Source organism: Nicotiana tabacum, chromosome 2, assembly GCF_000715075.1.
Source record: "Nicotiana tabacum cultivar K326 chromosome 2, ASM71507v2, whole genome shotgun sequence".
Lineage (NCBI taxonomy): Eukaryota > Viridiplantae > Streptophyta > Magnoliopsida > Solanales > Solanaceae > Nicotiana > Nicotiana tabacum.
Genome location: NC_134081.1, coordinates 24361876 through 24433964, shown reverse-complemented (window position 1 = coordinate 24433964; position 72089 = coordinate 24361876). Strand labels below are relative to the sequence as shown.

At 40.3% G+C, this 72089-nt stretch overlaps 1 protein-coding gene and 1 pseudogene across 1 annotated transcript; one reads left to right on the top strand and one right to left on the bottom strand.

The window, feature by feature from the left end:
* Positions 1-13908: 13908 nt before the first annotated feature.
* On the bottom strand, positions 13909-16599 carry LOC142166328 (uncharacterized). The gene is made up of 6 exons (XM_075225328.1): positions 16254-16599; positions 15797-16064; positions 15095-15645; positions 14731-14980; positions 14532-14616; positions 13909-14235 (listed from the first exon to the last, which is right to left on the bottom strand). Exons 1-6 carry the CDS (start codon positions 16597-16599, stop codon positions 13909-13911), a joined length of 1827 nt encoding a protein of 608 aa, XP_075081429.1.
* A 1157-nt stretch (positions 16600-17756) lies between these two features.
* Positions 17757-61168, top strand: LOC107791593 (uncharacterized; annotated as a pseudogene).
* Positions 61169-72089: the final 10921 nt, after the last annotated feature.

Genomic DNA, 72089 nt, shown 5'->3' with positions numbered 1-72089 from the left:
ACGCGACCTCTGTGGGTCCCAACAGTACTATCACATAGCATAAGCATGATTTTTAACATGATTTACAGTCAAATTTCTTTAACACAAAAAGAGCATATAACTAACAACAAGTTATTCGACTTTACAGTTTCACGGGACGGACCAAGTCATAATCCCTTCGGTGCACGCCCACACGCCTGTCATCTAGCATGTACGTCATTTCCAAAATAATCACATGACACAAAAATCCGAGGTTTCATACCCTCAGGACGAGATTTATAACTGTTACTTACCTCAAAACATGAAATTCTTTACTCTGCTATGCCTTTGCCTCACAAATTGGCCTCTGAATGCCTCGAATCTAGTCACAAATAATTCGTTTTAGTCAATAAAATTTATTGGAATTAATTCATATGAAAAATATAATTTTCCCATAAAAATCCGAAATTTAGCGCAAATATTGCCTGTGGGGCCCACGTCTCGGAACCCGACAAAAGTTACAAATTCTGAAAGCCCATTCAACCACGAGTCTACCCATATCAATTTTACCAAAATCCATCCTCAACTCGACCCTCAAATCTACAATTTAAACCAAGAGGGTTTTCTAATCTTTCCAACTTAATTCACCCATTAAATGTTAAAAACAACCATGGATTCGGGTAATTTGATCAATAATGAGTTAAGAACACTTACCCCATTGTTTTTCTTGAAAATCTCCCAAAAATCGCCTCTTCCCGAGCTCCAATTCGTCAAAAATGGCATTTTCAAAACTTAAACTTTCTATCCAGACCTCTCTTCTTTGCGAAAGCGACAGGTCCCTTGCATTCGCGAAGCACAAAATCGTGCTACCCAACATTTTCTCTCCACGAACGCGAGACACTGCTCGTGAACGTGATGCTTTACGGAGCTCTTCTTCGCGAACGCGAAGGCAAAAATCCATGCCAACTATTTCCCTTCGCGAACGCGATACCCAAGCGCGAACGCTATGAATAACTCAGCTCCTCTTTGCGAACGCGAGGGCTCACTCGCGAACGCGAAGAAGGAAACCAGATAACACCAACTGTCTTCATCAATCTCACCAAGGCCAAAAATGATCCGTTAACCCCCCGGAACTCACCCGAGCCCCCAGAGACCTCAACCAAACATACCATCAAGTCCTAAAATATCATACGAACTTAGTCGAACCCTCAAATCACCTCAAACAATGCTAAAACCACGAATCATACCCCAATTCAAGCCTAATGAACTTTGAAATTTTTAATTTCTACAAATGACTCCGGAATCTATCAATTCACGTCCGATTCACCTCACATTTTGCACACAATTCATAAATGACATAACAGAGGTATTCAAATTTTCAGAATCGGATTCCGACCCCGATATCAAAAAGTCAACCCCCGGTCAAACTTCCCAAATAATTTTCTGAACACGCTCCTAAGTCCAAAATCACCACACAGAGCTATTGGAATCATCAAAATTCAAATTTGAGGTCGTTTACACATAAATACACCTCCAATCAACTTTTCTAACTTGAAAATTTTCAATTATGAGACTAAGTGTCTCATTTCACTCCGAATTCCTTCCGGACCCGAACCAACTAACCCGATAAGTCATAAATCAATTGTAAGGCATAAATTGAGCAGTAAATGGGGGAGCAGGGTTATAATATTCAAAATGACCGGCCGGGTCGTTAAATTCTCCCTATCTTAAACAAATGTTCGTCCTCGAACGTGTTTAGAATCATACATGGAGTCTCAAATAGGTGCTATTTGCTCCGTATCTCCTGCTTAACCTCCCAAGTAGCTTCCCCGACTGGCTGGTCTCTCCACTGTACCTTCACTGATGCTATGTTCTTTGACCTCAGCTTTCGAACCTGCTGGTCTAAAATAGGCACCGGCTCCACATCATAAGTCAAATTACCGTCCAGCTGTACTGTACTGAAATCCAGATTATGAGACGGATCCCCGACATACTTTCGGAGCATTGATACATGGAACACTGGATGAACACCTGATATACTATGTGGCAAGACAAGTTCATAAGCCACCTCTCCAATCTTCTTAAGTATCTCAAAAGGCCTAATATACCGAGGGCTCAAATTGCCCGTCCCCCCGATCCTCAACACACCCTTCATGGGTGAAATCATGAGTAGAACCTTCTCTCCAACCATGTGAACAACATCACAAACCTTCCTGTCAGCATAACTCTTTTGTCTAGACTGCGCCATGCGAAGCTGTTCCTGAATCACTTTGACCTTCTCTAAAGAAACCTGAACTAAGTCAGTACCCAATAGCCTAGCCTCACCCGTCTCAAACCAACCCACCAGAGACCGGCACCGTCTACCATACAAAGCCTCATACGGAGCCATCTGAATGCTCGATTGGTAGCTATTATTGTAAGAAAACTCCGCGAGTGGCAGAAATTGATCCCAAGAACCTCCAAAATCTATACCACGAGCGCGTAGCATATTTTCTAATATCTGAATAGTGTGCTCGAAATGTTCGTCCGTATGAGGGTAAAATGCTGTACTCAACTGAACCTGGGTGCCCAATTCTCGTTGCACTGCTCTCCAATACTGTGATGTAAATTGCGTGCCCCGATCTGAAATGATGGACACTAGCACACCGTGTAGGCGAACAATATCGCGAATATAAATCCTAGCCAACCGCTCCGAAGAATAATTAGTACCAACTGGAATAAAATGCGCAGATTTGGTCAACCGATCTACTATCACCCAAGCATCATCAAACTTTCTCAAAGTATGTGGGAGCCCAACTACGAAGTCCATGGTAATACGCTCCCATTTCCACTCTGAAATTTCAAGTCTCTGTAGTAATCCGCCCGGTCTCTAATGCTCGAACTTTACCTGTTGACAATTTAGACACTGAGCTACACACCCAATTATATCTTTCTTCATTCGCCTCCACCAATAGTGCTGCCTCAAATCTTGATACATCTTCGCGGCACCTGGATGAATGGAGTACTGCAAACTGTGAGCTTCCTGGAGAATCAACTCACGCAAACCATATACATTAGGCACACATAGCCTGCCATGCATTTGTAATACACCATCATCTCCAATAGTGACTTCCTTGGCATCACCGTGCTGAACCGTGTCCTTAAGGACTAGCAGATGCAGATCATCATACTGGCGCTCTCTGATGCGATCATATAAAGAAGACCGAGAAACCACACAAGTCAAAATTCGATTCGGCTCGGAAGCATCCAATCTAACAAACTGGTTGGCCAAGGCCTGAACATCCAAGGCTAAAGGCCTCTCTGCCACCGGTAAATATGCTAAGCTGCCCAAACTCTCTGACTTACGACTCAAGGCATCGGCCACTACATTGGCCTTTCCGGGATGATAGAGAATGGTAATGTCATAATTCTTAAGCAACTCCAACCACCTTCGCTGCCGCAATTTAAGATCTTTCTATTTAAACAAATGTTGTAGACTCCGATGATCGGTATATACCTCACACTGGGCACCGTACAAGTAATGCCGCCAAATTTTTAGGGCATGAACAATAGTTGCTAACTCAAGGTCATGGAATGGATAATTCTTCTCTAGACACATAGGCAATCACCCTACCGTCTTGCATCAGCACTACGCCGAGACCAGTACACGATGCATCACAATACACAGAATAAGACTCTGAACCTGTAGGCAACACCAATACTGGAGCTGTAGTCAAAGCTGTCTTGACCTTCTAAAAGCTCTCTTCACACTCATTCGACCACCTGAACGGAGCACCTTTCCGGGTCAATTTAGTCATAGGCGATGCAATAGACGAGAATCTCTCCACGAAGTGACGATAATAACTGGCCAAGCCGAGAAAACTCTAAATCTCAGTAACTGAAGATGGCCTGGGCCAACTCTAAACTGCCTCTATTTTCTTTGGATCCATCTTAATTCTTTCACTGGACACTATATGTCCCAAGAATGCCACCGAACTAAGCCAGAACTCACACTTAGAGAATTTGGCATAAAGTCTCTCCTCTCTCAGCCTTTGTAATACAATACCCAAGTGTTGTGCATGCTCCTCCTGGCTACGTGAGTACACCAGAATATCATCAATAAATACCACTACAAATAAATCAAGATATGCCTGGAATACACTATTCATCAAATGCATAAATGCTGTCGGGGAATTGGTTAGCCCAAAAGACATCACAAGAAATTCATTGTGGCCATAACGAGTTCTAAATGCCGTCTTTAGAATATCCGAATCCTGAATTTTCAACTGGTGATACCCGGATCTCAAATCAATTTTGGAAAACACCCTCGCTCCCTGAAGCTGGTCAAATAAGTCATCAATACGCGACAAAGGATATTTATTCTTGATTGTAACTTTGTTCAACTTCCTATAATCGATGCACATCCGTATAGTACCATCATTCTTTTTCACAAATAGAATGGGTGCACCCCAAGGTGACACACTAGGCCTAATAAACCCCTTTTCAATGAGTTCCTGAAGTTGCTCTTTCAATTCTTTTAAATCAGCTGGTGCTATACGATACAGAGGAATAGAAATGGGCTGAGTGCCTGACACCAAGTCAATACCGAAATCCATATCCTTGTTAGGTGGCATACCCGGCAGGTCTGCAGGAAATACATCCGGAAAGTCTCGCACGACCGGTACTGAATCAATAATAGGAGTATTTGCATCAACATATCTCACAAAGGCCAAATATGACAAACACCCATTTCTAACCATACGTTGGGCCTTGAAATAAGAAATTACCCTGCTAGGAACAAAATTTGGAGAACCTCTCCGTTCAACCTTTGGCAATCCCGGCATCGTCAACGTCACAATTTTTGCGTGACAGTCCAGAATAGCATGACATGGAGACAACCAATACATACCCAGGATTACATCTAAATCAACCATACCGAGTAATAAGAGATCAACTCTAGTCTCCAGTTCCCCAATAGTTACCACACATGACCGATACACACGGTCCACAATAATAATATCTCCCACCGGTGTAGATACACAAACAGGTGAAACTAAGAACTCATAGGGCATATCTAGATAATGAGCAAAATATGATGATACATATGAATATGTGGAACCAGGGTCAAATAATATAGAAGCCTCCCTGTGGCACAATGAAACAATACCTGTGATCACTGCATCTGGAGCAACAACATCTGGTATGGCAGGAAAAGCATAGAATCGGGCCTGACCGCCACCTGACCGGCCTCCCCCTCTTGGGTGACTCCTAGCTGCCTAACCCCTACCCCGAGCTTGCTGGGAGGGTGGTGCAACTGCTGGTACTGATGCCGTCGGGCGAGAACTCTGCTGTAGAGCCCCACTCAACAGCCTAGGACAATCTCTCTTGAAATGACCCAATTCTCCGCACTCGAAACAACCCCTCCTCTATCGAAACTGATGTTCCTAATAACCCCGAAGAATTACCTGTAGATGCTTGAGCGGACGAGGTATGATGAGAACTCTGCGCTGGTAGTGCACTGAATGAAGACTGGCCTAAGTGAGCACTGTAAGAACCATGGCCGGCTGATGCACCACGATGAGCTAGACGAGTTGCCTGAGCGTGTCTGAAAGAACGACCCCTACCACTGTAAAACTGACCACCTGAAGGAACACCGCTGAAATCACCTGAACCACGAGGCCTCTTATCCTCCCTCTCAACCCGTTCCTGACTGCGAACCATCTCAATCTGACGAGAAATGTCGACAACCTTGTCGAAACTAGCACCAACCACTCTCTCTCTAGTAGTGAGTAATCGCAGCTGAAAAGTGAGGCGACCTATGAACCTCCTGAACCTCTCCCTGTCTGTGGGAATCAACCAGATAGCATGACGGGCCAACTCTAAAAATCTCATCTCATACTGCGTCACGGACATATCACCCTGACGAAGTTACTCGAACTACCTATGCAGCTCCTCTCTGCGGGACTGAGGCATGAACTTCTCCAGGAAGAGATCGGAGAACTGCTGCCAGGTAAGGGGTGCTGCGCAGACCGGCCTACACATCTCGTAAGCCTCCCACCATATGAAGGCAGCCCCATAAAATTGAAAAGTTATGAATGAGACCCCACTGGTCTCTAGAATACCCGTTGTTCGAAGCATCCGTTGACACTTATCCAGAAAACCCTGAGCATCCTCTGACTCAGCACCGCTAAATGGTGGAGGTCGCAGCCTCTCAAATCTCTCAAGTCTCCTCTGCTCATCATCTGCCATAACAGGAACTACCGGGGCCTGAGCAGCTGCAACCGGCTGGGCTGGTAGTGCTCCCGGTATATAAAGTCCCTGCACTACCTGGTCTGGAGTACGGGCAACAGGGGTATGAGTACCTCCCCCGGCCTGAGAAGTGGCAGGTGTGGCCTGAGACGAAACCACCTGAGTAAGACCGGTGTAAATTGTCAATATCTGGGCCAAAGTCTCCTAAAGTCCTGGAATCTCAATGGGCACAGCTGGTGCCTGAGCTGGTCCTGTCGGCTCAGCTATATCTGGAATTCGCTCCTGAGCTGGAGCAATTGGTGGTACTACAAGTGCTGCTCCAACTACTGCACAAGCTATACCTTGACCTCTACCTCGGCCCCGGTCTCTACCACGGCCCCGACCTCCCGCAGCCCTAACTGGTGACATTGGTGGCTGACCGTCCGATCCGGTAGTACGTGTTCTCACCATCTGTGAGAGAATAGAATAACAAAAATTTAGTTTCTGAAATCACAAACTCGCACGACAGAATACAAGAAAGTGAAATTTTTCTAAGGGTTCTGCAACTTCTCGAAGATATGTACAGACGTCTCCGTACCGATCCGTAAGACTCTATTAAACCTGCTCATAACTCGTGAGACCTATGCAACCTAGGGCTTTGATACCAACTTGTCACGACCCAAATTCTAACCTGTCGTGATGGCGCCTATCTCGAAACTAGGCAAGCCAAAAATCTCAGTAAAATCACAATTTCTTTTATGTTAGAAAATATAATATTTAAATAAAATCTACAAATCTTACAAATACCGATACAACCACTACCAAGACCTGGTGTCACTGAGTACATGAGCATCAAATATGAATATAAGTCTGGAAAATACGGTCTATGATAGTCTAAGACCAAATACAGAAACAAAGAGATAGGGAATGAGAGACAAGGTCTGCGAAACACGGCACCTACCTCTAAATCTTCGGAAAATCAACTGCGTGAGAGAATCAACACCCGCTATGTCTGGAAATACCTGGATCTGCACACTAAGTGCAGGGTGTAGTATGAGTACAACCAACTCAGCAAGTAATTTTAATAAATAAGGAATTGAAGATAGTGATGAGCTACACAGTTATAGTTCACTTTCCGTAATTCCAGCAAAGAATAGACATGCTTTCGAATCCAACAGTTTAAGTCAAATCAGTTTTATACAGTTCATGTTCATGTAATCCGGATATGGAATCTTTCAGAGAATTTCACAACAATGTCAGTTATCAACTAAATGCAACAACAAATGAAAAGCAAGTACAACCTCTCTGGGCAACAGTCACTCAACTCAACCACTCGGCTCTCAGCCCTCATCACTCACACTCAATGGGTACCCGTGCTCACTGGGGGTGTACAGACTCCGGAGGGGCTCCTACAGCCCAAGCGCCATAATTCGCACGGACAACTCACGTGCTATAATATCCTGCATAGACAACTCACGTGCCATAATATCCTTACCTCACCGATAGGCCCTCGGCCTTACTCAGTCCTCAACCTCTCTAGTCTCTCGGGCTCTCGAAAATCACAAAGATCAGCCCAAACAAATATAACATAGTGAATCAACAAATATCAAGAAAGACTGAGGTATGATGCACAAGTAAAATTATGACTGAGTACAAGACATCAATTAGCAAATAATTCAACAAGTACGTGGTCTCTGTGGGTCCCAAAAATACTATCACATAGCCTAAGCATGATTTTAACATGATTTACAGTCAAATTTCTTCAACACAAAGAGAGCATGTAGCTAACAACAAGTTATTCGACTTTACAGTTTCACAGGACGGACCAAGTCACAATCCCTTCGGTGCACGCCCACACGCCCATCACCTAGCATGTGCGTCACTTCCAAAATAATCACATGACACAAAAATCTTGGGTTTCATACCCTCAGGACCAGATTTATAACTGTTACGTACCTCAAAAAGTGAAATTCTTTACTCTGTTATGCCTTTGCCTCGCAAATCGGCCTCTGAATGCCTCCATACCAATTTTACCAAAATTCGACCTCAACTCGACCCTCAAATCTACAATTTAAACTAAGAGGGTTTTCTAATCTTTCCAACTTAATTCACCCATTAAATGTTAAAAACAACCATGGATTCGGGTAATTTGACCAATAATGAGTTAAGAATACTTACCCCATTATTTTTCTTGAAAATATCCCAAATATCGCCTCTTCCCGAGCTCTAATCCGTCAAAAATAGAATCCCATTTTTAGAACTTAAACTTTTTGTCCAGACCTCTCTTCTTCGCGAATGCGACAGGTCCCTCACGTTCGCGAAGCAGAAAATCGTGCTTCCCAACATTTGCTCTTCGCGAACGCGAGACACTGCTTGCGAACGCAATGCTTTACAGATCTCTTCTTCGCGAACGCGAAGGCAAAAATCCATGCCAGCTATTTTTCCCTTTGCGAACGCGATACCCAAGCACGAACGCGATGAACAACTCAGCTCCTCTTCGCGAATGCGAGGGCCCACTTGCGAACGCGAAGATAAAATCTTGCTTGCCTCAAATTCCCCTTTGCGGACACGAGGGTCCACTCGCGAACTCGAAGAAGGAAACCAGAAAAATGCACCAGCAGTCTTCAGCCAACATGCCAAGTCCAAAAATGATCCGTTAACCTCCCGGAACTCACCCGAGCACCCCCGGAACCTCAACCAAACATGCCATCAAGTCCTGAAACATCATACGAACTTAGTCGAACCCTTAAATCACCTCAAACAACTCTAAAACCAGGAATCATACCCCAATTCAAGCCTAATAAACTTTGAAATTTCAAGTTTCCACAAACGACTCCGGAACATATCAATTCACGTCCGATTGATCTCAAATTTTGCACACAAGTAATAATTGACATGACAGAGGTATTCCAATTTTCAAAATCGGGTTCCGATCCCGATATCAAAAAGTCAACCCCCGGTCAAACTTCCCAAAAATTTAACTTTCGGCATTTCAAGCCAAATTCCACTACGGACCTCCAAATAATTTTCCGAACACGCTCCTAAGTCCAAATTTACCATACAGAGCTATTGGAATCATCAAAATTCAAATCCAAGGTCGTTTACACATAAATCCATCTCCGGTCAACTTTTCTAACTTAAAATTTTCAATTATGAGACTAAGTGTCTCATTTCACTCCGAATTCCTTCCGGACCCAAATCAACTAACCCGATAAGTCATAAATTAATTGTAAGGCATAAATTGAGCAGTACATAGGGGAGCAGGCTTATTATATTCAAAACGACCGGCCGGGTCGTTACAACTTATCTTCCCAATTTCAAGGAGCATTGGAGGAAGAAACTGCAGGTATGATTTAGTAAATTTTATCTACATATTGCATAATACATATTACATCAGAGCTACAAGACAACATCTAAACAAATTAACTACAATTAAACTTCAATTTATCTACAATATAGTTTCTGTTTGTTACAAATAATCTACAATTTTATTATGAACACATTTATTATAGCAGAGAAGGAAACAATGCATGTGGACTATCCAAAATAAATTAACTTCAATTAAACTATAATTTATCTACAATGTAGTTTATGTTTATTACAAATGATCTACAATTTTATTAAGTTGTACACATTTATTGTAACAGAGAAGGAAACAATGCATATGGACTCTCCAAAACAGGATGCAAAACTTGGCATAGAAGGAGATCATTTAAACGAGGAGAAGGAGACTGTGCCTTTGCAATCTCCCATTCAACAAGCAAATGATATACAAAAAGGAGATGATTGCAATGAAGATTTCACTAGTATTATATGTTACAATATAATTGTAGGAAAAAAACAACAACTTTCATATAAGTTTCATCTTCCCAAGATAACTAATGCAACCAACATACAATGTTGTTCTTTTGTTTTAAATATTGTAGGTGAACCAACCGACTACATTAATGTAGGTGATTCAGACAATGACTCCAGATATGGAAAAAGGGCAGTAACACTTGATGATTTTGAGCTTCCAGAGAGCTTCTCATAGATTGTTAAGTTCGGAGAGGTAAATGAAGATGAAACAACCCCTGTGCATCAAGGAAGAACAAGGGTTCCCGGAAAGTATGCTAGATCCCCCTTTCTCCCTTATTTCAGTTCTGGGGAAAGCACTTCTGTTGGACCTCCTACAATTTTCAACATCAAGCATCCATTTACTAGTTGGAGACTATGCTGATATTGACTTGTTGGAAGAATTTAATAAGTGGTTATATTTAGGTACCGACATAGTTTCAAAGAGGTTAGATTATACAATTTTTTCATATTATAGGGTGCATATAATTTATGGATTTCAAACTACAACTACATAATAATTGTACTTGATATATCTCTAAATAGGAGGAAGGTGTCTTATACTTTAAAAGATAACCAACTCAACTCGTGGTTTGATCTTGGAGTGGAGAAAGTTGATAAAAATGACTGGTTTTATACTTTGGCACATCCCGGACAAGTACTCAACAACACGGTACACACATACCCTGGCAGAATTTAATGATTAGCCGTAGTATTCTGTTATTTTAGAAATATGTAGATTTTTTGTTTGAAAATTGTATTTAAATTGTATGAAACATTGAGAAATAATCAAATATGTTTTTTTTGCAGCACATTGATATTATTTTATACTATTTAAGGAAGAGAGGAAAGTATGGTCCTGCAAACAAAATACGGTTTACAACCACTGACTGTATGTTCAAGACTAGAATTGAACACATTTATGAAAGGTACATTAATGCTCTTGCCGATAAGAAGCTTGCTGTTGTCAAACCCCAAGACGTCATGGCAGAATACATATTGGAGTACTGATTACTTGCAAATGTTGCATGGGACAAAGTTGATTTTGTGATTATGCCAATAAACATTGTGGAGAAATTTCATTGGTTGTTGGCTGTGTTTGACATCGCCGATAGGGTTCTATATGTTTATGATTCTATGGTCTCTTCACGAAATCACAAACTTGTTGAATCTGTTGTCGATAAGTTTGCTATTATGATCCCCCTCTACTTGTCATGCACCACCTTCTATGGCAAGCGTCCAGACATCAACTACAAGAACACAAAGGCATACATTGAAAAAGGTGTTACTGGTCCTCTTGACATTCAGTGGTTGGTCGGTGAGATACCCAGCAAAAAGAAGGATCACTGTATGTGCTGCTTTTCTTCTATCTATTTAACTAATTGTATTTTACATTGAATGCTAAAACTTTTTTCCTATTATGTTTTGCAGTGACTGTGGTGTATACGGGGCGACATTGCAGAATATGTCAGCATTGGAGAGCTATTGATTTCAAAGGAAGACCTTTCTAATATTTATCAACACCGTCGATGCTATGGAGCGCTCCTTTGAGATTATGCTAGGAAAAAGCAAGAGTGTGGTGAAATTAATGAAAGTGAGGTGACTGGAAGATTAGCAAGAAGAAAAGGTGCACCAGCTGTGAATGAGAGAACACAAGTCCAGAAAAAGAAGAATTAGTTGCCCTTTTCAGTAGAAAAATTATAGTTAAAGTGTTTAGATGTAGCTAGATTGTAGTAAAGTTATAGACAAATTATTTATTAAAAAGGAGTCAGCTGCAATTTATTTGTAGCAGATTTGTGCTACAGCTGTTTTACCTTTTGTATTGTTATTTTGTCCAGAATTCTACAACATAGAATATAAAACATTTGTGCCTTTTTTTTGGTTGAAAGTTATTAGTACTTGATCTCGATATTGGTACTATATAATTTGTTTACATATGATCTTGTCCAATTTTACACCTCGATTCAAGGTTATGAAATGGTCGATTGCAATAATAGTACCCAACAAGAGTCGGGTTCGATTTCCACAGGGAGCTATATATTGGAGTTAAGAGTATATAATGTAGTATGTGAGTTTGACTATCTCAATTTACACTTCCACAAATTTTGGTTGTTTCTATGTCTAATTTTAATCTAAGATTGAAAAGTTGAGAAATAAAACTAAGAGAATTATTTTTTGTTGTTTTTCAGGTTTTGTAAAAAGCCTTGGGCTATGACCATCACCTAGGTGTTTGCCTAATGAGATATAAACCTTAAAGCTTATTTTATTGATAGGGGTGTATTATAGCTATCGACATTCAATTACCCACTCAATACCTCTCGGTCAGAGAGTGAGTTTTGCCCAATTTGGCTTTCTCAAGTCCAAATGGGTGTTGCACAAAATGGTTGATAAAAGCTCAAGTCGGGTTATTACTATATCTAGGTCGAACCCTTTAATTGGGATTATCAATCTCTCGAATGACCCAATTTCTTGTTAGCCAAGTTTTCTTATACTAAGTCTCTCTTTCTCAAGTAGAGACCAAGTCAAATATGCATGAACTAATGTTTGCAACCATTTATTCCACAAATTAAAGCATGAATAAGGCTAAATAATAAACACCCAACCATAAACAAGCATTAAATTAAACACCCATAAGGTTTACACACTAGGGTTGGGTCACAACCCTAATAAAAGTCTAGCTACTCATGCTTGAAATTGAAAAAAAGAAGAATAAATGCTAATTAAACTCATATTATAAAATTAAAATGATAAAATCTATGTTACAATATCCCAAAATATGAAAAACTACTAAAAGAAGTAAAGTGAAACGGCTACTGTAGCAGTTGATGTCCAAAAGTTGACCTATAATTGTGAAACTCGATTATTTATACAGGGTTGGAAATTTCGGACAAAAATGCTCTTCGGGAGATTCTGCGGCCGCACAATTCCATGTGCGGTCCACAAATTTCTTCAATCTTGTCGGGAACTGGAGGTCTGTAGCCGCATAATTCTGATATGCGGCCGCAAGGCATCCTTTCTGTGGTCCGCACTTTCACATCTGCGGTCGCAACTAGGTCTTCTGCGGTCTGCACTTTTACACCTGCGGCCGCAAGGCGCATCTTCTGCGGTCGCACAACTCCTATGCTATCTGCACTTCCGAGGGACTTGAAATGCACATTCTCTGAACTTTGTTTCTAGCCATCGTTTGCGGCCACACAATTCATGTGCGTACCGCACTTTGCACAAAGGTCTACTGGCCTTTCCTTCATCATCTGCAACCATAGATGATATTCTGCGGTCCGCACTTGTGAGCTTCTGTGCCTTTTATGGCCTTGAGTTTAGATTACTCCTTTTTGAGTTGGATTTCATCTCGAGAGTCCATCTTCCAATATTCCTATAATTTAGCATATTTCATTAGTTTTCGGAAACATAATTAAACGCTTTTGGACTAAAACAAAAGCTAAAATACGCTAATAAGTAGTCAAAATCCCCACTTATCAATAACATAACTACAGTTATTTCTAAAACTACTATACAAAAATACATAATCTATTCAATTTAGCTGTATTGTTAGGAAAGGCTGAAAGTAATAAATAAACTCAGTATTTGAACAAAACAACTACAAACCAATTGCATTAAGAGTTGAAATCTATTTAGCAAGCATTCATTCTATGAGACAATGTTTATTCAAATTAGCAACACATTTACACCACAACTATAATTCTTCAGAACAGAACAAATACAACTTCATGTCTTAAAGGACAGATTATCATCAACAATAATAAGTAAAAAAAAAACTTTAAACTGTATCAATTTTTGTTTCATTTTGGGAGCATTCCTACAAGATCTTTTGTTATGCCCTTCTACACCGCAGTTGCCATATGAAACCTTGTAATTTTTTGCATTTACTTCATAATATGGTTTGTATCTTTATTTCTGAGGTCTCCCTGGCTGCCTTTTCCCGGTAGGTGACTTTACAACTTCTTCAGCTACATGTTGTGGCACATTCCATTTGCTTTCGTCAGGCAGCGGGTCTACTGGTATTTCATAAGTCTGCAGAAGGATCTCCCTCGTGTAATAAGGAGAACAATAGTTTTCATAAGACTCGTCCCTGTGCCTCAAAGCCGCCAAAGCATGTGCACAAGAAAGTTCATCAAGCTGGAATATTCCACAACTACATCTTTTGTTTTGAAGGCAAACAATGAAGCGCTTCACATCATCTATCACAGTATGGATGTAATCTGTCGAAACTCTCACCTAAAATTTCATTACAAACACACAACAAGTTGTCAACAACAAATACAAAATAAAATAACTACAATTTTCTACAATTAACAGTATATATTTAGTTTGATGGAATCAATGATCTGATGTTTTTGGCTATAACTTACTCTCATCTTCTGTGATATTGTCCTGTTGTCCTCCAACTCTTTGTTGTATTATTTTCCAAGGTATGTGAACGTACCATTTGTATTCAATAACTTTTCATTAGTTCAACGTTCAAGAAGAGTCCTCATGTATTCTAATAGTTCTACTACAGACAGTTCTCTTACATCTTTGGTTACCGCATTCAATGACTCTGCAATATTTGATGTTATCGTCCACGTTCTGTTCACTGTAGCATGTATCTGAGACCATCTGTGATAGCCAATATCGTATAGGTATGCTTTAACACGTGTGTCGATCTCTTCAATCTTTGATATTCTTTCATTTTATTCATCAAGCGTGTATGATCGTGCCGTGGCAAAGTACAATTCGCTTAACTTTAGATGACCCTTTTTGAACTTTGACCTTACATTTGTCCAAATATGCCATATGCAAGCATAATGTGGTATGCCGGTATAAACAGTAGATGTTGCCTTCAAGATACTTTCATTTTGGTCCGAAACAACACATATATTTGATTTTTCACCATATGCATGTTTGAATTGCTCAAAAAACCACCTCCATGATGCGTCATTTTCTGAATCAACAACGGCGTATGCTAGTGGTAATATGCTACCTATCACACAGGTGGCAAAAAGAAATTCAATTTCTGTAATAAAACTTAAGAATATAAAAAATACAGTCTTAAAACTAACTTTATAATAATATTTTTACAATTAATCTACATTACCTGCTGCATCCATTGTGCTAGCTGTTAGCATGATTCCCCTATATGCCGACTTCAAGAAGGTGCCATCAACTACTACAACTGGCCTACAATGCTCCCAACCCTTGATGGACGTACTAAGTGCAACAAATGCATACAAGAAACAATCATCTTCAGTCTTCTGCAATTTCACTACCGACCCCGGATAAGTCTTCTCTAGAATATACAAATAACTCGGCAAGCGGATGTAGAAATCAGCAGGATGACCTCTAAGAAATTCCAAAGCCTTTTTCTTTTCTCTCCAAGCTTGCATGTATGTTACGTTCACACCATGATCTGACAACATGTCAATTTGTATGTCTTTTGGTGTGTATATTGTCTTAGGATCCGCATATTTTGGCATCACCATGCTGCCAACTCCCATGGCAGTTAGTTTGCGTTGTATGTATGTGTTGTCCATCAAAGAGCATGTGTGCAAGCTATTGCATTTTCGAACCTTGAACAATGCTGATTCATTTATGCTGGTGGACTTGAAGTCCCACGTACAATTGTCACCAACACATACGAGGCAGTAGCTACAGAATAAAAACAATTCAATAAATGTTATGAAAATTGTAGCTACAAAATACGAGACTGTTTATGCCCAAAAACTTATCTTAAACAATTTATATACAAAAAAACTACAACTTATCCACAATATGAATTTGACAAATAAAATATTCATACCTTCTTGCACTAGACCTTTTCACCCTAAATTGAAACTTATTCATGACAGAATATTGCTTCATTGCAGTGACAATTGTTTGCTTGTCTTGGTAAACTTGGCCAACTTCAATTACATTTGGCGTATGTTCTGTTATGATGATACTTTCATATTCCACAATTGCCGGAGATGTTTGTATATCAATCAACTTCACTGTTCCTGATACTTCTCCAATTGTGTTACAATTACTTGACAATTGTACCATGCTAGTATTACGATAATCAGAAGTACCTGCACTCAATTAAAAGTATAGCAATTCAGACCTCTGTATATTCATGTGTTTAGTATTTGATAGAATGCTTGTAGAGACATAACAATTGAACTATATTTGTTATGTAGTAAAATTATAGATAATTTGTAGAAAGATTTGTAAAACACTTGAAAGTGAAACAACATCAGCACTGGAAAAATAGAGCAGACCTGCAATTGTGCTCGCATTCGACATACTGCATTCCAAATCGAAATCACGCACTATTATACATAGCAGATACATTCCTAAGTTTTTGTTTCCCTTTTTCATCTCCATATACACTCGAACTCTCATATCGTTCCGAATTTCCATTAGAGGACAACGTTCATTGACACTGTATTTGAATTCGATGATTTTTGCAGAGGTATCAATCATTAGATGCTCTGCAACTGCGGAATTTAATTGACTATAATTTGAATCATCATTGACTACAATTCCGTCAACATCAAAATCTTTGTATCTCCCAACGCTATCCCACCGCCCATTGAGCTGAAGCATAATCGCTAATTTTGACATTATGTCGCGAAATTCAATTCAATTGTACCTAATTGTTTACAATTGAATTTTTCAAAACCATTATTTATGGAAAACCAGAGGAAACCAGAAAAAAATAGAGAATAGAAGGATGCGATGATAACCATTAAACATGTGCATAATAGAAGGGTTCTACGAATATGTTGCCTTCATAATTGGTGCGAGGATTGAGTCACTAAAATCTCTAAGCGATCCCAAAATTCTCGTGCCTAAATAAGGAAGACTATTGCAGAAAGGATTCTAGCTTAAACAAATGAATAAATTTTGTAGCTAAACTGTGTTTAGGTTGGGTACATTCAAAAAGATGGATATTTTTTGTAATAAGGTTTGAAATAATGTATAGGAACGAAAAAATCTCATAATTTAGAGGGAGAAATATACTTCTAAAACCTTAGTTTTTCTCCTAAAGGGAAGTAATGTTTATTGTTCAAAGTCGGAGGAACAATTTGGTTTTTAAGGCAAAACTAAGAAAGGAAGACAACGTATGTGTAAATTTTAATGCACATTAAAAATACCATCATTTCTTACTCCAACCAGCTCATGGATTTCCTTCAGTCCCATTTTCAATAAATATATTTCCAATTTAGAATGTGGGAGCTTTAACAACCATCCACCTATCAACAAATCCTTTCTATTGTTGCATCATCTTGCACGTACCTATGCTATTTCACTACGTACATTACCTCCGACTAGTTACATGTCGGTAAGTTTGTCCACCAAAGCTTAGGTATATGGGTGGCGGCTGACGCTCTAGGAAAATTTCACATCGACAAAACACATGCGAGAAGCTGGATATATAAGAGAACAAGTTTTAGATTCTAAAGCCATGCGGGACTAAGGCCAATACGCACAATATCACTAATGCGATGACTTATTACATGCACCTCTTCGACTGCGGGTTGGTCATTTTTTTTGTCTTTTTTGGAGCTTGACTAGTCGAATACGAATGTTCCATAAACGATTTTGTGAGTTTTCACACTAAAATGTGTGGAATAAAATGGTTAGCATTGATGATAAATCAAGTTTAGTTTGTTATAGTGTACGTATGTTGGACTGGTAGGCCTTGTATGTATATGCTATTTTTGGCATCCTTTTTTTGTTCTTTATATGCATCTTCGATATGCATGATTGTATAAGACATGACAACTTCTCATAGTATCTTCCTTTACATTCTTCTACATGTGGTACTTCTTTTTTCACTTCTATTAAGAATCAAATCATCAGCAAGAACTGAAGCTGAAGCTCTTGTCAAATGGAAGAGTAATTGGACATTTTCTACTACTTCTTTCTTGGATTCATGATCCATTTCCAATCTCAGAAACTTCTGCAATTGGACATCAATTGTTTGCAATGCTGTTGGAACAATTTCCGAGATCAATCTTTCTAATGTAGGCCTTTTAGGATCTCTTAATCAGCTTGACTTCACTTCGTTTCCAAGTCTCTCGAGTTTTATAGCTAGTTTGGCCAAGCTGGAAAAATCAGCTTATTTTGATAAGTGCTTTTTTCAAAAGTGATGTTGAAAAAAAGTACTGAGAAACAGTTTGTGTTTGGCTAATCACTCTGAAAAATACTTTTGAGTAATAATTTGTGTTTGTCCAAGTTTTTCAAAATGTACTTTTAAGTATCAAATTACGATTAAGGACATGAATAGATTTACTTAATAGTTAATATTATAAGTAAATAAATAATCTCAAAAATTTATTATTACAGGCCATAATTAAATTTTTTCATTTTATTTAAGTAAAATATGAAAATAAAATTAAAAAGTACTTTAATTCTTTTATTATTATTCAAATATATTAAAAATCATTCAACAAATATAAAAGTATTCACCCCTAAAGTCACTATATATTAGAAAACTATCCTAAAAATAAGAAGAAATACTTATACATTAATATCCCAAGTATTAGATTTAACGATTATTTTGATATATACTATATTTTGTTAAGAAAATTTTTGGTAAGAAGAAAAGTCAAAACTGTTTCCGCTTTTGGGAAGAAGCTACTTTTTTTCGCTTTTTCCCAAAAGTATTTTTTCCCTCAAAAAAGCTTGGTCAAACACCTTAAGTTAAGAAAAAAAATACTTTTGGGGAAAAAAACACTTTTTGCCTTTGGAGAACCTTGGCCAAATAGACTATTAATCTCAACGGGAACAACTTTAGTGGATCGATGCCATCTAATATTGGAAATGCTTCTATGCTCACTTACTTGGACCTGAGCAACAATGTCTTAGACGGTGCCATACCAAAAGAGATTGGGAAGTTAACTGTCACGATCCGAAATCTCACCTGTCGTGATGGCACTTATCTCTATACTAGGCAAGCCAATAACATTAATAACCCATAATTTCTTTTAAATATAGAAAATATAATAATTAAGTTTAAGAGAGAATCCCACAAATACTGGATATAAAAACACTCCCAAAACCCAGTATCACTGAGTGCATGAACATCTATACATTACAAGTCTGGAAAATACGGTCTATAATAGTCTACGACCAAATACAGTAAACAAGGAGATAGGGAAGGGGAGACAAGGCCTGCGAAACATAGCAGCTACCTCTGAATCTCCGAAAATTAACTGTGTGAAAGAATCAACACCCCTTATGTCCGGGATCACCTGGATCTGCACACGAAGTGTAGGCTGTAGTATGAGTACAACCAACTCAGTAAGTAACAATAATAGATAAAGAATTGAAAGTTGTAACAAGCTTCTCAGCTAATCCCAAATACAGTACTTTCCAACAGAAAAGGGGTAGACATGCTCTCAAGTTCAATATTTAAAATTTCACAGTAATTTCATATCAAATTTGACTGAAACACAAAATAGTATTTTTCCAAAATTTCCAAAACAGTGATATATGACAACTGAAATGCAACAATTAATGAAATCAATGCATCCTCTCAGAGTAACAGTCACTCAGTCCTCCCATTCACTCCAACCTCACAGTCACTCATTCCTCACAGTCACTCAGCACTTGGCACTCGGCACTCGCACTCAGTAGGTACCTGCGCTCACTGGGGGTGTGTACAAACTCCGGAGGGGCTCCTTCAGCCCAAGCGCTATATCAAGCCAATCATGGCATATAACAATGAAACATACTGCGGCGCGCAACTCGATCCCATAAATATCCTCACAATTAGGCCCTTGGCCTCACTTAGTCATCAACCTCTCTAGTCTCTCGGGCTCAAGATGTCATGAAAATCAGTCCAAAAATGATAATATGATGTATTAATAAATAGCAACAGAAACTAAGATATGATATGAAATGAATGAGCATGACTGAGTGTGAAATTATAATTTGAACATATAATTCAACCACAAAAATGACCCCAGTGGGTACCAATAATAACATCATATGTCTAAGCATGATTTTTAATACGAGTCTCAGCTCAATTTTCTCTAACACATAGAGAATGTACTGGTATCAACATATTATTCAACTACACAGTTTCATGGAATTTGACCAAGTCACAATTCCTACGGTGCATGCCCACACACCCATCACCTCAAAACCAATCACATAATACATAATTCGGGATTTCATACCCTTATGACCAAATTTAGAACTATTAATTACTTCAAATCGTGTAATTCTTATTCTGCAATAACTTTGCCTCGTGAATTAGCCTCCAAACGCCTCGAATCTAGCCACACATAATTCGATTCAGTCAATAAAATTTATTGGAATTAATTCCATAAGAGAATACTATTTTTTCCAACAAAATACAAAATTTAGCTCAAATATCTCCTGTGGAACCGGCGTATTAGAACTAGACAAAAGTTACAAAATATGAACGCCTGTTCAACTACGAGTCTAACCATACAAATTTTACCAAATTCCGACATCAACTCGACCTCCAAATCATCAAATCTTATTTCCAAATCCCTAAGTTCAAATCCCCGATTTACACCTCAGAAACATGTAATCTAGTCAGATTATTCGATGATAATTCAATATTATGGAGTAGAAATGATCACAAGTGACTTACCTCAAGATTTCCCGTGATTTCTCGCTCAAAAATCGCCTCAACCCGTGTTTGGAATGTCTAAAAATGAGAAAATCACGGACCCCTCTGTTTTAGTACACTGTCCAGAGGTTCCGCACCTGCGGAATTTTTAACCACTTATGCGGATTTTTCCCCCGCTTCTGCGATCCCCCACGCGCAGGTGTGTGTCCGCACCTGCAGATTGCTCTCCGCATCTGCGCTCCAGAGTCACCGGCCCCAGTCGCCACTTTTGCGATCCTCCACGCGCAGGTGCGTGTCCGCACCTGCGGGCTGCCTTCCGCATCTGCACACCCCAGCTCGCACTTGCGAGCTCACACCTGTGACCAATGTTCCGCAGGTGCGATTGCACCAGAAAGCTTCAACTTCAGTAGGCTTCCAAATTGAAAAATTGATCCGTTAACCATCCGAAACTCATCCGAGACCCTCGGGACTTCAACCAAACATGCCAACAAGTCCTAAAATATGATACGAACTTAGTCGAATCCTCAAAGCACCTCAAACAACATTGAAAACATGAATTACACACGGATCCAAGCCTAATGGACTTTGAAATTTCAAATTTTCACAAATGACGCCGGAACCTATCAAATCAAGTCCGATTGACCTCAAATTTTGTACACAAGTCATAAATGACATAATGGACCTATTAAAATTTTCATAATCAGATTTTGACCCCGAAATCAAAAAGTCAACCCCCAGGTCAAACTTTCCAAAAATTTGACTTTCGTCATTTCAAGCCTAATTCTACTACGGACCTTCAAATAATTTTTTGGACACGCTTTCAAGTCCAAAATCACCATACGGAGCTATTGGAATCATCAAAATTCAAATCCGAGGTCGTTTACACATAAGTCGACATCCGGTTTACTTTTCCAACTTAAGTTTTTAATTATGAGACTAAGTGTCTCATTTCACTCTGGAATTCTTCCGGACCAGAACTAACTAACCCGGTAAGTCATTAAGCAACTGTAAAGCATAACTTGAGCAGTAAATTGGGGAACAAGGTTATAATAGTCAAAATGACCGACCGGGTCGTTACATTCTCCCCCTCTTAAATAAATATTCGTCCTCGAACGGGATTAGAATCATACCTGGAGTCTCAAATAGGTGTGGATATTTGCTCCGCATCTCCTGCTCAATCTCCCAAGTAGCTTCTCCAACTGGTTGGCCTCTCCACTGTGCCTTCACTGATGCTATGTTCTTTGACCTCAGCTTTCGAACCTGCCGGTCTAAAATAGCCACCGGCTCCACATGATACGTCAAATTACTGTCCAGCTGCACTGTACTGGAATCCAGAATATGAGACAGATCCCCGGCATACTTTCAGAGCATGGATATATGGAATACTAGATGAACACCTGATAGACTAGGTGGCAAAGCAAGTTCATAAGCCACCTCTCCAATTTTCTTAAGTATCTCAAAAGGCTCAATATACCGAGGGCTCAACTTTCCCTTCTTCCCGTACCTCAACACACCTTTCATGGGTGAAATCTTAAGCAGAACCTTCTCCCCAACCATGTAAGCAACATCACGGACCTTCCTGTCGGCATAACTCTTCTGCCTAGACTGCGCCTTGCGAAGCCGCTCCTTAATCAATTTAACCTTATTCAAAGCATCCTAAACTAAGTCAGTGCCCAATAGCCTAGTCTTACCTGGCTCAAACTAACCCACCGGAGATCGACACCGTCTCCCATATAAAGCCTCATACGGAGCCATCTGAATGCTCGATTGGTAGCTGTTATTGTAAGCAAACTCTACCAGTGGCAGAAATTGATCCCAAGAACCCCCGAAATCTATAACACAAGCGTGTAGCATATCTTCCAATATCTGAATAGTGCGCTCGGACTGTCCATCTGTCTGAGGGTGAAATGCTGTACTAAGTTGAACATGTGTACCTAATTCTCGCTGTACTGCCTTCCAAAACTGTGATGTAAACTGCGTACCCCGATCTGAAATGATGGACACTAGCACACCGTGCAGACGAACAATATCGCGGATATAAATTTCAGCCAACCGTTCCGAAGAATAATTAGTACCAACTATAATAAAATGCATGGATTTGGTCAATCGATCCATAATCACCCAAACAATATCAAATTTTCTCAAAGTCCGTGGAAGCCTAGCTACGAAATCCATGGTAACACGCTCCCATTTCCACTCCGGAATTTCAAGTCTCTGAAGCAATCCTCCCGGTCTCTGATGCTCGTATTTCACCTGTTGACAATTTAAACACCGATCTACAAACCCAACTATATCTTTATTCATTTGCCTCCACCAATAGTGCTGCCTCAAATCCTGATACATATTCGCGGCACCTGGATGAATGGAGTACCGCGAACTGTGAGCTTCCTAGAGAATCAACTCATGCAAACCATCTTTATTAGGTACACATAGCCTGCCCTGCATCCGTACTACACGTCATCTCCAGTAGTGACTTCCTTGGCATCACCATGCTGAACCGTGTCCTTAAGGATAAGCAGATGGGGATCATAATACTGGCGCTCTCTGATGTGATCATATAAAGAACACCAAGAAACCACACAAGCCAAAACTCGACTCGGATCGAAAATATTCAATCTAACAAACTGGTTGGGCAAGGCCTGAACATCCAAGGCTAAAGGCCTCTCTGCTACCGGTAAGTATGCTAAGCTCCCAAACTCTCTAACTTATGACTCAAGGCATCGGCTACCACATTAGCCTTTCCGGTGATGATTAAAAATGGTGATATCATAATCCTTAAGCAACTATAACCACCTCCGCTGCTGCAAATTAAGATCCTTCTGTTAAAACAGATGCTATAGACTCCGGTGATCGGTATAAACCTCAAAATGGTCACCGTACAAATAATGTCGCTAAATCTTCAAGACATGAACAATAGACGCTAACTCAAGGTCATGGACTGGATAATTCTTTTCATGTATTTTTAATTGTCTGGACGCATAGGCAATCACCCTACCATCTTGCATCAAAATTGCGCCGAGACCAATACGCGACATGTCACAATACACAGTATAAGACCCTGAACCTGTAGGCAACACCAATAATGGGGCTGTAGTCAAAGCCATCTTGAGCTTCTGGAAGCTCTTTTCACATTCATCCGACCACCTGAACGGAGCACCTTTTTGGATCAATTTAGTCATAGGTGATGCAATGGACGAGAAACCCTCCATGAAGTGACGATAATAACCGGCCAAGCCGAGCAAACTCCAAATATCAGTAACTGAAGATGGTCTGGGCCAACTTTGAACTGCCTCTATTTTCTTCGGATCCACCTTAATTCCTTCACTGGACACTATGTTTCCCAAGAATGCCACCGAACTAAGCCAGAACTCACACTTAGAGAATTTGGCATATAGTGTCTCCTCTCTCAGCCTCTGCAATACAATACCCAAGTGTTGTGCATGCTCCTCCTGGCTATGTGAGTACACCAGGATATCATCAATAAATACCACGACAAATGAGTCAAGATATGGCTGGAATACGCTATTCATCAGGTGCATAAATGTTGCTGGGGCATTGGTTAGCCCAAATGACATCACAAGAAATTCATAGTAACTATAACGAGTTCTGAATGTTGTTTCTAGAATATCCGAATCCCGAATTTTCAACTGGTGATACCCCGACCTCAAGTCAATTTTGGAGAATACCCTCGCTCCCTGCAGTTGGTCAAATAACTCATCAATACGCGGCAAAGGATACTTATTCTTGATTGTAACTTTGTTTAGTTTCCTGTAATCGATGCACATGCGCATAGTACCATCTTTCTTTTTTACAAACAGAACCGATGCACCCCAAGGTGACACACTAGGACTAATAAACCCCTTATCAAGAAGTTCTTAAAGTTGCTCTTTCAATTCTTTCAATTCAGCTGGTGCCATACGATACGGAGAAATAAAAATGGGCTGAGTGCCCGACACCAAGTCAGTACCGAAATCAATATCCCTGTCGGGTGGCATACTCAACAAGTCTGTAGGAAATACATCCGAAAAGTCTCGCACTACTGGTACTGGATCAATTGTAGGAGTATTTGCATTAACATCTCTCACAAAGGCCAAATATTATAAACACCCCTTCCCAACCATAGGTTGAGCTTTCAAATAAGAAATTACCCTACTGGAACATAATCTAAAGAACCTCTCCATTCGACTTTCGGCAACCCCGGCATCGCCAACATCACGGTTTTTGCGTGATAGTCCAGAATAGCATGACATGGATACAACCAATCCATACCCAGAATTACATCAAAATCAACCATACTGAGTAGTAAGAGATCAATTCTAGTCTCCAGTCCTCCAATAGTTACCACACATGACTGATGTACACCGACCACAATAATAGTATCACCCACCGGCATAGATACACGAACATGTGAAACTAAGGATTCACGGGGCATATCTAGATAATGAGTAAAGTACGATGATACATACGAATAAGTAGAACCAGGGTCAAATAATATAGAAGCTTCCCTATGGAACACTGAGACAATACCCGTGATCACTGTATCTAAAGCAACGACATCTGGCCTGGAAGGAAAAGCATAGAAACTGGCCTGACCGCCACCTGATCGGCCTCCCCCTCTTGGGCGACCCCTAACTAGATGACCCCCACTCCGAGCTGGCTGGGCGGGTGGTGAAGTAACTGGTGCTGAAGTTATAGTCTGACTCCTCAGCTTCATTGGACCTTCCGAGCAACAAAGACACTATCTCCACATATGTCCAAATTCCCCGCACTCAAAGCAGCTCCCCTGTACTGGTGGTGGTGCGGACTGAATCGGGCCTTGAGAACCAGAATAATCGCTAGAAGCACCCGGTGCAAATGAACCCTGAACTGAAGGAGCACGGGATGAACTCTGGGCTAGAAGGGCACTAAGAGATCACTGACCCTGATAAGAACTGTATGAACCATGGCTGGATGATGCACCAAGGTGAACTGGACGACCCGTCTGTGCGTGTCTGTAAGGATGACCCCTGCAGTGATAAAACTGACCCCCTGAAGGAATACCGCTAAAATCACCTGGTCCACGAGGCCTCCTGGACTCCCTCTCTCCACGCTCCTAGCTACGGACCATCTCTATCTGTCGAGTAATGTCAACTACCTCATCAAAAGTAGCACCATATACCCTCTCCCGAGTCATAAGTAATCGCATATGATATGTGAGGCCATCAATGAACCTCATAATCCTCTCCCTATTAGTAGGCACCAACCAAACTGCGTGACGAGCCAACTCAAAAAATCTCATCTCGTACTGAGTCACAAACACGCCATCCTGACGTAACGACTCAAACTATCTGCACAACTCCTCTCTGCGAGATTGCGGCACGAACTTCTCCAAAAGGAGAACGGAGAACTCCTGCCATGTAAGTGGTACTGTACCAATCGGCCTGTGCCTCTCATAAGCCTCCCACCATCTGAAGGCAGCCCCAGAAAACTTAAAAGTAGTGAACGAGACCGTGTTCATCTAACTAGAAATTTCATAAGAGAAGAAGAATCGTACTTCAGTAGCCTTTTGCGCGGGTCCTGCTCCTGCGCTTCCTGACCTCAACCCATTAGTCTCAAGAATACACGATGTTCGAAGCATCCGCTGGCACTTATCTAGAAAACTCTAAGCATCTTCTGACTCAACATCGCTAAATGATCGAGGTCGAAGCCTCCCAAATCTCTCAAGTCTCCTTTGCTCATCATCTGCCATAACGGGGACTACCGGGGCCTGAACAGCTATAACCGGCTGGGCTGGTAGTGCCCCCGGTATCTGAAGTCCCCCTACTACCTGATTTGGAGTACGGGCAATAGGGGTATGAGTACCTCCCCTAACCTGAGAAGTGGCAGGTGCGGCCTGAGCCGAAACCACCTGAGCAAGGCCAGTGCAAACTGTCAATATCTGGGCCAAAGCCTCCTGAAGTCCTGGAATCTCAATGGGCACAACTGGTGCCTGAGCTGGTCCTGTCGGCTCAACTATATCTGGAATCTGCTCCTGAGCTGGAGCAACTGGTGGTGCTACAGGTGCTGCTCCAACTGCTGTACGAGTTACACCTCGACCTCTACCTCGACCCCGTCCTCTACCACGGCCCCGACCTCTCGCGTCCCTAACTGGTAGCACTGGTGGCTGACCGTCCTGTAGGGCCTCGTGAATTGTTTCCTAAAAACCGGGGTTAAGTGATGCCGGTTTGGACTTTTTGGATTGAACAATGCGCTGGGGAGTTGAAGGAAAATATTTTTGCAGAAATAGGCATTTCTGCGGCCAATTATGCGGCCGCATAATCACTGTGCGGGCCGCAGAATGGCTGTTGAGTGAAGAATTTACTTGGGCCATTTTGATATCAATTTCGCGGCCAAATATGCGACCGCATAACCAGTTCGCGGGCCACACTTGGATCGAACAATCAACCTTAGGATTTTTGCGAAGGGAGGTTCTGCGGTGCATTATGCGACCGCAGAGTAGGTCTGCGGCGCATTATGCGACCACAAAACAGGTCTGCGGGCCGCATAACTACCGCAGACCCAGGCAGATCTTTTCCAGATTTTGGCACCAAATTATGCGGCCGATATGCGGACCGCGTATCCATTCTGTGGTCGCATATGGGACCGCATACCATGTTCCAGAGCTTTATTTTTAGGGTTTTTAAACCCGACCCTATTTAGTTAAAACATATGCCATAGTCCATTTTGAGCATATTTATGATATTCTTAGAGTGAGAAAGAGTTATTAGAGTGGGAAGTAACCTTCAACCTAATATCCAACAATTCTAACTCAATCCTTGAAGATTATCAAGAAAGTCTTCATCCTAAAGGTAAGAATCTATGCCCTAGTTCTTAATTTCGAAAATCTTCTAAAAAGGGGGATAATTAGAAAGACAATTCTTGGGTGTGGGGGTTGTTATCTTGCATGAATATGTTATCAAAGAATGTGAGGAGGTTGTGAGCTAAAAATGGTAGAGAATGGGTTGGGGAATGTTGGAATCTTTCACAAAAGGGCCTTAAAAATATTAATGCACACCTAGTGTTTGATAATTCCTAATTTTAGTCCAACTTGTTATATTTATAAAATAAATCGAAGTGCTAAGAATTCTGGAACGTTTTAAAGTTTAAAGGAAGCTCAATTGAGGTATGTTGGCTAAACCCCCTTCTTCTTAGAATCAAATCCCACGGTGTTCATGTAATTGGTGTAAGTCCCAGATTGATCATTATAGAATTGGCTATTCCTGATATGTTTGTGTTGAAGGATGTATGTTCAATATTTATTCTAAATACTTCATCATGTCATCTTTCCATTTGAGGATGTGTTCAAAATATGGAATATGTGTTAGAAATGTTAAGACTTCAAGTCTAGATCGAATAAAGGTTGTTATACCAAATTGTATGAAAAGTCTCTATGTGCCTAAGATTCCCAAATTGCTCATATGTGTCTTGAATGGGAAACCTTATTGTTGTTGATAATGATAATGATATTTGAATGTGAAAAAGGGAACTGGAATCATGAAATACGACCAAGTGCCAAGAATGACTTCATAATTGTGGTCACTAGTGCCAATGAATTGAAAAGATATTGAAAAATATGATGTGAAATGGTTGACTGAAAAAGGTAATGTATCGGGTGAGACGGCCTAGCCGACCGGGCCGTGCTCGGACGCCATGCCGCACACATGGTGGTGACCGTGCTGGACATTATGATGAAATTGTGGTTATGGTTGATGTCTCAAATGAGACGACCTAGCCGATCGAGTCGTGATCGGACTCCATATAAGAATATGATAGTATTGTAAATTATGATATATCGGCTCTAAGGATCACTCAACCTAATAACATGGAAATTAACTTGAGAACTTATGTGATCCTTATTTGATGTTTTAGTATTATTTGAAGCCCTTATTGAATTTATGACTGTTTCCCCCTTGTATTATTATTCATTCTATTGAGATGGTGTTTAGTTTTACATACTAATACTATTCAATAGTACTAACGTCCCTTTTGCCGGGGCCGCTACATCTTTAAATGGATGCAGGTGGTTCCATAGCAGACACTGTTGATCAGCGATAGTGGTACATCCTCTTCCCAATAGACTTGGTGATCCCCACTTCATCCCGGGGTCATATATTGCATCTTTTATTTCTATTATTATCATGTTTTGAGGTATAGCCGGGGCCTTGTTGCCGACACTATCATAACTCTATTTTGTATCTCTTAGAGGCTCTGTAGACACTATGTGGGTTGTACATGGGTGCTAGAAAAGTCAAACAGATTATGTTATGTTTTGATCTCTTGTTCCACTCGAATCATAAGAATGTGTATATATTGAAACTTAAAAGTGATGTAACCGATGAGACGATCTAGTATTGTATATACGATCTTCCTACTGTTTAATTAATGAAATCATGTCTTCTCTTGATCATGGGTGAGTTGGGTAGAAAGTATCTAACATACTTGCTCGACCGGGTTCACTCGGTTGAGCGCCTGTTGCACTTTCCGAGGTTGGGGCATGACAAACTTGGTATTAGAGCCTAAGGTTTTAAAGTGTCCTAGGATGTCTTGGAGCCGTGTCTAGTAGAGTCCTCCTTATTGGTGTGTTGTCGACCACATCTATATGTTGGAGGCTACTTGGACATTTAGGAATAATACCCTTCTTTGATAGTCTGGATCGTGCGATGAAACGGATTGTGAAACTGTTCCTCCTCTAAATCGTGCATTCCTTTAACTTTCAGTACATGGCACCTAAGAAGAGAGCAAGAAGTGGCCAAGGAGCTAATGCCACCTCAGGAGTGGCAGTTGACCCTTTATTTGATGATGCGGGTGAATACCCGAGGGGTGAGGATAATCCCCCGATTGCTACATTGCCTGATTCCACTTCGCCTGACCAGGCCACACCAGTTCCTGCACCTACTGAGGGTGTAGCGATTCCTTCAATTGATATTCCGATTCTACCTCTAGCCCTAGCTTTCGGTTCTGGTATTTCCGATGGGGAGCTTAGGGGATCTATACAGAAGTTCACATAGATAGTGGCTTCTCAGGCCCAAAGATCAAATGTTGCACCCACTTCTTCTAGCTAACAAGGGGATTCTAGAGGTTCTAAGGTGAACAGGTTTCTTCAGTTGGATCCTCCGATGTTCACGAGTGCTAATCCCGAGGAGGACCCACATGACTTCATTGATGAGATGCATAAGACTCTCCGGTTTATGCGTGCTACAGAGACGGAGGGAGTGGAGTTGGCCGCCTACCACCTGAAATGGGTGGCCTATTCTTGGTTTGAGTTGTGTGAGGACTCTCGGGAGGAGGGGAGCCCTCCAGCGAGGTGGAGTGAGTTTGCTGACGCTTTCATGGACCATTTCTTGCCTGGCGAGACTAGGGCAGCCCGTGCCACAGAGTTTGAGAATCTTAAACAAGGTAGTAAGAGTGTGTGGGAGTATCACATGGAGTTTGCGCATCTGTCTAAATATGCCATTCTCATGTTGCCTACTATGGAGGCTAGAGTGCGCCGATTTGTGCAGGGCCTTTGCCCCTTGGTTATCAATGAGGCTGCCATAGCTGCCTTGAATTCTGATATGAACTATGGGAAGATGGTAGCATTTGCTCAAGCTACAGAGAGCCGTAAGTTAAAGAACATAATGGAGCGAGAGGGTAACAGCAAGGCCCAGTCCGCGTGCAACTTTGGGAAGTCAATTGGTGGGGGAAGATCAGCTTTTAGGGGAGGGTCATTAGGGCCATCCCAGTATTTTGCTCAGTCTTCAGCCAGTGCACTGCCAGCAGGGCCCAGTTAGCAGCAAGGGAGTCATTTCAGGCCCAATCAGGGCAGTAGAGGACCCCACCGGCAGAGCTAATCAGGAGGGAGATTCCAGCCGCAGCGGAGGCCCCCATGCCCCAGGTGTGGGAAGATGCACTTGGGGATATGCTAAATGGACCTACCTGTATGTTACGGGTGTTGATTGAGGGATCATATTCAGATGGAGTGTCGTTCATCCCGCCAGGGTGCGGACAGGGGCACAACGCAGCCATCCAGTTCTGTAGCTGCTACATCTTCAGCACCCCCTCTAGCTCGAGGCACTCCAGCACCCGCAGGGCATGGTGCATCTAGGGCTGGTGCGCATAGTTTAGGAGGACCCAACCATTTCTATGCTATGAGTGGTCGCCAGGGTACAGAGGCTTCTCCAGATATTGTCACAGGTATAATGACTGTCCAATCTCATGATGTATATGCTCTTATTGATCTCGGTTCCACCTTGTCCTATGTTACCCCTTATGTTGCTATGAAATTTGGGATAGAACCGGAACAGCTTCATGAGCCGTTCTCTGTATATAGTCTAGTTGGCGAGTCTACGTGGTCGGGACACCGTGGCCGATCTCATTAAATTGGGGATGGTCAATTTTGATGTAATTATGGGAATGGATTGGCTTTATTCATGCTTTGCCAAGCTTGATTGCCGAACTAGAAATGTGAGGTTTGAATTTCCAAATGAGCCAGTTGTTGAATGGAAGAGGGATAATGTGATGCCAAAAGGTAGGTTTATTTCTTACCTTAAGGCCACGAAATGATTAACAAGGGGTGTATCTATCATTTGGTCCGGGTTACGGACACCGATGCTGAGGCACCTACACTCGAGTCTGTGCCAGTGGTGAATGAATTTCCGGAGGTCTTTCCTGATGAGCTCCCTGGGATTCCACCAGACAGGGAGATTGATTTTGGGATTGATGTGATGCCAGGCACGCAACCTATATCTATTCCGCCCTACAGGATGACACCAGCAGAATTAAAGGAGCTAAAGAAACTATTGAAGGATTTTTTAGAGAAGGATTTCATCCGACTGAGTGTGTCACCATGGGGCGCACCGGTTCTCTTTGTGAGGAAGAAAGATGGATCACTGAGGATATGTATTGACTACCGGCAGCTCAACAAAGTCACAATTAAAAACAAGTACCCGTTACCAAGAATAAATGATTTGTTTGATCAGTTACAGGGTGCTACGTACTTCTCCAAATATAATTTACGGTCCGGGTACCACCAATTGAAGATCATGGAGCAAGATATTCCGAAAACATCTTTCAGGACCCGGTATAGGTAATTGAATTTCTGATAATGTCTTTTGGGCTAACAAATGCCCCAGCAACTTTCATGAATCTTATGAATCGGATTTTCAAGCCTTTTCTCGATTCCTTTGTGATAGTATTCATTGACGATATTATTGTGTATTCACGAGGTCGAGAGGACCACGTCAATCATCTCAAGGCAGTTTTGCAGACCCTTCATCAGCACTAATTGTACGCGAAATTTTCAAAAATGTGAATTTTGGCTCGAATCTGTCACATTCTTGGGTCATGTTGTCTCCAGAGAAGGAATTAAGGTTGATCCTCAAAATATTGCAGTGGTGAAGAATTGGCCTAGACTTAAAACACCAACCAAGATTCGTAGTTTCTTGGGCTTAGCAGGTTATTACAGGAAGTTTGTGGAGGGGTTCTCTACTATTGCCTCCCTGTTGACTAAATTGACTTAGAAAGCGGTTAAGTTCCAATGGTCCGATGCTTGTGTAAGGAGCTTCCAGGAGTTGAAATCAAGAGTGACTACGGCACCGGTGTTGACTCTACTAAACGATACAAATGGGTTTGTGGTATATTGTGATGCTTCAAGGATCGGGCTTGGGTGTGTGCTAATACAACACGACAAGGTTATAGCTTATGCTTCTAGGAAACTTAAGAATCATGAAAAGAACTATCCAACACATGACTTAGAAAGTAGTGGTTTTTGCATTGAAGATTTGGCGTCATTATTTGTACGGGATTCATGTGGATGTATTCATGAACCACAAGAGCCTTCAATATATTTTCAAACAGAAGGAGATGAATCTGAGGCAGAGAAGATGGCTTGAGTTACTCAAGGATTATGACATCGATATCCTATATCACCCGAGGAAAGCCAATGTGGTGGTGGATGCTCTTAGCCGAAAATCTATGGGTAGTTTGGCTCACTTGGAGGCATGTCAGAGGCCGTTGGCCAGGGAGGTTCACCAGTTAACTAGTTTGGGAGTTCGTCTTGCGGACTCTAGTGAATGAGGGGTAATTGTGCAAAATAGGGCTGAATCATTGCTTGTTGTGGAAGTCAAAGAGAAGAAATACGACGATCCAATGTTGGTAAAATTGAAGGAAGAGATTCATAAACATAAAACTATAGATTTTACTCTTGGCACGGATGATGGTACACTAAGGTACCAAGGGCGGCTATGTGTTCCAAATGTAGATGGTCTCCTGGAAAGAATCATGACCGAGGCTCACACTTCCAGGTATTCCGTGCACCCGAGCTCTACGAAGAAGTATCATGATCTCAAGGAAGTCTATTGGTGGAATGACATGAAAAGGAATGTGGCAGACTTTATGGCAAGGTGTTCGAATTGTCAGCAAGTAAAGGCCGTACACCAACAGCTTGGTAGGTTGGCACAGAACATAGAAATTCCAATGTGGAAGTGGGAAATGATTAATATAGATTTTGTGGTAGAATTACCATGCACACCGCGCAAGTTTGACTCAATTTGGGTGATTGTGGATTGGCTCACAAAATCAGCACACTTCTTGCCAGTTAAATCTACCGACATAGCGGAACAATATGCTCAGTTGTATATCAAGGAAATAGTCAGGCTGCATGGCACTCCAGTTTCTATCATTTCTGATTGAGGGGCTCAGTTCACAACAAACTTTTGGATGAAATTTCAGCATGGTTTGGGTACTCAGGTGAATCATGGTACAACCTTCCATCCACAGACTGACGGGCAGGCAGATTGGACTATTCAGACACTTGAGGATATGTTGCATGCTTATGTTCTTGACTTCAAGGGTAGCTGGGATGATTATTTGACACTCATAGAATTTGCTTACAACAACAACTTCCATGCTAGTATTCAAATGGCACCATTTGAGGCGTTATATGGTAGGAGATTTAGATATCCCATTGGGTAGTTCGAGATTGGGGAAGCTGAGTTGATAGGACCAGACCTCGTGCATCATGCTATGGAAAAGGTTAAAATCATTAAGGAGTGGTTGAATACTGCTCAGAGAAGTCAAAAATCCTATTCGGATGTTCGTCGCAGAGACAGAGTTCAAAGAAGATGATTGGGTATTTTTGAAGTTTTCCCCCATGAAGGGTACAATGCAGTTTGGAAGGAAAGGAAAATTGAGTCCGAGGTATGTCGGGCCATACAAAATCATTCAGAGGATTGGTCAGGCGGCGTACAAGCTTGATCTACCACCCGAGATGTCATTAGTGCACCCGGTATTCCATGTGTCTATGTTGAAGAAGGTAGTTAGAGATCCGTCAACTATTGTGCCGGTTGATACCATTGAGGTTAATGAAGAACTGTCATATGAAGAAATTCCAGTTTCTATTATTGATCGTCGAGTCCGAAAGTTGAGAAATAAAGAAATTGCATCCGTGAAAGTGCTATGGCAAAACCAACAGGTTGAAGAGGCTATTTGGGAAGCCGAGGAAGAAATGAAGAAAAAAGTATCCTTATTTGTTTGAATAGACATGTATTTATAAAATTGTGTTCTATGAAAACTCTAAAGGTTACCTTCTACGAATTATGTATAACTCTAAAGGTTACCTTCTACGAATTATGTATCTTCTGTACAGTTGGTGTTAAGGGTGCTCTATTTCTGGTAATATATTGCTCATGAGGCCATAGTAGGTGTTGTTAATGTGTTATATTGCGTCATTGGGTTATATATATATGTTTTGAGGATGTGTTTCTGGGTCTCTATGACAGGTGGATAGGCCCAGTTACAGGGGAAACTCTGGCAAAAGTTTTGGAAATTTAGGGAGTTAGTCAAATTTGGGGCTGCTGGTGTGTGGTATGAAAACCGAGTTGCATAAAATGCTAATAGTGAACTTTGACCCTCATTCGAGGACGAATGATCTTAAGTGGGAGAGGATGTAAGACCTCATGAAATTTTTCCTAAAAAGCAGGGTTCCGTGATGCCGGTGTAGGCGTAGCGGTTCAGACCTTTTGGATTGAACAGTGCGCTAGGGAGTTGAAAGAAAATATTTTTGCAGAAATAGGCATTTCTGCGGCCTATTATGCGGCCACATAATCACTCTACGGGCCACGGAATGGTCGCAGAGTGAAGCAGCTACTTGGGCCATTTTGATGTCAATTTCGCGGCCAATTATGCGACCGCATAACCATTTCACGGGCCGTACTTTGATCGCACAATCAGTCTTAGGAATTTTGCGAAGGGAGGTTCTGCGACGCATTATGCGACCGCAGAACAGGTATGCGGGCCACATAACTACTGCAGACCCAGGTAGATTATTTCCAGATTTTGGCACCAAATTATGCTGCCGATATGCGTACCGCATATCCATTCTGTGGTCGCATATGCGACCGCGTACCCTATTCTAGAGCTTCATTTTTGGGGTTTTTAAACCCAACCCTATTTCGTTAAAACATATGCCATAGTCTATTTTTGAGCATATTTCTGATATTTTTAGAGTGAGAAAGAGTTCTTAGAGTGGGGAAGTAACCTTCAACCTAATATCCAACAATTCTTGTTCAATCCTTGAAGATTATCAAGAAAGTCTTCATCCTAAAGATAAGAATCTATGCCCTAGCTCTTAATTTCGAAAATCTTCTAAAAATGGGGATAATTAAAAAGACAATTCTTGGGTGTGGGGGTTGTTATCTTGAATGCATGTGTTATCAAAGAATGTGGGGAGGTTGTGAGCTAAAAATGGTAGAGAATGAGTTGGGGAATGTTGGAATCTTTCACAAAAGGGCCTTAAAAACATTAATGCACACCTAGTGTTTGATAATGTGCTCAAATGAGCTAGAATCATGACCATCTTCCTAATTTTGGTCCAACTTGTTATATTTCTAAAATAGATCGAAGTGCTAAGAATTCCGGAACATTTTAAAGTTTAAAGGAAGCTCAATTGCTTTTCCGGCCAGACCAGATGCACAAAGCCTCAGATGTCGTGATCACAGGTATTATTTCTGTCTGCGGTAGGGATTCTTCGGTATTATTTGATCCAGGGTCTACCTATTCATACGTTTCATCTCTGTTTGCTCATTTCCTGGATATTCCTCGTGAGTCCTTGGGCATTCACATTTTGAAGACATCCTCAAATGGTATGATGTGAAATGGTTGACTGAAAAAGGTAATGTCTCGGGTGAGACGGCCTAGCCGATCGGGCCATCATCGGAATCCATGCCGCACACTTGGCGGTGACTGTGCTGGAAATTATGATGAAATTGTGGTTATGGTTGATGTCTCAAATGAGACAACCTAGCCGATCGGGTCGTGATCGGACTCCGTATAAGAATACAGTGGTATTGTGAATTATGGTATATCGGCTCTAAGGGTCACCCAACCTAATAACATGGAACTTGATTTGAGAACTTATGTGATCCTTATTTGATGTTTTAGTATTGTTTGAAGCCCTTATTGAACTCATGACTGTTTCCCCCCTGTATTATTATTCATTCTATTTAGATGGTGTTTAGTTTTACATACTAGTAATATTCGACAGTACTAACGTCCCTTTTGCCGGGGGCGCTACATCTTTAAATGGATGCAGGTGGTTCCATAGCAGACAGTGTTGATCAGTGATAGTGGTACATCATCTTCCCAATAGACTTGGTGATCCCCACTTCATCCCGGGGTCATATATTGTATCTTTTGTTCCTATTATTTTCATGTTTTGAGGTATAGCCGGGGCCTTATTGCCGACACTATCATAACTCTATTTTGTATCTCTTAGAGGCTCTGTAGACACTATGTGGGTTGTACATGGGTGCTAGAAAAGTCAAACAGATTATGTTGTGTTTTGATCTCTTGTTCCACTCGAATCATAAGAATGTGTGTATATTGAAACTTAAAAGTGATGTAACCGATGAGACGATCTAGTATTGTATATACGATCTTTCTACTGTTTAATTAATGAAATCATGTCTTCTCTTGATCATGGGTGAGTTGGGTAGAAAGTATCTAACATGCTTGCTCGACAAGGTTCACTTGGTTGAGCGTCGGTCACGCTTCCCGAGGTTGGGGCATGACACGTCCGATCCGGTAGTACGGTTCTCACCATCTGTGAGAGAATAGAATAACAAAAGTTTAGCTTTCCGGAACCAACAAGTTCGCACGATAGAATACCGGATAAATGAAATTTTCCTAAGGGTTCGACAACCTCTCTAAGATAAGTACAGACGTCTCCGTACCGATCCGCAAGACTCTACTAAACCTGCTCATGACTCGTGAGACCTATGTAACCTAGGCTTTGATACCAACTTGTCACGACCCAAAATCTCACCCGTCGTGATGGCGCCTATATCGATACTAGGCAAGCCGACAACATCTAACCCACCATTTCTTTTAAAATTTCACAATAATTTCATATCAAATTTGACTGAAACAGAAAATAATATTTTTTCCGAAATTTTCAAAACAATGATATATGACAGCCGAAATGCAGCAATTAGTGAAATCAATGCATCCTCTCAGAGTAACAGTCACTCAGTTCTCCTATTCACTCCAACCTCACAGTCACTCATTTCTCATAGTCACTTTTTCCTCACAGTCACTCATTCCTCACAGTCACTCAGCACTCGGCACTCGGCATTCGACACTCGCACTCAGTAGGTACCTGTGCTCATTGGGGGTGTGTACAGACTCTGAAGGGGCTCCTTCAACCCAAGCGCTATATCAAGCCAATCATGGCATATAACAATGAAACATACTGCGGCGTGCAACTCGATCCCATAAATATCCTCACAATTAGGCCCTCGACCTCACTCAGTCATCAACCTCTCTAGTCTCTCGGGTTCAAGATGTCATGCAAATCAGCCTAAAAATGATAATATAATGTATTAATAAATAGTAATAGAGATTGAGATATGATATGAAATGAATGAACATGACTGAGTGTGATATTACAATTTGAACATATAATTCAACCACAGAAATGACCCCAGTGTGTACCAATAATAACAGCATATATCTAAGCATGATTTTTAATACGAGTCTCAGCTCAGTTTTCTCTAACACAGAGAATGTACTGGTATCAACAGATTATTCAACTATACAGTTCCATGGAATTTGACCAAGTCACAATTCCTACGGTGCACGCCCACACTCCCATCACCTCAAAACCAATCACATAACATATAATTCGGGGTTTCATACCCTCAAGACCAAATTTTGAACTGTTACTTACCTCAAATCATGTAATTCTTATTCTGCAATGCCTTTGCTTCGTCAATTAGCCTCCAAACACCTCGAATCTATCCACAAATAATTCGATTCAGCCAATAAAATATATTGGAATTAATTCCATAAGAGAATACTATTTTTTCCAACAAAATGTGAAATTTAGCTCAAAAATCGCCCGTAGGGCCCACGTCTCGGAACTCGACAAAATTTACAAAATATGAATGCTCATTCAACCACGAGTCTAACCATACAAATTTTACTAAATTCCGATATCAACTCGACCTCCAAATCATCAAATCTTATTTCCAAATCCCTAAGTTCAAATCTCCGATTTACACCTCACAAAACTGTAATCTAGTCGGATTATTCAATGATAATTAAATATTATGGAGTAGAAATGATCACAAGTGACTTACCTCAAGATTTCCCGTGATTTCCTGCTCAAAAATCGCCTCAACCCGTGTTTGGAATGTCCAAAAATGAGAAAATCACGGACCCCTCTGTTTTTGTACACTATCCAGAGGTTCTGCACCTGCCGAATATTTAACCGCTTATGCGGATTTCCCCCCCGCTTCTGCGCAAATCCTCACTTCTGCAATCCCCCACATGTGCACTTCCTCCGCATCTGCGATCGTCCATGCGTAGGTGCGTGTCCGCACATGCGTACTGCCTTCCGCATCTGCGCCCTTAGCTTCTGCACATCCTAGCTCGCACTTGCGAGCTCGCACCTGCGACCAATGTTCCGCAGGTGTGATTGCACCAGAAAGCTTCAACTTCAACAGTCTTCCAAATTCAAAAATGGATCCGTTAACCATCCAAAACTCACCCGAGACCCTCGTGACTTTAACCAAACATACCAACAAGTCCTAAAACATGATATGAACTTAGTCAAATCCTCAAATCACCTCAAACAATATCGAAAACACGAATTACATACGGATTCAAGCGTAATGATCTTTGAAATTTCAAATTTTCACAAACGATGTCGGAACCTATCTAATCAAGTCCGATTGACCTCAAACTTTGCACACAAGTCATAAATGACATAACAGACCTATTACAATTTTCAGAATCATATTTCGACCCCAATATCAAAAAGTCAACCCCCCAGTCAAACTTCCCAAAAATTTGACTTTCACCATTTCAAGCCTAATTTTACTACGGACCTCCAAATAATTTTTTGGACACACTCCTAAGTACAAAATCACCATACAGAGCTATTGGAATCCTTAGAATTTCAATCCGAGGTCATTTACACATAAGTCGACATCCGGTTTACTTTTCTAACTTAAGTTTTTAATTATGAGACTAAGTGTCTCATTTCACTCTGGAATCCTTTCGGACCTGAACCAACTAACCCGGTAAGTCATTAAACAACTATAAAGCATAACTTGAGTAGTAAATGGGGGAACGAGGTTATAATACTCAAAATGACCGGCCCGGTCGTTACATTAACACAACTTGAACAACTCAGTTTCTATAACAACAATATCATTGGTGTTATTTCATATCAAATAAGCAATCTTCATAAGGTACGACACTTGGATCTTGGATCAAAAGTACTTAAAAATTCAGATTGGTCTAAAATGCAGAATATGCCTATGTTGACATATCTGAGCATTGGCTACAATCATCTAACTTTAGACTTCCCTAAATTTGTACTCCATTGCCATAATCTGACTTACCTCGATTTAAAATTCCCAACACGTATTAAATATGTTTTATGACTAAATGAGTTGTGCGTGATGATTTACGGTGTTTGGAGTGCAAAAATATGAAGAAAAGGTGCTCCAACTATAGGAGAAGAGGGTGGATGCGTTGCATCCAACCTAGGAAAAATTATATTTGGTGCACCCTTAGCAGTGAAGTCGGGCTAAGGCATCCGCCTTAGCATCCGCACCTGGTCACAATAGAGATGAAGGAACAGAGGGTGGATGCGAAGCATCCACCCCAGCATGCGAAGCTGAGGCGGACGTGAAACATCCACCCCAACATCAATCCCTGAAGCTGAGTCGGATTAGGAAAAGGAAAACTTTGGCCCACGACCTGTGTACGCAATATATAAGCCAAAAACGCCTCTTTTAGGTCATCGAACACATGGGAAAGCGGAGAAAAGCCATCACAAAGTTTGGAAACCACAGAATTCGTCTTGAGTTCTTACTTTTTTGTTCTTTTATTGATTTGTATGTATTCTAGGGAATTATTGGAGATTGCTACCATGACTATGTGTGGCTAAACTCATTCGTTCTGAGGTTATGGATTTACATCAATGTTGATATTCGAATATTGATTTGACAAGTTAATTTATCATATTGGATTGTTTATTCATATCATGAGTTTAATTGTTTTACTGCCTAGCTAACAGTGAAATACTATATATGAATCTTGAGTTGAACTTGAAAGAGGTAATTCTTGATTGCAATATGATTGAATAGAGCGCGATATCTTTAACCTAGTCATTGGGGAATTGATTTGTGAATACGGATAGAAATTACCTATTTGCTGTGCTTAGCCAATTTTGCAAGAGATTGTTAATGCATTCTTTTTATCTCTAATCTCATAGGAATATAGTGTTACACCCTATATTTTCGTACGTAAAAGTATGCCAAGAGTAAATTGATGAAACCTCGGAAATGAGATATTACATCCCGCATTTTCGTACGTTAAAGTTTCGTAGTAAGTTAATCGTTGTAAGTTCGGGAATGAGACTATTTTGAGATTATAAACATTATGCTATTTCAAACAAGTGATGAGTAAATTCGTGAAAATGAGAGGGTAAGCAAATCGAAGAAAATAAATTTCGTCAAAGTTTGATATTTTGGGATAAAATACGGCCCGAGCTAAAATACCCGATATTTATGGACTAGTACCATACAAGGTACCACATGGCCATGACAGTAAGGTGTATAAAGAGTATTAAAAGTGAGTAGTATTTTATATAATTTGAGATAATTTTAATTATGTAGATAATTGAGTAATTATTGATTTTTAGTAGGAGATTATCGTGTAATTAAGGAATTAAGTGGTTAATTATTTGGATAATTAAGGGCACCAACGTGGCAGCCCATGAAGTGGATAACAAAGCCAATAAGTGACTCTTACTTCATGAAGCAAGATGTCACATTAAGGAAGTTTTGAGGCTTAGTCATCACACATGTGTGGCCCACCCACTAAGATTAAAAAGCCCTCTCTAAATCACTTAAGAGATACATATATCTCTCAATTAAGAAAGAAGCTTCAACAAATTCTTAAGAAATTATATGATGCGATAGCAACATACAAAATTCATACAAGACCACATAATACAATAGTAACGTGAGTTACTTCAACAATTCATGCGAGACTGTGTCTTAACAACGTGAGATCACATATCCTTTTAACAAAGGAAAGCCACTGTAAGTCTTAGGAATGTGAGGGTCGTATATCAAAACGTGAGATTTGGCAATTATGAGGGAGTACGGTGAAATCTTTCTCAAGAATATCTTATGGATATTTCCCTACTTTGATCCGTCGTTACGCGTAGTCGCAATTAACGGTGTTAAAGGTATTGTCAAGAGAATCGGTTCAGGTATGTTAAGGCTATTTCTTTTTTCCTTTTTGGCATGATCTATACAACACGAACGAAACGAGCAAATACACAACTTCCATAAATGACTCTATTCATAAAAATACTAGGGGTGTCTATATTCTTGATTCCCCATGTAAATTATAATTATATCTTCTGTTCATGGGTCTCAGAAAATACGTAAGTTGATAAAGTTTATTTCATGATTATTCAAAGGCATAATGGTCTTATGACATTCCGAAAAGTTTTATTAACGTACTTCTCATGCATTGCATTCGTTTACATGTGCATTTACCCATGACTCATACGACGTTATAGACACGTATATATGTATATATATGTATATGGGATATGTGAAAAGGTTACAGCGTTATATACGCACCACCACCTGATCAGCTGGTATACGTTGATGATTTGCCCACAATGGCCGAGATGATATGATGGGATGCCCTCAGAGGCTTGATGATGTTATGAACGCATATACCTATGCATGGTATGACATTTATATGCATATGCATAAGATTATAATATTAAATAATTCACAGAGCTATTCAGACTTACATGTCGAGTCTTTTACTCCATGTTTCTCTCATGTCTATTATTTACTAATTTTCATTCCTTACATACTCGGTACATTATTTGTATTGACATCCTTTTTGCATGGGGATGCTTCGTTTCATGCCCAAAGTCCCGTTAGACAGGATGGGAGTCCTTCAAGTAGGCTATCAGCTCAGCGGAAGGTGTTGGTGCGCTCCATTTGCTCCGGAGTTGCTATTTGGTTAGTATGATTAGAACATCTGTTGATTGGTATGGCGGGGCTCTGTCCCAACCTTTATGATGTTTATGTACTCTTAGAGGCTTGTAGACAGATGTCAGGTATATGAAAGATTGTATGGCCTTGTCGGCCTATGTTCAGTGTAAGAGTGCTCATTTTGGCCTTATAGGCCTGTATGTCTTAAGTATAAGTTGGTATTTCATGTTGTATTCTACTTGTCTCACGTCAACCTCTCCGGCTCAGTTATCTATGACAGTATGATACGAAAAGATACGTCATGTTAATACTCGGTTGAGTAAGGTACCGGGTGCCCGTCGCGGCCCATCGATTTGGATCGTGACAAAAGTGGTATCAGAGCAGGTCTGTCCTAGGGAGTCTTCAAGCCGTGTCTAGTAGAGTCTTGTTTATGGGTGTGTTGTGCACCACACTTATAAGCAGGAGGCTATAGGGCATTTAGGATTATTATTCTTTCTTCTTACTCTGGATCGTGTGGTAGAGCTCAGTTTTAAGAACTCAATTTCCTAAACTCTATCTTATTCATAATAAGATGATGCCTACATCCAGAAAGACTGTTGGTAAGAGATATAGCTGTGGAAGAGTTGAGTTAGAGGAACTCGAGTTTGCATCATTCCTATGATGGATAAATGTGAGGTCTTTAGCAGAACATGTGTGTACTAAGACGTGTAAGCTTCTTGATAAGGAGCCTTAAGGCAAGAATATCTATCCACACATATGGTAAAAAGCAACAAGAGATTCAAAAGGTAGATACAAGCTTCAACAAGTAAAAGAAGCAAGGTGAAGAAGGATACGAGGCGCCCTCTTAATGAAGATTATCAGTATTTACAATTCGGGCAGAGAAATATGAGCCTTTTGAGTCACCTTCAACAATAACAGATGTATGTACAATTGGACACACCCATCTCATTTATGCCCTATGGGGGCTAACAAAAGTAGTATAAGAGAAGGCATGATATCAGGATCTAGCTGGGGTTAGGGTAACCCAAAATGGTGGATGGATTGTTAGCATTAGCTGACATTTCCGAAGGATATTGCAAATGTGCTAATAGATCTCCTTGTGAGACGCCCATATGGTGCACTCTAAAATAGTACAACTAGATATGAGTACTACAAAGATAGGCACTGGAAGCCTGGAAGGGATAAATATTATCTTAGTGTGACTCCCGTCCCTAGTAGAGAGAGAATGTTAGGCAACCCGAAGAGCCAGTGGATGGAGCAAGGGGAGCTAAAAGCAAAAGAATGTCTTGTTGAAATTTTCAGAATAAAGTGATAGACAGAAATATTAGCAGGGAAATAAGAAGAGAGATAATGAAGCATTATGAGTAAGATGTGATACATGGATGCCAACGGTAGATCAAAAGGATGACAGTATTACAGAGTCTATAGTCAAGTGAAGGAAAGGACGAGAGGTGACAGTCCTTGAGACAACAAAAGAGTATAGGCCATAAAGTCATATCCTCATTTCGAGAAATAAGTTTGTGACTCCAACGTGATTACCAAGAAGAAACATTAGACCCCAGAGTAATAAGAAATCATCATGGACTGATGAACAAGATAAACTAAACATGAACTAGGGACTGAATAATAGTCGGCATCATGAGAATTTCAGAGATTGCATCCCAATAATAATAGAATGGACGACAGAAGAATATCCTTTAAAGGTCATTCAGGAATACGCTTCCCTAAAGCAACAATGTGAGTAAAGTTAAGCTTAAGGGACTGTATGTGCCAGTTACACTAAGTGTCACCCTCGCGAGTGAGGAATTTCGTTATCCTTGGTACAGAAGGATTACCGCAAGGCGAGTAAGGATCATCGATGATGTGAAAAAATGCCAAAGATGAGAATGTAAAGCATCTATACGTAGATCATCGTAGCACTAAATCTAAGTGCTCCCTTAAAGGGGGGAATATGGTGTGATGTTGCATTAAGTGTCACGACCCAAAAACCTAACCTTTCACGATGACGCCTATCGTAGAACTAGGCAAGCTGACTCATTCCAAAACAAACCGATATTTTCATTTCAAGGATAATTTCAAGGCAATTTAGCGTAAAAACCTTCGTAAAAGAGTTCAAATTAAAACAAAAGCACGGAAAAGAAAAGCCCGACATCGGGGTGTCACTAGTCATGAGTATCTACTACAATCTATCTAACAATATCAAGACTAACTCAGCCTGGAAAATAGCTAAATACAACTAAAGGAAGATAAGAGGAAGGAGAGCAGGGCTGCGATCGCTAGGCAGCTACCTTGCTATCCCTGGGAAAATCTGCAACCGGAATAGTCAACAACCGCTACCGTGTCCAAATACGCCTGAATCTGCACACAAGGTGCATGGAGTAACATGAGTACGCCAACTCAGTAAGTAACAACAATAAATAAAGACTGAGCAATAGTGATGAGCAATAAGCATATAAAGTTCATATCATGAAATCTCAATAAAATACCACATGCTTTAAAAATCAGGGTTTGAATCATAACATCTCGTTTAAACCCAGTTCCAGTAAAATTATTTAAAGATATTTTTCAACAGTTTTCAAACAAAGGCTCAATCCAAGGTAAGCAAAAATGATGAAATCATAAACAACCCATCGGGCAAAACATCACTCATATACAGCCCCTCGGGCATACCTCACCATTACTCATGCCTCCCAGTCACTCAGCACTCGGCACTCGCACTCAGTAGGTACCTTCGCTCACTGGGGATGTGTACAGACTCCGGAGGGGCTCATACAGCCCAAGCACTATATTGCTGCGGCGTGCAGCCCGGCCCAATACTGCTGCAACGTGCAGTCCGATCCATATATTATTGTGCCGTGCAGCCCGATCCAAGCACTGATGCGGCTGCAGCCCGATCCCATAAATCAGGCCCTCGGTCTCCCTCAATCATAAACCTCTCAAGCCACTCGGGCTCTCAGTAAAACAGGGTATTCAGCCCAAAACAACTTTTATATGCATCAAAATAGAGTAATGAAAACTGAGTTATGCAGTAAACAGGTATAATCATGACTGAGTATAGATTTTCAATCGAAAACAGTGAGAGAATAGTAAGAAAAGGCCCCTAAGGGTCCAAATAGCACTGGCACAAGGCCCACAACATGGCATTCGGCCCAATTTACAGAAACTATTTCTAAAACATATGAGTATCATATAGTTTCAACAAAATATGCAACTTTACAATTGCTATGGGATGGACCAAGTCACAAATCCCCAACAGTGCACGCCCACATGCCCGTCTCCTAGCATGTGCGTCACCTCAAAATAGTAAAATGATACGAAATTCGGGGTTTCATACCCTCAGGACAAGATTTACAATCGTTACGTACCTCAAACCGGTCAAATCTCTACCCTGCGATGCTCTTGCCTCTCGACTCGGCCTCCAAATGCTCCGAATCTATTCACAATCAGTACAATACTATCAATATACGCTAATAGAATGAATTCCACAAGAAAAACTACCAATTCAGACCAAAAATCCGAAATTGGCTCAAACTCGGCCCCCGGGCCCACGACTCGGAATCGGGTAAAAGTCACAAATTACGAACATCCATTGACTCACGAGTCCAACCAAACTAGTTTCACTCAAATCCGACTTCGAATCAACATTCAAATCCCAAAAATTCATTTTATGAAATTTCTACAATTTTCCTCAAATTTCCACCTCAAAGTACTAATCAGATGATGAAATCATTAATATATTCATGTATATTAATCAAATTCGAGTTAGAATCACTTACCCCGATGAATTTCTTGAAAAACACACGAAAAATTGCCACAAACCGAGCTCCCTAGGTCCAAAATGTGAAATAATACCCTAAACCCTGTTTATATAGTGCACCTCTGATCTCCCACTTTGCGGTCCGTTAAAGTTTGAGCGCGGCCATGCCTCCCAGGTCCTGCGGTCGCGAAAAACTGGTGCGGCCGCACCTTTTGGTGGCTGCACTGCCAGGCTTCAGTATTTTGGCCATAACATTCTCTACAGATGTCCATATGATGACTTCTTTACCTTTTCTGGAAACTAGACACGAAGGGCTACAACTTCCGTTTTAGAATAATCTCAAAATTCCATGTAGATCAAACGATATAGGCTTCCGAATCCGGACCAGCGGATCTGCAGAACTTTCCCTGGAGTGCGGCCGTGACAGAATTATGCGGTCCGCGAAATTCCAAGCGCGGCTGCAAAATTCTGCTGAGGTCCACGAAATTTAAAGCACCAGAACCATACCGGAGTTTCGGAAATTCTCGGACTCGCTCAAAACTCACCCTGAAACACACCTGAGGTCCCCGGACCTCAACCAAACATACCAATCAATCCTAAAATACCATACAAACTTAGTCGGACCTTCGAATCACTCAAAACAACATCGAAACACCAAATTACCCTCGGATTCAAGCCTAAGAACTTCTTAACTTATGAATTCTACAACCGATGTCGAAACCTAATCAAACCACGTCCGAATGACCTTAATTTTTGCACACACGTCAAAAATAACACTACAAACCTACTCCAACTTCCGGAATTCCATTCCGACCCCGATATCAAATTTTCCACTGCCGGCCGAAATCGCTGAATTTCTAACTTTCGCCAATTCAAGCCTAATTCCACTACGGACCTCCAAATCACATTCCGGACGTGCTCCTAAGTCCAAAATCACCTAACGAAGCTAATGGAACCATCAGAATTCCAATCCGAGGTCAAATGCTAAAAAGTCACACTTGGTCAACTCTCCTAATTTAAAGCTTCAACAATGAAATTCTTTCTTCCAATTCGATTCCGCAATACCTGCAAACCAAAAATGACGATTCACACAAGTCAAAGTACATCATACGGAGCTACTCATGCCCTCAAACAAGCAAGCGAAATGCAAATGTTCAAAACGACCGGTCGGGTCGTTACATCCTCCCCCACTTAAACATACGTTCGTCCTCGAACGTGCCCAGAGTTATTCCAAAAGCCATCAAATCGCTGTGTAACTTTCCTATGCACATACCCGGGGGGTGATACCACGTCACCCTATCCCATAAAGGTCCGATAGCACAGCATAACTGAAATTTCTCAATTCAACCTAGCCCACAAGCCTTCGAATCAAATTTCCAACATCCGAAATTTCCTATTAGATCAGAAGTTCGCATCTACATACCATATAAGTCTGAACAAGCTGTACCAAAAGCCGTAACCATAACTCAAATACTCAAATTCAAATACTGCATAACTCGAATGCTCGAAGCAATGATTTCTAATCACAGTATCGGCTCAAATCAATCCAGTGCCGGTAATAAACCTCATATCAGACAAAACCTCGTTCTAAAATCTTCGTACACTGCTGACGATGAAAGAAACATACCGAATTCATAACCATTCATTAGACCAATAGGTCATGGAGCTCCCGTTCCTTCTACAAGAACTATAGCCAATTTCAAAGCCGACTTTCGATATTATCCTCCCAATTATACCACAATCAAATCCGATAGCATCCATTCTAGGCCCAATGACCTCGTCTCATCCAACACGACCACTCTAGTGACATGACACATCAATACAATCTAAAGCCACAACCCGTGCAATCCGTGCACCAGATAGCAACATTCTAAATGTACCCAATCGTAACAATGACCCAAACAGGAGAACCGTTCCGCAAGCTCAAAGGGTACCACCCCAACGCAATGCTAAGAACCTATCCCACACCATAGAACTATAACACATGAATCTTACACAAAGGATCATATTTCCACATAACTCTGCTGCAATACGTGACCCTATCCAAATACTGGTCCATATGAAACACCTCAAGCCACCCTGCTAAAATCAATAACCATGCGCAATTCAACATCAAGTACCCAAAGTGCATTACCATAACCACGAAGAAACAAACGACACCATGCCACACAAAACCCGAAAGAACATGTCCAATACGCCATCAACCAGGCAATATCCAATACTATTCTTGCTCATATTCCGCTATAAGGCCACAATAGAACCGCACCATCTATGCACATAACCAATGAATCACAATTCCTCGTAGCATAAAGAAGTAACTCTCAGATCATTTCAGAACATGAATAAGTTAAACATCAACCGAATGACACATCCCTCAACAATAGCAGTATGGAGCCAACCATTTCGGCTCGATGTAGAATACACATATTAATTGGGCCTACCAATGGACCTCCAAATCAACTCGGGTTACCACAAATAGATAAAAAAAAATCCCTCCGAAAATCCACAATGACTGAATCATAACACATTCTATCATCTGGCTAGCTCCGGCCATAACTTCACAGTCCACAACCATGAAACATTCTGCTCCTGAGAACTCCTAATCTCCAAATCCATAGAACACACGAATTACCATATTTGATTCTATCTCCACCGCCCGAATGCCTATCACCCCTCTCATACACGATCATCCAACGAGAAATACTTTAAAAGTTCTTCCGTGCCACTTGGAAAAATTTGAATATCAGCAGTCTATCAACCATGTGAGTACCGCAATACTAATTTATACATCCGTAAGTCAAAATACAATGCGCCTTCTGAAGTCCGTCCCCTTCTCACACAACACCAAGCAGTAATAATATTCATCTAGTTATTTGGAACCGTCCATGTTGTCCAACATTCGTTACCTTCTCTTCAAGACTGTACTGCCACCTCGTACATGTAAATCTAACTTTCGCACAACACATAACATCTATCTTGCCATCATGTGAAAAGCACAAGAATCTTATTATAAATTTTTGAGTCACCAACAATTTACATACCCTATTAGTTAGAACCCTTTCTTTTGCTTCTTCCAGGAGGAAATCACAATACACAACATATTCCCACATTGGTAGAAAAACATCCGGCTTAAACCACCAAGAGTACTTTGGAATCCATTTGCACATAATCAAGCCCTTAGAACTAAATTCCTCTAACTCGACCAAGCCTCGCAGGTCGCCAAACCCAAGAATATTGCCACCAAAATATCTGTAAAGTCTTACCACATCGTAATTACCCAAAGGACCGATCCTACCATTACCATACTGGTCCAGTCTACTACCCAGTTGTCCTATTTTCTCTGAGTCTCTTCCGAATTTGCCTTCAGATTGATACTTCTCCTTGCTAAAACACCACGACCTTTAACCACAACTCGCCCCACGAACCCTAGCATAGAACTACAACGCCCTAAGGTCCATAAGCCATTCTTCTTAAGCACCTCCATAAATACCACAACTGTAACACCCACTCTGAAAATACCTTATGTGAATTTAAAATTGTTCCTCTTTTTTTTTTATACTAAAATGCAGAATCCATAGTCATATAGAATTATCGCAAGTCCCGACACCATCCAATGTAACTATCCAATTCTAGTGATATACCAATCCGAAAAATTTTCAATTGCCGTTTATAGCATCTTATCGAGTGTCACCCACTTTGTTCAAATCCAAATTACACCGCCCAGATGGGCAAAAAGACACGTGCCCCATTAGCACAACAACTCTCCAAAAAGTAATTCTACTTTAACATTACCTATCAAATTCATACTCCGTGCGCACTACATCATTCACCAATAACAACTCGCTCATCCCACGATTTTCATATACTAATACATGCAATGTAATCCGTAACCAGGAATTTCCTTATTTAAGTCATCCCCGATCTCAACTTCTGCAAGTCATAACTAACTCACATGTATGCCTCAGACCAAAACTAAAATTTAACACCTAACCATAAAATCAAATTGTCAATAGCAGACTCCCCCACTTGGCTCAAAGCCATATATTAAAACACTCCATAATTCACAATACCCATACTCTATTACTGTCATAACATCGTAGTCACTACAACAAAAATTCTTCTCAAGCTCATACAACGCCAACCATAAAATACCTCAATCGTCATCTAGACTCGCATTCATTATATTAACACTCAGGTCAACTTTCTCAGCCAGATTCAAATTCAAATCTCCACACATACGCCCTGCTGGCGGAAAATAAACTCTCCACTCACATATAAGGAACACACCTACGTGGATTACTCTCTAGGAGATTACCCACCTCCCTAGCCTCAAATTGGCATCTTGTTATATCTTTTTGCAGTCACAATTTTTATGCAATCACTTAGTCAATCTAAGTCCAAACTCATTAACCAGACATGTATATTTAATTTACCCCAAAATTTAATAATGTGAAAGATCCATCAAAACATTCATACTCGATACCGTACGTCACATCAAAATAAAAATCAAGCACCCAATGGCCTTCCTTTACATTTCAAGAAAATACTTCTCGTCACATTCACATCGTCTTAACACCTCTAGCAGTTACGTCATCTTCACCATAAAGCCATTCCACCGCTCATCGAGCCACAAATTCCACTCGTGGGGACATTATCGGACATATGAGTCCAAATATATAGGTTACAACTGAAGCTACCGAGCCTAAGCTGCGGTCTAACCATGACCTCAAGTCCTCCAGACTGGCCCACCACCACAAACACATAATACACATCTCAACCTTGTTCATAGAATCACAAGACGATGATGTACAACCGATACCGAGCGCTCATGTGCGCATACGAATGCATGGAAGGAATTCAAGGAGTTATGTTCCAAGCTGAATAAATTCCGCACAATAGAATACAAGAAGGTGAAATTTTTCCTAAGGGTACTGCAACCTCTCGAAGATAAGTACAGACGTCTCCGTACCGATCCGCAAGACTCTACTAAACCTGCTCATGACTCGTGAGACTTATATAACCTAGGGCTCTGATACCAATCTGTCATGACCCTAAAACCTAACTTGTCGTGATGGCGCCTATCGTGGAACTAGGCAAGCCGACTCATTCCAAAACAAACCGATATTTTCATTTCAAGGATAATTTCAAGGCTATTTAGCATAAAAACCTTCGTAAAGGAGTTCAAATCAAAACAAAAGTGCGGAAAAGAAAAGCCCGACATCGGGGTGTCACTATTCATGAGCATCTACTACAATATGTCTAACAATATCAAGACTAACTCAGCCTGGAAAATAGCTAAATACGACTAAAGGAAGATAAGAGGGAGGAGAGCAGGGCTGCGATCGCCAGGCAACTACCTTGCTATCCCCAGGAAAATCTGCAACCAGAATAGTCAACAACCGCTACCGTGTCCAAATATGGCTGAATCTGCACACAAGGTGCAGGGAATAATGTGAATACGCCAACTAAGTAAGTAACAACAATAAATAAAGACTGAGCAGTAGTGACGAGCAATAAGCATATAAAGTTCATATCATGAAATCTCAGTAAAATATCACATGCTTTAAAAATCAGGGTTTGAATCATAACATCTCGTTTAAACCCAGTTCTAGTAAAATAATTTAAAGATATTTTTCAACAGTTTTCAAATAAAGGCTCAATGCAAGGTAAGCAAAAATGATGAAATCATAAACAGCCTCCCGGGAAAAACATCACTCATATACAGCCCCTTGGGCATACCTCACAATCACTCGTAAACAGCCCTTCAGGCATACCTCACCATCACCCATGCCTCCCAGTCACTCAGCACTCGTCACTCGCACTCAGTAGGTACCTGCGCTCACTGGGGGTGTGTACAGACTCTGGAGGGGCTCCTACAGCCCAAGCGCTATATTGCTACGGCATGCAGCCCGACCCAATACTGCTGCGGGGTGCAGCCCGATCCATATATTACTGCGGCGTGCAGCCCGATCCAAGCACTGCTACGGCGTGCAGCTTGATCCTATAAATATCCTCACAAATCAGGCCCTCGGCCTCCCTCAGTCATAAACCTCTCAAGCTACTCGGGTTCTCAGTAAAATAGGGTATTCAGCCCAAAACAACTTTTATATGCATCAAAACAGAGTAATGAAAACTGAGTTATGCAGTAAACAGGTATAACCATGACTGAGTATAAATTTTCAATCGAAAATAGTGACAGAATAGTAAGAAAAGACCCCTAAGGGTCCAAATAGCACTGGCATAAGACCCAAAACATGGCATTTAGCCCAATTTACAGAAACTCTTTCTAAAACATATAAGTATCATATAGTTTCAACAAAATATGCAACTTTACAGTTGCTATGGGATGGACCAAGTCACAAATCCCCAACAGTGCACGCCCACATGCCCGTCTCCTAGCATGTGCGTCACCTCAAAATAGTAAAATGATACGAAATTCGTGGTTTCATACCCTCAGGACAAGATTTACAATCGTTACGTACCTCAAACTGGTCAAATCTCTACCCTGCGATGCTCTTGCCTCTCGACTCGGCCTCCAAATGCTCCGAATCTATTCACAATCAGTACAATACCATCAATATATGCTAATGGAATGAATTCCACAAGAAAAACTACCAATTCAGACCAAAAACCCAAAATTGGCTCAAACCCGGCCCCCGTACACACGACTCGGAATCGGGTAAAAGTCACAAATTACGAACATCCATTGACTCACGAGTCCAACCAAACTAGTTTCACTCAAATCCATCTTCGAATCGACATTCAAATCCCAAAAATTCATTTCATGAAGTTTCTACAATTTTCCTCAAATTTCCACCTCAAAGTACTAATCAGATGATGAAATCATTGATATATTCATGTATATTAATCAAATTCGAGTTAGAATCATTTACCCCGATGAATTTCTTAAAAACCCCACGAAATATCGCCACAAACCGAGCTCCCTAGGTTCAAAATGTGAAATAATACCCTAAATTCCGTTTATATAGTGCACCTCGGATTTCCCACTTTGCGGTCCGCAAAGTTTTGAGCGTGGCCGCACCTCCTAGGTCATGCGGTCGCGAAAAACTGGTGCGGCCGCACTTTTTGGTGGCTGCACTACCAGACTTTAGTATTTTGGCCATAACGTTCTCTACAGATGTCCAAATTATGACTTCTTTACTTTTCTGGAAACTAGACACGAAGGTCTACAACTTCCATTTTAGAATCATCTCAAAATTCCCTGTAGATCAATTGATATAGGCTTCCGAAGTCGGACCATCGGATCTGCAGAACTTTCCCATGGAGTGCGGCCGCGGCAGAATTATGCGGTCCGCGAAATTCCAAGCGCGACCGCGAAATTCTGCTGAGGTCCGCGAAATTTAAAGCACCAGAACCATACTTGAGTTCTGGAAATGCCCGAACTCGCTCAAAACTCACCCCGAAATACACCCGAGGCCCCCGAGACCTCAACCAAATATACCAACCAATACTAAAATACCATACGAACTTAGTCGAACCTTCGAATCACTCAAAATAACATCAAAACACCAAATTACCCTCAGATTCAAGCCTAAAAACTTCTAAACTTACGAATTCAACAACCGATGCCAAAACCTATCAAACTACGTCCGGATGACCTAAATTTTGTACACACATCACAAATGACACTACGAACCTACTCCAACTTTCGGAATTCCATTCCGACCCTGATATCAAATTTTCCACTGCCGACCGAAATCGCCAAATTTCCAACTTTCGCCAATTCAAGCCTAATTCCACTATGGACCTCCAAATCACATTCCGGATGCGCTCCTAAGTTCAAAATCACCTAACGAAGCTACTGGAACCATCAGAATTCCAATCCGAGGTCAAATGCTAAAAAGTCACACTTGATCAACTCTCCCAATTTAAAGCTTCAACAATGAAATTCTTTCTTCCAATTCTATTCCGAAATACCTGCAAACCAAAAACGACGATTCACACAAGACAAAGTACATTATATGGAGCTACTCATGCCCTCAAACAACCGAGCGAAGTGCAAATGTTCAAAGCAATCGGTCGGGTCGTTACATTAAGTCAGAATTAAGTGGTTCTAGTAACTATGGAATGGTAAAGGAAGAATGCGATAAAAATGAGAAACGGATGAGATTGCACTCATTCAAATCCTACAGATATGCTATGATTCCAGAAAATTATGCAAACACGACGTCAAGGAGAGGAAGTAAGGGTTCCTGCCCGAGATGTTATTGATAAATAAGGAACCAGTGCGAGAGGTAAGTTAAGACAAAGGAAATAACCCAAGAAAGATTATGCGGAATATTGATATGAGAATGGGCCAATGCATAGTTAGTAGTTGATCCAGGAAGAGCCTAGTTATGGCTAGACAAGAGGATACAGACAAATCAACAGATTGTGCAAGATGAACATAGTGAACCCCAACATGGGGAATTCAGTCTCGCAGATAATGATATCGTGACCCTTGAGAAATATTCAGATAGGAGTTGGGTAGTTAAAGGTACCGTATGAGTGTTACCGAAATTAATGAGAATGCCACTGGGAAGACAGTCAAAATATTAGTTCAGAAGCAACCCTACAAGAACAAGGGAGTGGAAATAAGTAACTACAGATAATTATAGGCGGGGAAGAACATAAAAAATTCCGTCGAGTATTCGATGTAATAAGCTCGCAACTTTACAAGAGTCAGAGGGTCTCCCTAAGTACTACAATGAAAGACTAGCTGAAGCGGTAAGGAAGAAGGCTTCAACCTAAGCTCAGTGACCTAAAGAGGGAATGGTCTTATAACAACAGTCTCACAAACAACAATGTATGCACTCCATAAGAAAGAGGCACCTACCGTGGCTAATGAGCGGGAAGTAAAATCAGGAGTGATATTCAAGATCATATGAGTTGTATGGAATTCCAATATGTGTGGGTACTAAGGTAAGCTAAGTATGCATGCAACAAGGGGGCAGGAAGTCCAGGAAAAGTAATTGCTTACATTTAAAGAAAACTGAGAAAGAACGAAGAGAATTATTCGATCAATGATCCAGAGTTAGTTACATTATGAACGCATTTAAGATTTTGAAGTACTATCCATGCAACATATATGTTGACAATCATACAGTCGTAGAAGACTCCAGTATGAGTTAAAATAAAGAATTGAGTCCAAGTTATAGACAAAGGAATGAATTGTTAGAATATTGTATCATGGATATTCCATAGCGTCTATGAAAGGCTAAAGTAATAACTAATATCAGGAACCACAGATCGGAAGATAGCTTAAGCCTATATAAAGACTGATCAGAAGGAGGAGGAAACTAAAGAGTTACATCAACCAAGTAAATCAGGAGTCTGATTATTGGACCAGAAATTATAGAAATCATGATTGAGGACATTGCAGAATCACTCTTAATATCAGAGGTACAAGAGAGATAGGACAATAGCCATATTCTATAACGGCTATACGATAAAGCCAGTCAGAAAAGTACCATCCTTATAAGAAGTCAGTATGATGCTCTCACCAGATTATGTATGCACTAGAGGTGCAAGTATTATAATAGAGCTTCAAGTTGTGGATATGAATTATACCTATGTAAAAGGGAGGTCATGAAAGAGATAGAAGATGTGATGTGAGATTTTAAGGTAAGTAAGGTAAAAGTGAACAACGTACGAGATACTTAAATGCAGAAGGTTATGAATAGTCCGTACTACGGATAGAAGGCTAGAAGCGCGGGGATTCAGTATCCAGGAATGATAGCGGCATCGTCAGTGACTTATCTTCCAGTCGATGATTTCTAGGTATCGAGAGGTCCAGTTAAGAGAGTAAAGAAGAGTTAGAGACGATGTGATATCTCGCTTGATATTCCAAAATAACAAAAGGAAATCTATGGTACAAGCAAGTTGAAGGAAGGTTGCGAATAGTATAATTATATACGTATAGGTCGCAAGCTAAAGTATAGTAAATGGATAAGGTTTTATGACAGGAGTAAGGATGAGAAAGGGCGAGTGGGAAGGTGACGAGAATGGATAAGTCCTCGTGATTAAGCCCATGAAAACAAGAGAGCTAATGGTTTCTCTAAGTTATGGAAAGCTCAGTATAGCCTGAATGAACTCAAAGGAGTCTAAGACTAATAACATTTAGAAGAGATGGAATGCTGCCCTGGTAGAGGAATGAGGGTGTGATTGTGATAGATAAGAGATGATATTTGGGCCTTCGATTGAGTAATGATTTGAAGAAGAAAAACAAAGGGATTTCAAGAATTGTACATGATTAAAATACCCACTTAAGTGAATCACATTGGGACGCTATGAAATACGGTTATGGAAGTATAGTATCGTCCCTAGGTGGATCAGTCTAATTACTTCAAATGTTCCACGATGAATCGTGAGCCCTAGTGATTACATAAGAAGTTTCAAGTTACCAGTGGTATATTGTAGAACAATATCGAGGTGAATTAATGATGGATGGACAAAAGTCACAAAGTATGAGATGAGATTAGGCTGTCATTCTTAAGATAAACAGTAATGAAGAAGCATTAAAGGACTAAGATTTATGTATATATGATAAGCAACGAGAGTAACCTGGAGTTTGGTAGCAGACCTCAGTAACGATAAATTGAAGTAAGAGTTATGGTATAGTATGACCTACCTAGATGCAGTAAAGTCATAGGAATGGATAACCGGGTCTATGAAATTAGATATAGCAATATTCGTAAGTTCAACAAAGTACCGAGCAGAGAAATTCAGTGTACTTATAGATTCCTAGAGGGACATCTTATCAAGCTCTGTATATACTTACAAAGTGAGGCCTAGAGATTGGCAAAAAACTGGAAGAAAGAGGAGAAAATAGTCGCATATGCGCACATACAAGGAAAAAGTCGTACAGGCTGCATGACAGAAGGTAGCAAGAGTTACGAGATTGGAAGAATTCCGACCACAGACCGTGGTGTGAGAAAGAGGCCTAAAGGGGGGAATGCCCTGACCTTTGAATTTATTCAAAGAACAGTTGCCTAAATGACAAGAAGAGTATTAAAGTATTCGCAAGAGCTATGGGTTATGAGAATGATAAGTACATCAATCAACATTCGAGGACGAATGTTCCAAAGGGGAAAATAATGTTACACCCCATATTTTCGTACGTAAAAGTACGCCATGAGTAAATTGATGAAAGCTCGAAAATGAGATTTTATATCCCGCATTTTCGTACGTTAAAGTTTCGTCGTAAGTTAATCGTTGTAAGTTCGGGAATGGTATTATTTTGAGATTATAAGCATTATGCTATTTCAAACAAGTGATGAGTAAATTCGTGAAGATGAGAGGGTAAGCAAATCGAAGAAAATGAATTTCGTCGAAGTTTGACATTTGGGGATAAAATACGGCCCGAGCTAAAATACCCGGTATTTATGGACTAGTACCATACAAGGTACCACATGGCCATGATATTAAGGTGTATAAAGTATATTAAAAGTGAGTAGTATTTTATATAATTTGAGATAATTCTTAATTATGTGGATAATTTTATAATTATTAATTTTTAGTGAGAGATTACCGTATAATTAAGGAATTAAGTGGTTAATTATTTGGATAATTAAGGGAACCAACGTGGCATCCCATGAAGTGGATAACAAAGCCAATAAGTGACTCCTACTTCATGAAGCAAGATGTCACATTAAGGAAGTTTTGGGGTTTAGTCATCACACATGTGGGGCCCACCCACTAAGATTAAAAAGAGCTCTCTAAATCACTTAAGAGATACATATATCTCTGCAATTAAGAAAGAAGCTTCAGCAAATTCTTAAGAAATTATATGATGTGATAGCAACGTACAAAATTCATACAAGACCACATAATACAATAGTAATGTGAGTTACTTCAACAATTCATGCGAGATTGTGTCTTAACAACGTGAGATCACATATACATTTAACAAAGGAAAGCCAATGTAAGTCTTAGGAACGTGAGGGTCGTATATCAACGTGAGATTTAAAAATTATAAGGGAGTACGGTGCAATCTTTCTCAAGAATATCTTACGGATATTTCTCTACTTCGATCCGTCATTACGCGTAGTCGCAATCAACGGTGTTAAAGGTATTGTCAAGAGAATCGGTTCAGGTATGTTAAGACTATTCCTTTTTTCCTTTTTGGCATGATCTATACGACACGAACGAAACGAGCAAATGCACAACTTCCATAAATGACTCTATTCATAGAAATACTAGGGGTGACTATATTCTTGATTTCCCATGTGAATTATTATTATATCTTCTGTTCATGGGTCTCAAAAAATACGTAAGTTGATAAAGTTTATTTCATGATATTAATCAGAGGCATAATGGTCTTATGACATTCCGAAAGATCTTATTAACGTATTTCATATGCATTTCATTCATTTATACATGTACATTGGCCCATGACTAGATGGCGTTATATACGCGTATATTATATGTATATGGGATATGGAAAAAAGTTACGGCGTTATATACGCACCACCACCTGATCAGCCGGTATATGCTGATGATTTGCCCACAGTGGACGAGATGATATGGTGGGATGCCCTCAGAGGCTTGATGATGTTATGAACGCATATACCTATGCATGGTATGACATTTATATGGATATGCATGACATTATAATATTAAATGATTCACAGAGCTATTCAGACTTACATGTCGAGTCTTTTACTCCATGTTTCTCTCATGTCTATTATTTGCTGATTTTCATTCCTTACATACTCGGTACATTATTTGTACTGACGTCCCTTTTACCTGGGGTCGCTACGTTTCATGCCCGCAGGTCCCGTTAGACAGGATGAGAGTCCTCCAAGTAGGCTATCAGCTCAGCGGAAGGTGTTGGTGCGCTCCATTTGCTCTGGAGTTGCTATTTGGTCAGTATGATTAGAACATATGTTGATTGGTATGGTGGGGCTCTGTCCCGACCTTTATGATGTTTATGTACTCTTTGAGGCTTGTAGCCAGATGTCAGGTATATGAAAGATTGTATGGCCTTGTCGGCCTATATTCAGTGTAAGAGTGCTTATTTTGGCCTTATAGGCCCGTATGTCTTAAGTATAAGTTGATATTTCATGTTGTATTCTATCTTATCTCACGGCAGCCTCTCCGGCTCAGTTATCTATGATAGTATGATACGGAAAGATACGTTATGTTAGTACTCGATTGAGTAAGTTACCGGATGCCCGTCATGGCCCATCGGTTTGGGTCGTGACATATAGGGTTTAGAATAAATTGAATAGGAGAGTAGATGTTGTCAAATTTCTACGAGTATTATTGTCCTTTCAAGTTAATCACCTAGATAAATTAATAAGTCGAGTTGATTGAAGAATTCAACAGGATTATTACATAACCATGACCCTGGAATATTATTTCTCATTGAATTAAAATCCTTCGTGCTAAGTGTGTTAGTTCATTAGTTTTTCTTTTACTTGAAATTATAATTAGTAGAATCAAACAAAAACCATCTTGAAATTGTTCTTGACTCAAATAAATTAGAATTTGCTTGATTTAGTTGATAATAAATCACAAGTACTCGTGGGAATGATACTCTACTCACTCTTTATTACTTGATTGATCACGTATACTTACGTTTGCGATTTTGGGCAACAACGGTTCAATCCCAAAAATAGTATTCACCAACTTGGACAAGCTGGGGTACCTCAATCTTTCATTTAATTCATTTCAAGGTTCACTGTCGCCGAATTTTACCACGTTGTCCAAGTTAAAAGAACTTCATCTTGGAACCTAACATATTTTCCAGCTTTAATTACTGATGAAATTGGTTCGATCACCAGTCTTGAAGTTCTTGTACTTTTCAACAATTTATTTCAAGAAAAGATTCCATCTTCTATAGGCAGACTCAGAAATCTTCAACGACTTGATCTTCAAAAGCATCGTTTGAATTCAACCATTCCTTCTAAGCTTGGCTTGTGCACTAACCTCACAGTCTTGTCTCTAGTAGAAAATGCCCTACAATGACCATTGCCTATATCCTTGTCCTCTCTGACCAAGCTATCTGAATTGGGGTTGGCGGATAATATTATTTCTGGTGAGGTCTCATCATATTTCATTACCAATTGGACTGAGCTGATATCTTTGCAGCTTCAAAACAATTCCTTTACTGGGAGAATTCCACCTGAAATCAGTCAGTTGAAAAGCCTTTCATTTCTTTACCTCTTTAGTAACAATTTCACTGGTTCCATTCCCTATGATATAGGAAACTTGCAAAACTTGTTGGAGCTAGATGTCTCTAACAACCAGATTTCAGGCACAATACCTCCAACCATTGGAAACTTGACCAATCTAACAACTTTGCTTCTTTCTGGGAACAATCTCAGTGGAACTATTCCTCTTGAGATTGGCAAATTGACATATCTTCAAAACCTCGGCATCAACAACAACCACCTAAGTGGTGAGCTGTCGGACATCATTCTGACCTTAATGGGAATCGTTTTTTCCTTTCTCTTCGTGACAATCAGTTTTCCGGTGTGATCCCTTTGTCTATTTGCAATTTGACATCACTAGAAATTCTAGATTTAGCACGAAACAATTTGAGAGGAGCGATTCCATAGTGTTTGGGTAATATCAGCAGCCTCTACGTTTTGGATATACACCACAACAATCTTTCTGGTACGACTCTTCTAATAACTTTTAACATTGGAACTTCACTTAGAAGCCTCAACTTGGATGGAAATGGATTACAAGGAAAATCCCCCGATCTTTGGCCAATTGCAAAGAGTTGCAAGTTCTTGATTTAGGAGATAATTATCTCGATGATACATTTCCTATATGGTTGGGGACTCTTCCAAAGTTACAAGTTTTAAGCTTGAGATCCAATAAATTGCACGGACCTATCAGAACTTCAGGGATTAACAACTTGTTTCCTCAGCTTTGGATATTAGATCTTGCTTGCAATGCTTTTACAGTAAAGTTACCAATAACTCTTTTCCAAAAACTGACAGCCATGAGGAGAATTGATCACACAATGAAACCACCAAGTGATAGATATTACCAAGACAAAGTAACTATTGTAACAAAGGGACTAGAGCGTGAAGTTGTGAGAATCTTGTCTTTGTATACCACTATTGATCTTTCAAGCAACAAATTTGAAGGACAAATTCTAAGTATTATGGGAAATCTTATTGCACTTCGTGTGGTGAACTTATCTCATAATGGATTGCAAGGTTATATACCGAAATCACTTGGAAATTTATCTGTAGTTGAATCACTGGACTTTTCATTTAATGATTTATATAGTTCATTATAAAAATGATAATTTTGTACCAAACTTATTTATGTTCAGGACTATGATTTGTGATAATGGTACTATTGGGTATTTGTGATAGTTTTTAAAACTTGTGGGGGTATAAGTCATGTTTCATGTTTTTTCAAATAAAAAGTGAAATATGTTTTGAAAAATCATGTCCAAACACATTTTCATCTTCAAACCAAACTTCACCCAAATCAAATTTTTTAAAACAAATTTGGAAATCTATGGCCAAACGCTAGCTAAAATTCAGGTATTCAAGTTAAGTTCTACATAATGTTTAGTTTAGTGCAACTATTAGCATCTTAGTTTTCATATTTTTTCTTACAACATCTTAGTGCAATAATCTGGTTAGAGGCTGGTTTAACAAGTGTTTCAAGTTCAAACCAACGAATAATTTGATTTTAGTGTAGAAATAAAAGTCAAGACTGTAAATAAACAAATTCGACCATGCAGGTGCCTGGAATGCTCATCGAAGATGCAACATCAGATGCAGCAGCCTTGTTATTTCCCTAGCAAGACTTGTGCATTGACTTGTGGATAAAAACATTTTCTAAACTCTTGAATTGATTGATAAGAACCCAGCAGTATTTGCTTGACTTTTTCCCTCTATATTTCCCCTTTCTTCTTTCTTTTTCTTTTGAGAACAAAAGTCGTACTAGTAATTTATTTCATTGAACAAAGTTCAAATCCATGTCTCCTACAATTAAAGAAACAAGTGTATGGAGATAATTATATTTTCCCCCTAATTTCTTCGCTTTGATTTTCTCAGTATCGACTAAGTAGCATGTGAAAATAATTTGTGCATCTATATCATTAACTAAAATAATCATAACACTATCATCTAGTAAAAACCTTTACTTTTTATAGTTTAAAACATGAATAGAAGAAGACTTGAACGGGTAACGAACCTATGATCCTCGGCAAATAGACTGAAGAATACGTTCATTTAATTAATAAATGTTGGAATTTAAATCAAGATCAATTAATATTTCTAAGTTGTCTAGGATTTGGTATTTCTTAGTTTATTTAATTCATGTCTAATTAGGATTCACAGTCAAAATCATGTAGCAATAAGTTTTCTAAATTCTAGTCAAATTTGGTTTGTAGTATTATAAATAGGGGTGCTATATTTTCTATTACATAGAGGTAACTATGAGAAAACTATATAGAGAGATTTAAGAGTTTATGAGTGAAGAAAAACCCTTATATCCCGTTCTCTCTCTAGTTCGATAAATTTCTTTTATATAGCCTTTGTTGATTTTTTACTTGTGTCTAAATTATATTTTGGGGGTATTTCAATCTTTCAAATTGGTATCAGAGCTTGTGTGAGATTCAGTCAAAGCCGACGTGAGATCCTAAAAAAATTATGGATCCTCTATTACCTTATTGAGAATTTTGAACTTGGTATCAACAGAGGAAGAATTCTTTTTAAGACGATTGGATTATGGTCCACAATTGATGAAGGATTTGAGGAACCCCCAAAATGCACAACACTGACGGATAATGCAGCTACGCAATTGGAGAAGAAGAGATATTTAGATTATAAAGCATGCTACTATCTTGCCATCAAGGTCGAATTGCATGTATCTAATAAATATTTGCATGCAAAGTCATCAAAGGAGGCTTGAACAATCTTGATAAAGTCATATCGAAAAGCTGCTAACATAACGAAAGAGAAACTGCAAGAGTTTAGGAATCAATTTGGGTTGGCTTATATGAAACCAACAGAATCTGTCAAAGAATTTCTTACAAGAATTGAAGAAATAGTCAATGGTCTAAGGGCCAACCGAGAAGTATTGGAAGAAGTTAAAGTCGTTGGAAAAATATTTTAGTCTTTATGTTTAAAGTTTAACAATAAGAAAGTTGTTCTTGAGGCTATCAGTCTTTAAGTTTAAAGTTTAACAATAAGAAAGTTGTTCTTGACGCTACCAAAGATCTTAACACTCTCAGACTTGATGATTTAGAAGGCGAATTGGTGACATACGAGAAATCACTGAATCAGCAGAAGATGAGACAATGTAGGAGGTATCGCAAGAAAAGGATGATCAACCAAAAGAAGAAAAAAAGACACACCAAATCTAGCGAAGATAAATTAAGAATGCCAAAATTTAGAAACAAAGGAGAAAAGAAAAGAATGTACAAGTAATTTTTATTGTGATAGAGATTCCATTGAATGTGAAGAAAAGTCAAATAATATTTAAATTGATCTGTCAAAAAAAATTTCAATTATTAAAAAGGATGATTTGGTTGCAAGGGATGCACATCCATGGTTCATAAGAAAATTTATTTGATGGTATTGAAATTGAACCTAGTAATGAAAGAAGCAATATAGTTTATGAAGTGAAAGTTTCCGATGATCTACCCAAGATTGGGACAGAAATAGCTTGGGATCCAGGACCACAACAACGCATGACTGTAGATATTGAAGATGCAATCAATTTTGTACCATTGCTCGAGATTACATGTTTCAAGGAGCATGACGAAATATTTATTAGTGGCATTACTCTACAATCTATAGAATGGCCAATTGGAGTTGAATAAGCGTATAAGACCAACCACAAAGCAACCGGAGAAGTAGATTGCTTCAAAGTAAAGAAAAAGTATGTTTATGATATTTTGAAGGGATTTACCATGGATAAAACCAAATCATGTACAAGTTATATTCAAGAAAAATTGAAGTTGACTAAATATGGTACTCGTAATTTTGTTGATGCTACATTTTAGGAAATTGGTGAAGAGCCTAAGGTATTTCACTTCTACAAGGCTTGATGTTACTCATGTCATGCTTAAGTTTGAGATCTTGGTTTAAGGGAGGTTGTTGGAATTTAATCCAAGATTAATTAATATTTCTAAGTTGTCTAGGATTTGGTATTTATTAGATTTTGATTTATGTCTAATGACGATTCACAATCGAAATCATGTAGGAATAGGTTTTCTATTTTCTAGTCAGTTTTGATTTGTAGTATTATAAATAGAGATGGTACTATATATTTTCTGTTGCAGAGAAGTAGCTATAAAAAAACTATGTGGAGAGATTCAAGAGTTATTGAGTAAAGAAAAAGCTTCATAACCCGTTTTCTTTATAGTTTGATAAGTTTCTTCTATATAATTTTTATTGAATTTTTTTACTTGTGCCTAAATTATTCTTTGGGCATTTCAATCCTTCAATAAAAATTCAAATTCAAATTGGATGTTGTTTCTTAGCACTTTACGAGCTGCGTGTTTCCATTCCTAACTTGTAGTCGTAGAGTGCTTAGAAAAGTAATACTCCATCCTTTTTATTTTAGATGTGACATTTTGCTCATGAAGAATTGAATTTGATATTTAAAAATTAAATTTTAGATAATAAAAAACTATACAAAAAATAAGTTACAATTTTTCTCATGTTGATATAGTAAAACTATATATTTTAAAATATTGGTCAAACTTTACCGTTTGACTCTCGATAAACAAAATGAGTCATCTAAATAAATCGGATGACGTAGTCGAAATTAAAGAGTTTCACAAATCCTTTTCTTATTTCTTAAATTAACAAAAGTTCAGAACTTGAGGAGCAAGTATAAGTGAAAGATAAAGCATGCATTTATATAGTAGTCTTGTTATTTTGTTATCATAGAAAACTTAGTTGTATTTTTCTGAATCAAATAGATATAAAACTATATAAGCATATTCCATCAAATTTCAATTTTATAATTAGCTGAGATGAATAGTTTCAGTTTTAAGTTTGTAAAATATTTAAAACTGGAAAGTATATGCTGGCTTATTCTGTTTATAATAATTATATGCAAACAAACCATCTGAATACTTTGCAGCAATTAAAAAAAAAAAGTCAAAGAAACTTGATTCTTCCTAAAATCATCCTAATATATTCGCATAGTGTTAGTGTTACGTGCATTTTAATATTAAAATTATAATATTAAAGTACATTATTTCTTATGAGATAGTGTTATAAATTGGCAAGAAAGCATGTGCTTCATTTTAAGTAATTTTAATCATCGTAAAACTTTATATTTGTCACGACCCAAAATTTTTCAGCGACGGGACCGTAATGACGCTTAACATTTCACTTGCTAGGCAAGCCAACGTTAGAAAAATCGTTAAACCAATTCCTTATTTTCATTCAGTAAATAACAATAATTAACTAAGATAAAATATAATAAGTGCGAAATATCATAAAACTGTATTAATTACTACCACCCGGATCTGGAGTCACAATTTACGAGCATTCTAGAATTTACTACAAGTAATAGTCTGAAAAAAATATAACTGTCTGAATGAAAGAAAACAGTAGGACATAAAAGATAGACAGGGACTTCAAGGTCTGTGAACGTCGACAGATCTACCTTGAGTCTCCGGACAGCGGACCAGTAGCAAATCTCGATCAACCTGAGTTGGTATCAAAATCTGCACAGAAAGTGCAGTGTGCATCATCAGTACAACCGACCCCAAGTACTGGTAAGTCTCGATCCTAACCTCGGCGAAGTAGTGACGAGGATAGAATAAGACACCCACATATAACCTAAACAGTATAACCATGCTAGTGGCAATAACAATAAATAAAGCAATAACGCAGAAATAATGGAAAGGGGACATAGAGTGGAGGAATACAATATAAAGAGTGGGAATAATGAAAAGACAGAATTAAACAGAAAATCCTTAAATGAATTGAGCAATTAAAACAACAAGAAAAACTGCACGGCATTACCCTTCGTGCTTTTACTCTCAACCCCACCAAATAATTAAATAGAACGGCACGGCATCACCCATCGTGCTTTTACTCTCAACCTCACCATATAAATAATGCATGCACGGCATTACCCTTCGTGCTTTACACTCTTCCTCACAATATAAATAATGCATGCACGGCACCACTCTTCGTGCTTTACATTCTTCCTCACAATATAAATAATGCATGCGCGGCATCATCCTTCATGCTTTACACTCCTCCTCACCAATCACAAAATCAATAACAATGGATAGATAAGAGTATCACAAAGAAACCAGTATTTTACCCATAATCAATAGCACAATGTAATCTCAACCTTGAATCAATATTCGAAAGTTACCAAATCTCAGTGAAACCAGATATGAGTCACCCATCATTTCAAATAACCCGATAAGCATGGATAGTAGAATTTAAGGCTACAAAATAGACAAGAATAGAATTTCACTCGCATGCTATTACTCGACAACGACGCATAGATGCTCGTCACCTCACCTATACATCGTATTTAACAACCAAACACGTAGCAAATGAACACATAATACCTATTCCCTCAAGCCAAAATTAAATACGACACCTACCTCGCTCCGAAGGCCACTTAATTCTCAATCATAGCTTTTCCTTTGGAATTCACCTCCAAACCACTCGTATCTATTCAAAATGACTCAATAATATCAAATATTTCTAAAGGAATCAATTATTTTTGATAAATTAAATTTCCCAAATTTTCCTCCAAAAAATTAAAAAATTGACCCCGGGCCCGCTTGGTCAAAACCTGAGGTTCGGACTAAAATCCTTTTACCCATTCACCCCCGAGCCCGAATATGTAATTAGTTTTGGAATCCGACCTCAAATTGGGGTCTAAATCTTCAAATTTCCGAAATCCCTAGTTTCTACCCTAACCCCTAATTCTACCATGAAAACTCTAGATTTTAGGTTGAATTCTTGTAAAATAAAGTAAAAGATTGAAAGAAACGAGTTAAGGAATACTTACCTATGATTTGAGGAAGAAAATGTCTGTGAAAAATCGCCCTAGGCCTCCTATCCTTTTGAAACGAGAAGAAAAATGGCTGGAGTCCGAATTAAATGAACTCACTGCCCAGTGACCTTCGCACATGCGGTGCTTTGGTCGCACCTGCGCATCCGCACGTGCGGACAAGACGTGCGCTTCTGCGGAAAAGGACTGGGCCAACTGGGGCCGCACCTGCGGACAGGGTTCTACTTTGCGGTCCCATTCCTACGGAGAAAAGTCCGCATCTGCGGAAAAATGAAGTCCAGGCCTGGGTCGGACCTGCGGGGCTATCGCTCGCACCTGCGACCAAAGGTTCGCAGGTGCGGGCACACCAGATTTGGTGCACCAGCAGCCTTGTTGAGGTTTGAACTCAACTCGCGAATCGCCCGAATGGCACCCGAGCCCTCGAGGCTCCAAACCAAGCATGCACGCAAATCTAAAAATATTATACGGACTTGCTCGCGCGATCAAATCGCCAAAATAACACCTAGAACTACGAATTTAGCACCAAATCAAATGATATTCTCAAGAACAATTTAAAATTTCTATTTTCTCAACTGGACATCTGAATCACGTCAAATCAACTCCGTTTCTCACCAAATTTCACAAATAAGTCTTAAATATCATAATGAACCTGTACCGAGCTCCGAAACCAAAATACGGACCCGATACTAACAATGCCAAATATCAATCAATTCTTAAAAATAAATAATTTCCAAACTTTTAATTTTCATCAAAAATTCATGACTCAAGCTAGGGTCCTCCGAATTCAATTCCGGGCATAAGCTCAGGTCCCATAATTCGATATGGACCTACCGGGACAGTCAAGGCACGGATACGGGCCCGTTTACCAAAAATATTGACCAAAGTCAACTAAAATCAGCTTTTAAGGCAAAAATTCTTATTTTCATTAGTTTTCAACATAAAAGCTTTCCGGAAACCTGCCCGGACTGTGCACGCAAATCGAGGAGGATAAAAATAAGGTTTTAAGGCTAACGGGCTCGGAATAGAGTCTTAATTCATAAGATGACCCTTTGGGTCATCACAATCTCCACCTCTAAAACAACCGTTCGTCCTCGAACGGACATAGAAAAGTACCTGAACTGGCGAACAAGTGGGGATATCTACTCCGCATGTCCTACTCGGACTCCCAATTAGCTGCCTCAATAGGTTGACCTCTCTACTGCACTCGAACTGAAGGGTAACTCTTTGATCTCAACTGGCGAACTTGCCAGGGTAGAATTGCCACCGGCTCCTCCTCGTAAGTCAAATCCTTGTCCAACTGGACAGAGCTTAAATCTAACACATGGGACGGATCGCCGTGATACTTTCGAAGCATGAACACATGGAATACCGGATGAACAACTGCTAAACTAGGTGGCAACGCAAGCCTGTAAGCCACTTCTCCCACTCTCTCTAGAATCTCAAAAGGTCCGATATACCTAGGGCTCAACTTGCCCTTCTTTCCGAACCTCATTACACCCTTCATAGGTGATACCCGAAGTAACACTCTCTCTCCGACCATGAACGTAACATCACAAACTCTACAGTCGGCATAACTCTTCTGCCTGGACTGAGCTGTGCGGAGTCGATCCTGAATAATCTTGACCTTATCCAAGGCATCCTGTACTAAGTCTGTGCCTAACAACTGAGCCTCTCCCGGCTCGAACCACCCAACTGGTGACCGACACCGCCTACCATATAATGCCTCATAGGGAGCCATCTGAATGCTCGACTGGTAGCTATTGTTGTAGGTGAACTCTGTAAGGGGCAAGAACTGATGCCACGATCCTCTGAAGTCTATAACACAAGCGCGGAGCATATCCTCCAAGATCTGAATAGTACGCTCGGACTGCCCGTCCGTCTGAGGATGAAACGATGTGCTCAACTCAACCCACGTACCCAACTCACGCTGAACTGCCCTCCATAAGTGCGAGGTAAACTACGTACCTCGATCAGAAATGATAGACACGGGAACACCGTGAAGATGGACGATCTCACGAATATAAATCTCTGCTAACCGTTCCGAGGAATAGGTAACTGCCACAGGAATGAAGTGCGCTGACTTAGTCAGCCTATCCACAATAACCCACACGACGTCGAACTTCCTCTGAGTCCGTGGGAGTCCAACAACAAAGTCCATAGTGATACGCTCCCACTTCCACTCAGGAATCTCCATCTACTGAAGCAAACCACTGGGTCTCTGATGCTCGTATTTCACCTGCTGACAATTTAGGTGCCGAGCTACATAGGCAACTATGTCCTTCTTCATTCGCCTCCACCAATAATGCTGCCTCAAGTCATGATACATCTTGGCGGCGCCTGGATGAATAGAATACCGGGAACTGTGGGACTCCTCAAGGATCAACTCACGAAGTCCATCCACATTAGGCACACAAATACGACCCTGCATCCTCAAAACTCCGTCATCTCTAACAGTAACCTGCTTGGCACCACCGTGCCGCACTGTGTCTCTAAGGACAAGTAAATGAGGATCGTCATCCTGCCGATCTCTGATGCGTTCAAACAAAAAAGACCGAGCAACTGTGCAAGCTAGAACACGACTAGGCTCAGAAACATCTAACCTCACGAATTGGTTGGCCAAGGCCTGAACATCCAATGCAAGCGGTCTCTCACCAACTGGAATATATGCAAGGCTACCCATACTGACTGACTTTCTACTCAAAGCATCGGCCACCACATTGGCCTTCCCGGGATGATACAATATGGTGATATCATAGTCTTTCAATAGCTCCAGCCACCTCCTCTGCCTCAAATTGAGTTCCTTCTGCTTGAACAAATACCGCAAGCTCCGATGATCAGTGAATACCTCACATGGAACGTCGTAAAGATAGTGCCTCCAAATCTTCAGCGCGTGAACAATGGCTGCCAGTTCTAGATCATGAACGGGGTAATTCTTCTCGTGAACCTTCAGCTACCGCGAAGCATATGCAATAACCTTGCTACCCTGCATCAATACCGCACCCAGACCAATACAAGATGCGTCACAATATACTATATAGGATCTTGAACCTGTGGGTAACACCAATACCGGTGCCGTGGTCAAAGCAGTCTTGAGCTTCTGAAAGATCGCTTCACACTCATCTGACCACCTGAACGGGGCACCCTTCTGGGTCAATCTGGTCAATGGGGCTTCTATGGATGAAAACACCTCCACAAATCGACGGTAATAGCCCACCAAACCCAGGAAACTACGGATCTCTGTAGCTGATGTGGGTCTAGGTCAGTTCTGAACTGCCTCAATCTTCTTAGGATCCACTTGAATACCCTCTGCTGATACAACGTGACCTAAGAAAGCAACTGAACTCAACCAAAACTCGCATTTTGAGAACTTAGCATATAACTGGCAGTCTTTCAGAGTCTGAAGAACGATCCGAAGGTGCTGCTCATGCTCCTCTCGACTGTGGGAGTAGATCAAGATATCATCAATAAACAAATCCACAAAGGAATCTAAGTAGGGTTTGAACACCCGGTTCATCAAATCCATGAATGCTGCTGGGGCATTTGTCAGGCGAAATGACATCACTAGAAACTCAAAATGCCCATACCGAGTCCGTAAAGCTGTCTTAGGAATATCGGATGCCCTAATCCTCAACTGATGGTAGCCAGATCTCAAATCAATCTTTGAAAACACCTTGGCACCCTGAAGCTGATCAAATAAATCATCAATCCTCGGCAATGGATATTTGTTCTTGATGGTGACTTTGTTCAACTACCGATAATCTATACACATCCTCATCGATCTATCTTTCTTCTTTACAAATAACACAGGTGCATCCCAGGGAGAGACACTAGGTCTAATGATGCCCTTATCAAGCAAATCTTGCAACTTCCTTCAATTCTTTCAACTATGGCGGGGCCATGCGATATGGCAGAATGGAAATAGGCTGAGTGCCCGGAGCCAAATCAATGTAGAAATCAATATCCCTGTCGAGTGGCATCCTCGGCAGGTCTGCAGGAAACACCTCTGGAAACTCACGAACAACCGGCACCGAATCTATGGAAGGAACCTCCGCACTAGAATCGCGTACATAAGACAAATAAGCTAGACACCCCTTCTCGACCATATGCCGAGCCTTCACATAAGAGATAACCCTGCTGGAAGAATGGCCAAGATTCCCTCTCCACTCTAATCGAGGCAACCCTTGCAAGGCTAAGGTCACCGTCTTGGCGTGACAATCTAATATAGCATGATAAGGTGACAGCCAATCCATACCCAGTATGACATCAAAATCAACCATGTTGAGAAGTAGAAGATCTACACGAGTCTCAAGACTCCCAATGGTGACCACACACGAACGATAAACACAATCTACAACAATAGCATCTCCCACTGGTGTGGACACATACACAGGAGCACTCAAAGAATCACGGGGCACAACCAAATAGGAAGCAAAATAGGATGACACATAGGAGTAAGTAGATCCCGGATCAAATAGAACTGAAGCATCTCTACTGCAAACTGAAACAGTACCTGTGATAACGCATCAGATGACTCAGCCTCAGGCCTGGCTGGGAAAGCATAACACTGGGGCTAGGCCCCACCACCCTGAACTACGTCCCTGGGATGGCCTATAACTGGCTGGTCTCTACCTCTAACGGCCTGAACTCCACCTCTAACAGTCCAGCCTCTACCTCTGGCTGCCTGACCCCTGCCTCTGGTTGGCTGAGCAAGTGGTGCAGCAACTGGTGCCGGAACCATGGCACAAGAACTCTGATGCTGTGAGCTGCCCGTTGCCCAAGGGCAAAATCTAGCAATGTGCCTCGGATCACCACAAGTATAACATAACTTTGGCTGCTGTGACTGCTGACCCTGAAACTGACCTTGTCGACCTGAATAACCACCCTGATGACTCTGGAGTGGAGGTGCACTAATAGGAGCTGGTGGTGCACTGTAGGCTAGCTGGTCAGAATAATGCATCTGAGGGCCACGACCACCTGAGGCACCGTGGGATGCCTGGAGCGCTGAATGAAACAGCCTGAGAGGATGGCCTCTACCAAAAGTACTCCTGCCTCTAGGTGAGGCACCGCTAAACTCATCAGAATGACGAGGTCTCTTGTCAGACCCCTAACCTCCCTGAGTAAGAACCAGTTCGACTCGTCTGCCGACATTAGTAGCCGCCTGAAAGGAAATCTCACTCCTAGTCTCCTTAGCCATCTACAATCTGATAGGCTGAGCAAGTCCATCAATAAA

Coding starts and splice junctions, on each gene's coding strand:
- LOC142166328 (XM_075225328.1), bottom strand. CDS start 16,599: ATGTCAAAATTAGCGATTATGCTTCAGCTCAATGGGCGGTGGGATAGC. Junction 15,646..15,796: donor AAAAGGTCTAGTGCAAGAAG/GTATGAATATTT, acceptor TTTATTCTGTAG/CTACTGCCTCGTATGTGTTG. Junction 14,981..15,094: donor TAGCACAATGGATGCAGCAG/GTAATGTAGATT, acceptor CCTGTGTGATAG/GTAGCATATTACCACTAGCA.